The 69,353-nt window shown below is 35.8% G+C and overlaps 4 protein-coding genes and 1 pseudogene across 4 annotated transcripts; 1 reads left to right on the top strand and 4 right to left on the bottom strand.

Moving 5' to 3' along the window:
- Positions 1-5,570: 5,570 nt before the first annotated feature.
- On the bottom strand, positions 5,571-6,500 carry LOC118521621 (olfactory receptor 5K1-like). Its single transcript, XM_036070307.2, has one exon. It carries the CDS (start codon positions 6,498-6,500, stop codon positions 5,571-5,573), a length of 930 nt encoding a protein of 309 aa, XP_035926200.2.
- A 14,211-nt stretch (positions 6,501-20,711) lies between these two features.
- Positions 20,712-21,650, bottom strand: LOC118521627 (olfactory receptor 5H2-like). Its single transcript, XM_036070317.2, has one exon. It carries the CDS (start codon positions 21,639-21,641, stop codon positions 20,712-20,714), a length of 930 nt encoding a protein of 309 aa, XP_035926210.2. The 5' UTR covers positions 21,642-21,650.
- A 15,821-nt stretch (positions 21,651-37,471) lies between these two features.
- Positions 37,472-44,869, bottom strand: LOC118521620 (olfactory receptor 5H2-like). The gene is made up of 2 exons (XM_036070306.2): positions 44,852-44,869; positions 37,472-38,431 (listed from the first exon to the last, which is right to left on the bottom strand). The coding sequence occupies exon 2, from the start codon at positions 38,399-38,401 to the stop codon at positions 37,472-37,474; it is 930 nt and encodes a 309-aa protein (XP_035926199.2). The 5' UTR covers positions 38,402-38,431; positions 44,852-44,869.
- Positions 44,870-45,912: 1,043 nt separating this feature from the next.
- On the top strand, positions 45,913-46,430 carry LOC118521633 (large ribosomal subunit protein uL23 pseudogene; annotated as a pseudogene).
- A 9,802-nt stretch (positions 46,431-56,232) lies between these two features.
- LOC118521626 (olfactory receptor 5AC1-like) lies at positions 56,233-62,791 on the bottom strand. The gene is made up of 3 exons (XM_078058859.1): positions 62,716-62,791; positions 61,931-61,987; positions 56,233-57,170 (listed from the first exon to the last, which is right to left on the bottom strand). The coding sequence occupies exons 1-3, from the start codon at positions 62,789-62,791 to the stop codon at positions 56,233-56,235; spliced, it is 1,071 nt and encodes a 356-aa protein (XP_077914985.1).
- Positions 62,792-69,353: the final 6,562 nt, after the last annotated feature.

The raw sequence follows: 69,353 nt of genomic DNA, 5'->3' as shown, positions 1-69,353 counted from the left end.
TCAGATAAAAGACTTGTATAAAAAGATCCAAGTTGTTTGTTGATAAAAAATGAACAAAAAGCACACAAACAATCCAATAAAAATTGGGTAAAAGGTCTGAACAAGCATTTTACCAAAGAAGAAATACAGATGGTAAATAAGCATATGAAAAGCTGTTCCACATTCTTTGCCATAGGGAAGTGCAAATGAAAACAATAATGGCATACATAAAATAATGGCTAAAATTAAAAAAAAATAAATATCAGTTTCTGGCAAGAATATGGAATGACAGGAACACACACACATACTCTCACTCTGCCAGCTGTCAGGGCCCAGAAGCAGGGACATTGCAGAAACAATAGCATACCTATGCCCAGATCTTGGTTCTTAATACCATTTTCCAGTCAAAGGAATTAGATCTACTTGGAGAAATAGCTGATTCAGTGACAAGGGTAGGAAATAAATATGCAAGATGAGCCTGGAGCATCTTGTAATGCCAGAAAGTAAAAAAAAAGAAAAAAGAAAGTAAAGCTAAACAACAAGCAAAACAAACCCACCCTGCATACACAATGATGGGTGTATGTCAAAGGGACACAGGAGGCAATGGAAATAGCTCCCAGTGGACATAGCTAGAATGATTTGAGCAGCAAAATTAAAAAAGTATTATTTAATTATATCAAAGTATAAAATAAATATCCTGATTCTATACTGATGTAAACAGAGCGTTGAATATATAAAAGAATGAGGTGAACAGAAAAATCTTCCATGCAGAAGAATTCAAATTTATATAGATACTTTGCCCCAGGAAGGTGGTCCATTTCTTTCCTCTCTGTCAGTGTGGCTGTGGATAGTGACTTCCTTACAAAGAACACAGTAAGAGAAGGTGGAGAAAGAGCAGCTTCACCATGGAGAAACCTGGCAAACACTACCTCAGCCAGGTGGTCAAGGTCAACATCAAGAGTTACAAGTTATGAGGATAGTATTTGCCACTGATAGCATGTAATGAAAATGGTGATTTACCTTGGTGATCTTTCTCCTGAAAAGCTCTCCCCCCCAGTCTAATCATGAGAAAAACATCAGAAGAATCCCAATTGAGGGACAATCTACAAAATGCCTGATTAGTAGTCCTCAAAATTTACCAAGGACATCAAAAACAAAGAATGTCTGAAAACCTATCAGACACCTGATGACTAAAGGGAGGTGATGACTAAATATAAAGTGATATGCTGAATGGGATTCTGGATGGAAGGACACTGGATTAAACTATGGAAATCTGAATCAAGTATGAATTTCACTTCATCAGAATGTATCAATATTGGCTCATTAATTATAACAAGGTACCATACTAATGTAGGATATTAATGACATGGAAAAATGGGTGTGTCATATATGGGAATTCTCTATACTATTTTTATTATTTTCTATAAATCCAAAAGTGTTTGAAAAAATTTTAAAAATTAGTAAGTCTTTGAGGTAAAGTTCTTGTTTCTAGAATGAAGCCAGAGAACACTTGGGGAAAAACAATCACCAGTTTTCTACTTCCAATGATAATAATTGATTCAAATAATTATTGTCATTGGATACTAAGACTGTTGATGAAAAATTATTAGGGAACAAGAAATTCACATGGTGTCTATGTACCACCCTACAGATTAGATTTTAATAGCAAGGAAATAAGTTATCTGTATCATAGGAAGAGCTGATGGTACCACCTTAATGAAGTAATCAGTGAATGACATCAGTCAACAAGACAAGCTAATGTGATCAGCCTCATGATGGAAGAAGAAAAACAGCACACCCATGATTGCTGAATTATTTAATTTAATGTAATCATGAAGAAACATCACAAAAATAGAGATGGTGGGATATTTTACATGATGTCAGACAGAAATATTTAAAAATTTAAATGTCATTAAAGGAAAAAAAAGTTTGCTCTAGATTACAGAAGATTAAAGAATGATAATAAAGCAAATAGTGGCCTTTAATTGAATTCTTGATGAAAAAATAAATTGCTATCAAAGACAATTTGGGGAGAACTGGGAAATATTTTAATACGAACATCATATTAGGTGATGTTAAATTTCTTGGGGGTCATAATGATATGACAGGGGCACCTGGGTTGCTCAGTCAGTTAAGTGTCTGCCTTCAGCTCAGGTCATGATCCTGGGGTCCTGGGATCAAGCCCCATGCACCTGGGGCTCCCTGCTCAGTGGGGAGCTCCTTATCCCTCTCCTTCTGCCCTCTCCCAACCCCCTCCAGCTCATGCTCTCTCTCTCTTGCTCTCTTTGTCTCTCAAATATATAAATAAATCTTTAAAAAAAATGATATGACAATGTAGACAATATCTTTGTTCTTTTGAAATATATGCTGAAGAATTTGTCATAATCTTATATATATGTGTAGGCACATATACATACATGTATTAAATATGTATATATACACATTTGCAGATGGATTATTGGGCAAATGTAGTGAAATATTGACAATAATCTTGATTTAAAAACAATTCATGGGCATTCTCTCAACTTTTCTGTAGGTTTGAAATTTTTCAAAATAAATCTGGAGGAAAATGTCATTGATTCACATTTTATTTGACTCTGCCCACTACAGTTTAGTTTCTTGAAAGTTTTCCTCTGTTGCTACTTTCACTTCTCTATGTTGTGTATAAAATGACTTAGTGGTTAAGAACATGGATTTTGGATTTGATCCCTAGATTTGATCCCTGAGCTCCACCTTAATATTTCTGTGGACAAATTATGAAACCTCTTTGTCCCCCATTTTTTCAGTGGGGTTATAGGAAATTAAAATATAGAAATAAAAGTAAAAAATGTAATAGATGTGCTGAGTAGGTAAATGGATACTGATGAAAAGTTATTTGTAAGCTACAAGGGTGTCTGAAAATTAAAATAAAGCAGAAAATGAGAGATGAGGCAAGAGACATGAATGTATCAGTTAATATTTATTCAGTTGCAATAAAAGCATTTTTTATTTTAACAAGGTTAACAGTAAGCAGATCTATTGGCTTTTAAAATGAGAAAGGATGGTTAATTCCAGGGACACTGGGTCAGCTACGCCCTCCTCTATGTGTTGACATCATCGCTAAGCTGGTGTCTCTTTTGATGGCAAAATGGTTGTAGACTGTGCCAGATTTCATTATCCACATAGCGTGACGTTCAGAGGAAGAAAGACTACCTTTTTTTGTGGATCTTTTCTAAAATAAAGGGAACATATATCCCAGAAACTTCCACAAAATTACCTCTTTTGTCTCATGGGCCCCAAATAAGTCACAGACTCTTCCCTTAGCAGACCTCTAGCCTTCAGTGTTGCAAAGGGTTGGAATGGGTGGTACAGAAATACATAAACCGAATTTGTCGTACCCCTGGAAAAGGGAAAGGGATCAATGCATGTGAATCTGACAACTAAAAATATACTCTAAAATAGAGAATGGATACAGAGGAACAGCATTCATCTAACTCAGGTATCTAGATTCCTTTAGACTCTTAAAAAAAGTGTTTAGGACCCTGTAGAGCTTTGTGTATGTGGGTTATAGCTAACAGTATTTACAAAATCAGAAATGAAAACCAAGAAATTAAAAATATATATTGACTTGTTTAAAAATAACAAACCTATTATATATTAACTTAGATGATTATAATAAAATATATTAAAGGAAATAGTGAATGGTCAACTGTGTCAGGTACCTTTTTAAGTATTAGTGATAGGAAATCAGTTACAACAAGGTAGTTACTCGCAGGAAGAAGATAGGCCTTCATTCTAATACCCAGTAGTTACAATTTATTATTTTTTCTTTAAAATATTGCTTATATCTGTGCACTCCTCTCCTTTTATCCTCCATTTTCAGCTCTCATCATCTAATATATAAATTCTTGAAGTTAGCCTCATTGCTTCTAGCTTCATTCCAATCAATTGCCAGATAGTTTTCTGAAAAATACAATCATATTACCTGGTTTTAGGAAAAATTTGGTGTCTGATGCCTCTGATATAAATTCAGATTCCTTAGGGTGACATTTAAGATTCTCAGTAACCTGATCCCCTTCCACCCTTATTTCCCATATTCCGCAACAGTTTTAACAACAGTTCTGTCAGCTTTCTGACTCTGTCCATGCTTCACCTCCTTCCCCCCCCATTCCCAGTGTTACACTTATTTCCATACACATTGACTGGTCATACTCATTCCTTTTTTCCTCCAAACATCATTTTTAAAAATCATTTTTAAGGCACATCTTATTTCTGCTGCTGCATAAGGACTAAATACCTCAGGCTACAAGGATCTCCATTTCCTGAACTCCCAAGCAGCACTGATATAAATTCTAGCTCAATTTGAATCACCTGGATGAACTTGAGCAAGCTACGCAATGTTTCAAAATATGAGGTTTTTACTGAGAAAATGCATGAAAAATCCTGTCTCTCTGGTTGGTAGGTAACATGTATGAAAGGTCTATCTTTGTGCCTGGTAGATAACATATTCTCAGTAAACTATTTTTTTTCTTTCATATTTGCATATGTAATGATCAATAAGTATTTTTGTTCAGGTATTTAGAATTTTCACTATTTTGTGCCTCATTTATGCTTTACAGCATCTCCAACTTTTTGTTATTGATGTGAATGTATCAGTAATTTACATTGGAATCAGTACAGGTTGGTGGAATTCCTAGTAACAAACAAGGTAAGTAATATCAGAGAAAAACCCCTTCATTTAGTTTAATGTACTCAGGATAACACTACATTTTTGATGGACACCTAATCAAATTATATGAAAATATCCAAATCCATATGGGTTTCAGTATAAATACCATCTATTACAACTACAGATTAATAAATCTCCAGTATACAGTTACTATATTTCACAGACCTTAAGAGTAAAATTGACTAACACTTAAGATGAACATAGTCTTTTTTTATTATACATATTTATTAGTATTCTTTTTTGTTTTTAATATTTTTTAATTGTGGTTAAAGATATATAACAAAATTTCCCCTCCTAATGATGAAAATTCTTGACTTGAGAATAGATATTCTGTGTGAATTATTATTCAAATATATTCTCTTGAATAAACTCAAAGAAAATTAAGAATCAAATATACACAGTTTACTTCTGACAGATGGTGTTGTTTAAGAAGGGATTAATTCTTGAGAACCTGGAAAGTGCCAGAGTTTGTAAGATTGTGCTTTGGAATCCCAGACATTTGTCAACAATATTAAATGGAGGTGATCTTTATATATACTGACTTCTATTCTTAGTATTTATTGTATTTGTTGAAAATTGTAACTTCTTACCCTTTGAAATAATTAGTTAATAGTTTAGCTAATTTCTTTGGACACAGTTTGTGACCTCAAGAATAATTATTTAGTTCATTCTTGCTGGGAGCTAGTGACTTAGATTTTGGAATACGTTATAGCAGAATCTCTGCTTGCTTAACTTATTTGACTCCTATACTATCATGTTTTAGTAATTGAATATTTTATGTTAAAGTGGTCATTTTCCACTTTCTCAATACTCCATGATTTTGAAAAACATTTGATCAAATTTAAGTTAATTTTCCATAGGGGATGATATTTCTTTTAAAATGTTATAAAATTTTCTTTATAATTTTTTTCATAGCATTTATTACTTGCTTATTTCTTAGACTATAAATAAAAGGGTTTAATAAAGGGATTACTAGAGTATAAAAAATAGCAACAGGTATATCTTTATCCTCTTCTTTAAATGAATGTGGTCGAATGTACATAAAGAGAAGAGAACCATAGAACATTGAGACAGAGAGAAAGTGGGATGCACAAGTGGATAAGGCTTTGCCTCTTCCCTCTTTGGATTTCATTTTGAAAATCATGAAAAGGATGCAGAGATAAGAGCTTAGGACTATGGTAATAGAGAAGACTTGAACTGAACTTGCAAAGATAAATATCATCAATTCATTGATATAAGGGTCAACACAGGAGAGTCTGTATAATGGAAGAACATCACAAAAAAAGTGGTTAATTTGATTTGACCCACAGAAAGTTAACCTAAAGAGAAACCCTATATGGATCATGGAATGCAGGTTTCCAGCTAGGTAGGCCCCTGTGTTCATCTGAAGGCAGAGTTTCTTTGACATCACGGTGTGGTACTGCAGGGGGCTGCCTATGGCCACATAGCGATCATAGGCCATTGCCGCCAGGAGAAAGCAGTCTGCAGTTTCAGCAAGGCAAAGAAAATAAAACTGTGCCATGCATTCATAAAGGGAAATCCTTCTGTTCTTAGAAAAGAAGTTCTCTAACATTTTGGGGGTTATGGCACAGGAACAACAGGAATCCATCAGAGCCAGGTTGCCCAGAAAGATGTACATTGGTGTGTGAAGACGACGCTCCATAAAAATCAATGCCACCAGGCCAAGATTCCCCACCATGGTGATCAGATAGATAGTAAGAAACACCACAAACAGAAAGCTCTTCAACTCTGGGTGATCTGTAAATCCTATGAGGATAAACTCAGTTGTCAAGGAGTAGTTATCCTCAGTCATCTCCACCTTCTCTGTTGAGATAGGAATTCTGGAGATATAAGATGCTAATTTAGAGTGTGTATAGTTGTCCTTCCAAGTTTTTCTTTTTACAACAAAGAGAGGAGCTTCTTCAAACTTCCCTTACTATCTCTGGATACAGGCACACAAGCCTCTAGGAGATACTCATTCTCCTAAAATGTCAGCTTTATAACCTCCACTCTGAAAATCAGCATTTCCATGAATATTTTTATAATTCCAAGAAGAATGCTTACAGTGGAAAAAGTTTATCTTTACGAATTCATGCATGAATAGTGCACAAATCTAGCATACCCATATTTGGTTCTTTGTTGACAAATAATTTCAGTGTCAGTTTTGTATTAAAGATCCTTAAAATAAATTTACCATCATGTTTCAAATATACACAATTTTTTAGCTGAGCAAAAAGTTTTCATATACTCTCCCAGTGCAATGAATGCTTGAAAATAGCATACAACAGAGAGGTTAAATTTATATTTTTGGAATTGTATGAAGATCACGAAGGATTAAGAATAGGACTTTCATCTTTAAAGAAAATTACTTTGGATATCCAAGGAAATAAATGTCTATGTATTTTCACCTCTCTCATTCCTTTTCCTGCTATTAGATCCATTTCATAAAAACTGATTTTGTCCATGCCTTCATTCCTGCTGATTTTTGCCCAGATTTCTAAATACTTCTTTACATAAAGCATAGTTTACATATAATACTACTTAAGAAAATTTTAACAAAATGCCCCCAGACCACACTGATTTTCACTTCCTGCATCCTCAAGCATATCCTATACACCCAACACAATCTAGAGTTGCTTGTATATAATCTACATGGCTTTTTCTCATATATGTATGCAAAGTTTCTATATTAGAATTGTAGACATTTGAGTTTAGCTATGACTTATACTTCTTATAAGAATTGTTTAATGCTATAGAGAAAAAAATGATTGATTCCAGTCCTAGCTTCAAAGACCTGAGATAGATGAACGTGTTGTCAGTATACCACCACTGAACCTTCGTGACGTCTTTGGTTTCTGCAAATTGAGACTGCTAATTTTGAAGAACAGACTATAAAGGAAATTCTTCAAAATATATCATTAAAAAAATTATGTATCATTCTCTTATCTGAATTGTCCCATCTACTATTTTCCTGTTTCCTAAGAAACATATAAGATTTTCAGAAGTATATCACAGTAATTTAAAAGCTAATAAAAATAAGCTTGCCTGTATATTTTAGTTTTATAACACTTAGAAAAAGAAAAAAATCTTAAGTCTTAGCATCATTTTTGAGATGGGGTGCCTGGGTGGCTCAGATGTTTAAGTGTCTGCCTTTGGCTCAAGTCATGATCTCCAGGTCCTGAGATTAAGCCCCATGTAGGGCTTCCAGCTCAGGCGGCAGTCTGCTTCTTCCTCTCCTTCTGACTCTCCCCCTCCTTATGCTCTGTCTGTCTCTCTCTCTCTCAAATGAATAAATAAAAAAAGTCTTAAAATAAAATAAAATAAATATGATTTTTGAGAAAGAATTTTGTTTTCCCTCAAAGGCTATCTTCTATCATTACTTAGTGATCCATTAGGGTATTTTGACCAATGTGTCTAATTACATAAATTCTATGGTCAAGATGGGTTTATTTTTCCATAATCAAAACATCAAAATAAAGGCACAGGCTGAACGTTTTTTTCTTGTTTTAAAATATTAAATATAAGTCATTTAATTATTCGGGTATGTTAGAAGTAACTTTCAATGTACTTGCCTGAATTATTTAACAGAATTAACCTGCGTTCTTACCTGTGTATTTTGAAAATTTACCTTATAATTAGAAAAGGTCAGCATGAACTGAGTTTCAATCTCATGCTATTTTGCCATAGCCTTCAGTTGTGAGAAGAGCTAGAAAGGTGAGAAGTTGAAATCTGAGAACAATGAAAAAATGCTAAATAATTCAGATAAATAAATATTTATGGATGCTAATAATAAAAGTAAAAATAAATTTGAATATTTCCTTTACCTGAATGCTCTGAGAAGAGTCTTATAACATCACTTTGTTTTTGTTGTTGTTGTTGCTGCTTTTGTTAAGTCTCATAGAATTTCAGGATATAAATTTTGGTCTCAAAACATTTGGGATTAAAAGAATGAAAATCTAGGAGACTGCTAATAGGTCAGTGTCAATAATTATGTTACTTACAATGCAAAATTAAATTTTTCCATCAAATGCTTATGGGACTTCCCTACAATGACATCAGTGTATTTCTGTGGAGAGATTCAGTTCCCAAAACATATTAACTATGTGACATAAATTAAAGATGACCTGTGAGACAATGAGGTTAAAGTAAATGACCTTCACTAAAGTCACTAAGGTCATTTGGTGACCATTTTGCTGATTCTTATGTTACTGACATCCTTTTTACAATTCTATTCATTATCCTGTGCATAAAATGTAAAATGAGCAGAAGAGAGTCTCAGGTTGGTTTGGACAGTTACTGGAGAAATTCATATGGTTTATGAAAGATGATTAGCATTTAGAGAGGAGACCAAAAGGTGTGGTAGGGTTACCTAGGCTCATCAACTCCTTCACTCTGAGTTGAATTTGTTCCCATGTATTGAAAAACGCTCATGGAAACTTTGGTGTTACCATTTAGCCCCACATATGATTTACTGAGTTTTCTCTGTTCTTTTCAGTTACCCCAATTCCTTTATCTCTCTTACCCTGTTTTCCCCCTTCACTCCACTAATCATATAAATAACTGTATATTTAATAAAATTTAATTTAATAAAAATACTATACATAGAGTATGTCTATAATCAGTCACTTGTTGCCCACTGACTGCTCCCATTAAGTATAGACAGAAGAGGGAAGGGATTTCTCTGCGATGTTCATTCCTTCATTTCTAACACCTTGAACTGTGGTACTTTGTAGTGCTTAAAAAATATTTGTTGAATGAATAAAAAAAATGATTACTGCTCAGGAATTTGCAATGATCTCTTAGTGTTCAAACCAAATCCATTTTTCTTTTTTTAAGGGTTTCTTGTTTTTGTTTTTGTTTTAGATTTTACTTATTTACTTGAGAGAGAGAGTGAGTGAGAGAGAGAGAGAAGGAGCAGAGGGAGGGGTAGAAGGAGAGGGAGAAGCAGACTCCCCACTGAGCAGAGAGCTGGACATGGGGCTCTGGGACTCAATCTCATGACCTAGCTGAAGGCAAATGCTTAACTGACTGAGCCACCCAGGCGCCCCCAAGTACATTTTTCTTATTTTGGTATTCACAGATGCTCCAGTCAGCCTGTGTCTTCTCTATCACTTTGCTTTCTTCCTCTTCCCTCAGGGCACGTGGCCATGTGCATCCCTTCCCTGCCCCTCTGTGCAGTTGCTTCAGCTAATTTGCTTGTAATGTTTCCCTCATCTAAAACTCCTTCTCTCTTTCCTTCTATCTCAATAGTACTCATCCTTGAGCTCAAATCAGATCTCCTCCAAGAGGACTTTCCTAGGTCCTTCAATGGAATTAATTTTTTCTTTTCCTGATTTACATGATACTTAACTGCTTTATAATGCATTCCCCACTGTATCAAGTGTGACTCATCTGTGTCTTGATTATAAAAGTCTTGACTAAATATTAAGTCATCAATCATGTCATGATTCTTTTTGAGATCATGACAACAAACTGAGCTAGATCCTCAATACATGCTGCATTAATTGCTAAAATTTCCATTCTGTTTAACTTTTATCAATTACTTTCAATATGCAGGGTATTGGAAAAGATAATGACGAATGTGTACACAGGATGTGAAAATGGTAAGGATAAGTTCTTAGTTTTTATATATGGCTCCTGCCAAGAAGCTCATCATCTAGTGGGGAGAAAGAAAGGCACTTACATTGCTAACTAGTGTGCAATTTAGACTGTAATTAAAAAAGTGTACACATGTTATATAAAAATATAGTGAGGGAAGTGAATGGTGACCTAGAGGAAGAAAGAAAGGTTTCCCAATGGAAATATAATTTCAGATAATGTTACAGGATAAGCAGGATAATAATTGGTGAAGAACATGAGGAAAAGCAGTAGACTGAGGGAAGCATGTAAAAAAGCCTGGACACTTAAAAGATCCAGACCTAATTTTTAAAAAAGGACAGTAAACTAGAGTGGTTGAGGCTTATTCATACATGATAAAAGGAGAACGCAACAGGTAATATAAAAGGAATGGGAAAATAGATTGGAAATTGTCCTATTTGATTCCTTCCCATTTATTTTCTCTGCTCTGCCAATTCACTAAAACCCTCTATCTCCAAGGCCACAACCAAATTTAAATGCCAACCCCAAAGGATATATAATTATTTTCCTAATCAAGTGCAGTGTTTGGTACTATGAAAGTCTTCTCTGGCTTCTTATGGTAACCCTCTCTTCTTCTGTCTTCTTGATTGCTCCATCTCAATCTTTTACGCTGGGCCATGTTTCCCTCTTTGCTCTGAATGATGCTTCTTTCTGATTGTATCCTCGACCTCTGTCTTATTTCATTCTGGAGTTTTCCCCATATTATCTCATCTACTCTTGTGTTTTCAACACTCTTTCATCTGTTGATGGCTTTGCTAGAGGAGATGTTTCAAATCATTTTGGTGTACATTCATATTAATAAGATCATTTAGTATGTTCTAAATATATATATTCTTACCTACAAATTAGGTAGATGCACCACTAGACTAAAATATTATGTATTATAAAACAAGAAAAATTCAAAAAGAATTAGACTAAAGAAATGGTATTAAAATATTTAGTTTTATGTAGTAATACTATTCAAACATTGTTTACTCCCCACTAACACTATTATTAATTAAATAATAATCCTATTCAGAAAAAATGTGATATGTGGCTTATTATTTAAATTGTAGCTTAGCACTATGATACAACAATTCTTGAATTTATTTCCAAATATCTCTTAATGTCCTACAAAGTTGAAATGATACTATACACAGATACTTCCCAGAACAAGAAAGGGCTCTTCAGCAGGTCCACACTGACTCAGCAGACTAAAAGTATTAAAAAATATCCAAGTTAGACTTTATGGAAATAAATTGGATATAGAATATCCAGTATTAGAGTTTATGGAAAACTCTAATAGGAAAATCATAACATATACTCTTCTGATTTCAGAGCAAGACTTTGTTCTCTGCAGGAGAATAAACTATTCAAAAAATAATTTCTTGCTCTGCTATAAACTCTGCTAGAGGAAAACCTCCTAACTTTGGGACAATATGTGACCAAGAGGCCAGAATTGCCTTCATGAGCTGGAATTAGTCAGACTAACGTGTTTAAGATTGAGCGGGCCCAGGAGGAATTCACTAGAAGATGGAAGCGGCACATCCAGGGATTTGGATGAGCAGAGTCTGAGAATACGGTAGGTTGCACAAGCAGGTAACCTAGACCTCTATGTCATCCTCCACCATTGCACTGACCTCTTGCCCTGATCTCACATGTCTGACCTCAAAGGCCAAGTTGGTTCTTAGATAGTCAGCTTCGTATGTTGAGGCAAGCCAAGATGTATCATTGCTAAAGTCTAGCTCCACCCAGGACCTTAAAAGGCAATAATAAGGGGAAATCCTTGGAGAAGTCTCCTGATTACCTATATCCATTGTACTGAAAGAAGTGGTCCAAGGTGAGAATATATAGATTCATAATAGAGGTGAACAGCTTGGATGTTGGTCAACAGCCTAGAGGGAGACAGATTAAAAGGTCAGTGACCAGAAAATCTGAAGAGGCATACAAATGGATCTACTGGAATGGCACTGAAGTGTGGAATTCTTCATATTACATGTAAAGGTATACCAGAGAGATCTACCATCAAAAAAATACTAAACAATCAAGTACACAGAATGACAGCCAGTTGAGGACATCCAATTTTGTTCATCTGCCACCCCAGTACTGCCATTTGGGCACATGAATGAAGGGCTATAGTGGCTGAGATGGATGTATGCATGTGCCTAATAGCATGGGCTCCAAATTTTCAAGGCTAATCCAGCTATTGTTCTTGCCAGGTTCTAACTTGCCCAAAACAGAGATCACATTGGAGCCCCCAGTAAGACAACATCCCTCAAGTCAGCCACGTGGTGACAACTTTGCTGCTCCAAACCTCTCAACCAAGTTGCTACAGAAACAAAAGAAAATCACAAGGCCAGACAACACAACTAAATCTATGTCTCAGAGATAAACCATCTATTAAAGAAATAGCATATCACTATATCAACAGGAGAGACTATTCCCAAAGTAGTAACTTCTTAAACTATAATATACCCTCACTCCGGCTAAGTAGAATCATCTGTCATTACTAATCCAGAAAAAAAGTAGGTATTTAAAAGTAGGAAGAAAAATAATAGGCTACATCCCCACAAAACAATATAAAAAGAAAACAAAATATGAATAGAAATATTTCATTTGATGAAAATCCTTCCCAGAAAAACAATCATAAAAAGAGAAAAATTCTAATACAGTTTGTCAACCTGAACTCCTTATCCTTAAACAAGCATTTAGGGATATGAAAAAGCACGTTTTATGAAAAATTGCAAAACCTAAATAGAGATGGAGAAAAAGAAATACATAAAATGAAAGATGACTAAATGTAGAAAAGATATGGAGAAAAAGACAGAATCGTTTTAGACATTAAGACTAAATTATAAGATCCTCAAGGGGTAAGAGACTGTATTATCTGTAAAAGGATATTTGAAGAATGGAAAGGAAATAGCCAAGAGAATGAAAGTGAAACAGATAAAGGGGTGAAAGATTTAGAGCAGGTATAAGAGTATGAAAAATTAGCAAAGATAATACTCAAACATAAACTTGGAGTCCCTGATGAAGAAAAGTAATAATGGAACAAAAATACTATTTAAAATGATAATCCAAGAAAAATTTGGGGAAAACCAGAAGACTATAACATACATCTTGAAACATATTTATGATAATTGTCCCAGAAAAGTAAACTCCAAGATATATCCTAGTAAAGCTTTAGACTTCAAGTTAAAGTTTTCTGTACCTCACTTCCAAAAAAGGAAATCAATTTGGTATCTCAACAGTGACACACAAAACAAGACAACTATGACTCAAGACTTTCAATAAACTCAAGGAAAAAAAGTGTGAGCCAAGGCTTTCCTATCTAGTTATAGTTTCTAATTAAAACATGTAGAAAGAGTCAGGGAAGTAGAAAAGTACACAGTAATAATTGCCACAGTCAGGGCAAAATCAAGAGTTTTCTTGCCTCTTGAGGTAGGCCTGTATTGCAATATACTTCCCTCTTAGGACTGCCTTTGCTGCATCCCAAAGGTTTTGAACTGTCCTGTTTTCTTTTTCATTTGCTTCATACATATCTTTTATTTCTTCTTTAATTTTCTGGTTAACCCATTCATTCTTTAGTAGGATGTTCTTAAACCTTCATGTATTTGTGGTCTTTCCGAATTTTTTTTCATGTGGCTGACTTCAAGTTTCATGGAATTAGAGTCTGAAAATATGCATGGTATGTTCTTGATCTTTTTGTACTTGTTGAGGGCTGATTTGTGACCTAATGTATGATCTATTCTGGAGAACGTTCCATGTGAACTAAAAAATATGTGTATTCTGCTGCTTTCTGATGTAATGTTCTGAATTTATCTGTTCAGTCTATCAGGTCCAGTGTATCATTCAAAGCCATTGTTTTCTTGTTGATTTTCTGCTTAGAAAATTCTCAAATACACAACCTAAACTTACACCTAAAGGAGCTAGAAAAGGAAAAGCAAATAAGGCCTAAAGCCATCAGAAGAGAAATTATAAAGATTAGAGCAGAAATAAATGATATAGAAACAAACAAAGGAACAAAACAGAACAGGTTAATGAATCTAAGAGCTGGTTCTTCAAAAGAAGTAATAAAGTTGATAAACCCCTAGCAAGACTTATCTAAAAGAAAAAAGAAAGGACCCAGATAGATAAATTCCCAAATGAAAGAAGAGAGATCACAACCAACACTACAGAAATACAAACAACTGTAAGAGAACACTATTTATATGTCCACAGATTAGATTACCTAGGGGGTGACTGGGTGCTTCAGTCGGTTAATCATCTGACTTTGGCTGAGGTCATGATCTCAGGGTCCTGAGATTGAGCCCCATGCTGGGCTCCTTGCTCAGCAGGTAGTCTGGTTCTCCCTCTCCCTTTGCCCCTCCCCCTGCTGGTTCTCTCTATCTCAAATAAATAAAATCTTAAAAAACAAAACAAAACTGGACAACCTGAGAGAAATGAACAAGTTCCTAGAAACCTACCAACTATCAAAACTGAAAAGGGAAGAAATAGAAAATTTGAACAGACTCATCACCAGCAAAGAAATTAAATCAGTAATCAAAAATCAAAAATCAAACAAAATAACTGGGCCAGATGATTCCCAGGCATATTGTACCAGCCACTTAAAGCAGAGTTAATACCTATACTTCTCATACTGTTCCAAAAAATAGAAATGGAAGGAAAACTTCCAAACTCATTCTATAAAGTCAGCATTACTTTGCTTCAAAAACCAAAGACCCCAATAAAAGGAGAATTACTGGCCAATATCCCTGATGAACATGGATTCAAAAATTCTCAATAAAATATTAAGATTTCAAATTCTACAGTACATTAAAGAATTATTCACTACAATCAAGCTGGATTCATTCCTGGGCTGCAGAGTGGTTCAATATTTGCAAATCAATCAACATGATGCACCACATTAATAAAAGAAAGGATAAGAACCATGTGATCCTGTCAATAGAAGCAGAATGAGCATTTGACAAAATACAGCATCCTTTCTTGAAAAAAATCCCTCAAAAAGTAGGGTTAGATGGAACATACTTCAACTTCATAAAGGTCAAATACTAAAGACACACAGCTAATATCATCCTCAGTAGGAAAAAACTGAGAACCTTTCCCTATGGTCAGAAAAAGACAAGGATGTTGACTCTCACCATTACTATTTAACATAGTACTGGAGGTCTTAGCCTCAGCAATCAGACAACAAAGAGAAATAAAAGGGATCCAAATAGACAGGGAAGTCAAACTTTCACTCTTTGCAATGAGATGATAGTCTATGTAGAAAACCTGAAAGACTCCACCAAAAAAATTGCTAGGACTTGTACATGAATTCAACAAAGTTACAGGATATAAAATCAATGTGTATAAATCTGTTGCATTTCTATACACCAATAACAAAGCAGCAGAAAAAGAAATCAAGGAATCAATCCCATTTGCAATTGCACCAAAAACAATATTATACCTAGGAATAAACCTAACTAAAGAGGTAAAATATCTGTACTCTAAAAAGTATAGATCACTTATAAAAGAAATTGAAGAGGACACAAAGAAATGGAAAAACATTCCATGCTTATGAGTTGAAAGAACATTGATAAAATGTCTATACTACCCAAAGCTATCTACACAGGTAATGTAATCCCTATCAAAATACCACAGCATTTTTCACAGAGCTAAAACAAACAACCCTAAAATCTTTATGAAACCACAAAACACTCCAAAGAGCCAAAGCAATCCTGAAAAAAGAAATAAATGTGAAGGCATCATGATTGCAGATTTCAAGCTATATTACAAAGCTGCAGTGTTCAAGACAGTATGGTACTGGCACAAAAACAGATGCACAGATCAATGGAACAGAAGAGAGAGAACCCAGAAATGGACCCACAACTATATAGTCAACTAATCTTAGACAAAGCAGGAAAGATATCCGATGGAAAAAAACAGTCTCTTCAACAAATGGTGTTGGGAAAACTGGACAACAACATGCAGAAGAATGAAATTGGACCACTTTCTTACACCATATACAAAAACATATTCAAAGTGGATGAAAGACCTAAATGTGAGATAGGAAACCATCAAATCCTAGAAAAGAAAGCAGGCAGAAACCTCTTTGACCTTGGCTGTAGCAACTTCTTATTAGACATGTCACTGGACACAAGGGAAAAAAAGCAAAAATGAACTACTAGGACTTCATCAAGAGAAAAAGCTTGTGCACAGCAAAGGAAACAATCAACAAAACTAAAAGGCAGCCTACAGAATGGGAGAAGACATTTTCAAGTGACATATCTGATAAAGGGTTAGTATCCAAAATCTATAAAGAACTTACCAAACTCAACACCCAAAAAACAAATGATTCAATTAAGAAATGGACAGAGGAATGAATAGACTCTTTTCCAAAGAAGACCTCCAGATGGCTAAGAGACACATGAAAAGATGCTCAACATCTTTGCACTCATGCTCAACATCGATGCACTCATCATCAGGGAAATACAAATCAAAACCATGATGAGATACCACCTCACACATTAGTCAGAATGGGTAAAATTAACAACACGAGAAACAACAGGTGTTGGTGAAGATGTGGAGAAAGCAGAACGCTCTTGTACTGTTGGTGGGAATGCAAACTGGTATAGCCACTCTGGAAAACAGTTTAAAGTTTCCTCAAAAAGTTAAAAATAGAACTATCCTATAATCCAACAATTCCATTACTAGGTATTTACCTAAAGGATACAAAAATACAGATTTGAAGGGGTACATGCACCCCAGTGTTTATAGCAGCATTATCAATAATAGCCAAACTATGGAGAGAGCCCATATGTCCAACAACTGATGAATGGATAAAGAAGAAGTGCTATATATATATATACATATATATATATATATACATATACATATACATATATATGTATATACAATGGAATATTACTCTGCCATCAAAAAGAATGAAATCTTGCCAATTGCAATGTTGTGGATGGAGAAAATGTGTTATGCTAAGTGAAATAAGTCACTCAGAGAAAGAAAAATGCCATATGATGCCAATCGTATGTGAAATTTAAGAAACAAAACAGATGAATATATGGGGGTGGGGGAAGGAGAGAGGGAAATAAGCCTTAAGAGACTCTTAACTATAGAGAACAAACTGAGGGTTGATGGGGGGTAGGTAGGAGGTAGGAATGGGTTAGATGGGTGATGGGTATTAAAGAAGGCACTGTGATGAGCACTGGGTGTTGTATGTAAGTGTCAAATCACTGAATTCTACTCCACAAACCAATATTGTACTGCATGTTAACTAACTAAAATTTAAATTAAAAAAAAAATTCATGAAAGAAATTAAAGACACAAAGAAATGGAAAGATGTTCCGTGCTCATGGATTGGAAGGACAAATGTTAAAATGTCTATACTACCCAAAGTAGTCTACACATTTAATGCAATCCCTATCAAAATGCCAACAGCATTATTCACAAAACTAGAACAAACAACTCTAAAATTTGTATGGAACCACAAAATACCTGGATAGACCAAGAAATCTTGAAAAAGAAAAGCAAAGCTAGAGACATCACAATTCCAGACTTCAAGTTATGTTACAAAGCTGTAGTGATCAAAACAGTATAGTATTGGCATAAAAATAGACACATAGATCAATGGAACAGAATAGAAAAATCCAGAAATAAAACTAGAATTATATGATAATTAATCTTTGACAAAAGAGGCAAGAATGTGCTTAGGAAAAAAAGTATTTTCAACAAATGGTGTTGGGAAACTGGACAGCAACATGCAAAAGAATGAAACTGGACCTTTTTCTTACACCATACACAAAAATAAATTCAAAATGGATTAAAGACCTAAATGTGAGACCTGAAACCATAAAAATCATAGAAGAGAACACAGGCAGTAATTTCTCTGACATAGGCTGTAGCAACTTTCTTCTAGATAGGTTCCCTGAGCCAAGAGAAACAAAAACAAGATTAAACTACGGAGACTATATCAAAATAAAAAGCTTCTGCACAGCAAAGAAAATAATCAACATAACTAAAAGGCAGCCTACAGAATGGGAGAAGATATTTGCAAATGACACATCAAATATAGAGTTAGTTTCCAAAATATATAAAGAACTTTTACAGCTCAACACCCAAAAAACAAATAATCCAATCAAAAAATGGGCAGAAGACATGAACAGCCATTTTCCCAAAAAGGACATACAGACAGCCAACAGACACATAAAAAGGCTCTCATCATCATTCATCAGCAAAATGCAAATCAAAACCACAATGAGATATGACTTCACACCTGTCAGAATGGCTAAAATAAAAAATAAAAAACAAAAAACAAGTGTTGGTGAATATGTGGAGAAAAAGGAACCCTCTTACACTGTTGGGGGTGGGTAGGGAATGCAAACTGGTGTAGTACTGTGGAAAAGAGTATGGAGCGTTCTCAAAAAGTTAAAAATAGAAATGCCATATGATCCAGCAAGTGCACTACTGGGTATTTACTCAAAGAAAACAAAACACTAATTCAAAGGGATACAGACACACCTATGTTCATAAGGGCATTATTTACAATAGCCAAGATATGGAAGTGGCCCAAGTGTCCATCAATCAATGAATGGATAAAGAAGTTGTGGTATATTGATATATATATAGATATACAATGGAATATTATTCAAACATCAGAAAGAATGAAATCTTGCCATTTCAAGGACATGGATGGTGCTAGAGCATATAATGATAAGTGGAATAAGTCAGAGAAAGACAAATACCATATGATTTCACTCATATGTGAAATTTAAGAAACAAACCAAATAAGCAAAGAGTGGAGGGGGAAGAGAGTGAGAGGGACAAACTAAGAAATAGACTGTTAAAAACTAGTGAGAACAAACTCATGGTTACCAGAGGGGAAGTGGTTGGGGGAGGGGAGGTAGGTAAAATAAGTGATGGGAATTAAGGAGTGTACTTAAAATGAGCACTGGGTGATTAAAATAGAAACTTTAAAAAAGTAAAAATAAATAAAATAAAAAATAAAAAAGCTTACAGGTGAAAACTCAGTATTACATATGGCCATTAGTGGCCTAAAAGAATAAATAAAATATGCAATATTTCAAATGAGTGAGCATTTTTATCTTTTTCAATGTAATCTGGACATGCATCAAGGAAGCTGGAACATTTAAGAATGACCTTGAAGAAAGGACACCATTTCAATTGTACATGAAGATAGGCACACCTGAGGAAGCATTCTATGTGGAGAAACCATATGAACAAGAACATATATCAAAAGAAGGTGTCCAGAAGGCTTTCAGTAGGTTATTTGGGGTAAAACACAGGGTCCAGTAGAAGAATTGTGAGGAAAGAGACTTCAGAGTCAAATCAAGATTTCACTGGGAAGTACCTCAAATACTACCAGGGTCACAAATGCAGGGTAATATAGATATAGATATAGATATATAGATGTAGATGTGTTTATGTAATCCATTCATATACATGGACATTAAATATATACATATTCATATATAGAGTTCTAGATACGTATGCTATATATACACATAATCGGGTAAATATGACAATCCTTGTAAATCTATTCAAGAGGGATATTAGACTTCTGTTTATGAAGAAGAGTTTGACAGAAATGTTTGGGAAATAAAAGAATATCAACAGGATGTAGAAGTAACAAGAATATAACAAATGACTGATGTGAGTAGTTTTAGTGTATGACCCTTAGAGGTGTCAGCAGGGCTGTATATGGAACCAGTGGTGAGAGGAAGGACAGGGGTAGACTGAAATTGGATCACTCATTATATTTTTTTGCCTCTGTTCACTCAAACACAAACCTGACCCCACTGTGGAGTGAAATGTGATGTGAGGCTTCAAGCTACACAACTATATGTCTGTAAAAGACTCAAATTCAAATTTTTTTCAGAGGAATTACACTATTACAGTGTTTAATGCATTTATGAAGTCATGTTCAAAACATTAAAACATGTAAAATATTTTTCTTAATTATTTTAGTATAACATGAAGAAAACTTGAATAAAATTCTTTGTTTTTCAATAATATATACACATATTTAAGATGGTTATTTGGGGGCGCCTGGGTGGCTCAGTTGGTTAAGCATCTGCCTTCAGCCCAGGTCATGATCCTGGAGTCCCGGATCGAGTCCCGCATCAGGCTCCCTGCTCAGCAGGGAGTCTGCCTCTCCCTCTGACCCTCCCCCCATCATGTACTCTCTCTCTTTCTCTCATTCTCTCTCTCAAATAAATAAGTAAATAAAATCTTTTTAAAAAATGGTTATTTGTAGTCCCACCTTAAGTCATTTGAACGCTAGGGCAATTATAACTGCCAAAACCTTTGAACACTAATCAACACATAGCAACATCTAATTTGCACAATTTCATGATATTCTAATGGAAGAAGAACAGATGTTCTATGAATACTAAGGATTTCTCTTTAACATTTTTCCCAGTGAATCTATGACTTTCTTATTTCTCAGGCTATAGATCATTGGGTTTAACACGGGAATTATAATAGTGTAAAATAGAGAGTCCATCATATCTTGATCATCTGCCTGTGCAGATCTAGGGTGCACATACATGTAGAGAAGGGGGCCATAGTATAAGGAGACAGATAATAGATGGGCTCCACAGGTAGAGAAGGTTTTCCTTATGCCTTGTAGAGACTTCTTTTTTAAGACTGTAAAGAGAACTAATGTGTAAGAGACAAGAACAGTCAAAATGGTAAAGACTTGTATTGACCCAGAGAAAATAAATACTATCAGATAATTAATAGAAGGGTCAGTACAAGAAATCTTAAATAATGGTATAATATCACAGTAAAAGTGATGTGCTATGATGGAATTGCAGAAGGTTAATCTGAGTAAAAAAGAACTATGAATTATGGCATGAAGAAGGTCACCTAAAAATGACAAAAGTATCAGCTGGATGCATAGTGCATTGGACATAATCACTGGATAAAGTAATGGTTTGCATATGGCCACGTAGCAATCATATGCCATTGTTGCCAACAGAAAACATTCTGTGGTTACACTGATTGCAAAGGAAAAAAACTGTATCATGCATTCAGAGAGAGGGATCATCTTGCTCTTGGCAAAGAACTTGACCAGCATCTTGGGGGATACTGTGGATGATAACCAAGCATCCACAAATGCCAAATTCCCAAGGAATAAGTACATGGGGATGTGAAGCTGACAGTCATTCCATATGAGAGCAATCAGACCAAGGTTCCCCACAATAGTGAGAAGATAGTTAACCAAGAACAGCAGGAACAGGGGGATTTGCCACTGTGGTTCATATGTGAGTCCTGTGAGAATCAATTCTGTCAGCAATGTAGCATTTTCTTTTTCCATGTCCTCACTGGGTATTGCCTGAAATGAAATTAAATGAAAACAAAAAGTCATTCAATTTATAACATGAAATATAGGGAGGAGAGTTGAAATAAAATTATGCATCTCAGAAATACCCTCTCAATTTTGTGTGTTACCTCTGTAATAGATGGAATTGTTTGGGGGGCTTGGAAATAAATGCAATTATTTCAATTTTTAAAATGTTCCACAATGAACAGAATTGGGAAAATGAAAGACATTGTATGTAAGTGCTAAATTTATGGGATAGGATTGAATATGAAAGGGAAATTCTGTATCTAGGACATGGATGTAGGATGAAGGGGAAAGAAGCTTGAAGAACCTGGGCAATAAAATGAGTTGAATAGCATGTGAAGGATCTTGAACATTGTTCATCAGGGAAGAAGCATGCACTGAAAAAGAGTGGTGCTGTAAGATTTTTTAAAATGAATATATAGTAGCGTAGAAAATAGGCTGCAGGGAGGTGAAGTCGGGTCATGAATACTAGACAGGAAGATGTTACTACTGTCCACTGGTTCTCAAACTTGGAATTCTCTGAGGAACTTTTGTACAAAATATAGATCGTGAGGCTTTCTTTAGAATTAGATTTAGTGGGTCAAGAATGAAATCTAATAATCTGCATTTTACACTTGCTTCCCAAGTGATTCAAATATGGGTCACATGGCTTGTCCATGGGTAAAATGACATTGGGATTGATGGGGAAGATGAAAAGAGAGATGGAAGAGTTCAGAATGTTGAGACACCACTTCTGTGACACATTGGAGGTGAAGGGGAGGTCAGTGAAGAATAGAGGAGACACTTGGTGATTGGGTAGATTTTCACTTACCCAAAGAAAATGAAAACACTAATTTGAAAGGTACATGTACCCCTACATTTACTGCATCCTATTTAGAATGACAAATATACGGAAGCAACCTAAGTGTCTATCTATAGACAAATGAATATGCAAGATGTTGTCTGTGTGTGTGTGTGTGTGTTTATATATTTTTTTATTATTTATAGCTGTTAATAAAAATAAAAGGATAAGATCATGCCATTTGACACAATAGGCTATTACAGGCTACTCCATTAAATGAAATAAATCAGAATGAGAAAGACAAATACCATATGATTTCATTCATATGTGGAGTCTAAAAAAATGAATAGCAAGCAAAGAGCAGAATCAGACCTATAAATACAGAAAACAACTTGTTTGCCAGAGAGGTAAAAGGTGGAGGGATTTGCAAAATGGGTGAAGGAGAGTGGGAGATATAGGCTTCCAGTTAAGGAATGAATAAGTCACAGGAATAAAAGTCACAGCCTAAGGAATATAGTCAACAATATTGTAATAGCAATGTATGGTGACAGATGGTAGCTACACTTGTGGTGAGCAGAGCATAAGGTATAAACTTGTCAAATCACTAAGTTGTACACCTGAAACTAATGTAACATTGTGTGTCAACTATACTCAAATTTTTAAAAAATCATTGAAATTAGGATGCAGTGCCAGTTTGTAGAGAGAGTGTCCTCTGAACATCCATGTGGTATATACTTTGTAGTATAAGTCTACTACATACAATGACTTGGAATTCAGCGGGGTAGCTCAAGGCATACTTATGTATGACCTATCTATTGGAGAATACACAAAGTGAAGAGAAGGGTGAGGAACTAAACTGACAAAGTATATTAACATGGTTATGGAGGATATATGTCATTTTTAGATAGCCAATCCTCTTTCTACCACATAATCATGGAGCCAGGCAGTCTACCACCCACTCTAGGAGCCAAAAGAGCTACAATTGACCTTCCTATTGCTCTAACAACTACAGTGAGGGGAATTGCAATGTAAGTTTGGCAACTGAAACCCATCTACACTGGATTTGGAATTTGGAGTGAGGGAGAAAAAGGGAGAAGGGAAAGAGAATTTGAGTTGCCAAGGCAGCCAAGGCACGATATGAAGGTTCCAGCAAATGCATCCTGCACCCACACCAATGACTCTGTCAGTGTGAACAGTGGCATTCCCACACAGCAACGCTAACAGCAGCCCTCATGGAGCCAATGTTGGGACATGATTTTTGCTGTTGACAGACTGCCTTGCTTCCTTCTGTTGCTGCCCATTTTTTCTCCAGCTGATTCCTTTAATCTCCCAGCATGTCTATATTAGATTCCATTCCAAAAAATATTTTCTTGTTGAAACTAATAGTTCTGACTGCAAGCAATAAAAGACAGGGAGAGACCAGGATAGGATACAGAGCAGAATGATCAAGAAAAGAAAGGAAACAGAACAGATGAGTGTCACAAACATAAAGAGAGGAAGATATTCAAGAAAAACAAAGAAAGTTATGGTGCCAATCACTTTAAAATAAATGCTCTAGTAGGACAAAGAGTGAACAGGTGTGATTGAGCATGGAAACTAAGAGATTTTTAGTGGCTTTAGTGTGAGCAGTTTCCATCATATGATACAGTTGAGGCCAGAGAATAATGAGCAGTGAATGGGAAACAAGTTGCACAACAGTGAGCAGGGAAACGATATCGAATACTCCAAGAATGTGGAGGATAGTTGTTAGATGTCTGCTGTGGGTGGACAAATAGAACATTTTCCCCTAATATTGTTTTAATAAAGTTTTCAAAAGAGAGAAATGGAAAGGAAGACATCAAGAAGAGAAAGGAGACAAGAAGAAGGAGAAATGTTGGTGGTGAAAAGATTAGGAGAGGGCGCCTGAGTGACAGTCAGTTAAGCGTGGATGGAACTGGAGGGGATTATGCTAAGTCAAGTAAGTCAAGCAGAGAAAGACAATTATCATATGGTTTCACTCATATGTGGAACAGAAGGAATAGCACGGAGGACCACAGGGGAAGGGAGAAACTGAAAGGGAAGAAATTAGAGAGAGAGAGACAAACTATGAGAAACTCTGAACTCCAGGAACCAAACTGAGGGTTATAGAAGGGAGGGGGTTGGGGGATGGGGAACCAGGTGATGGGTATTAAGGAGGGCATGTGTTGTGATGAGCACTGGGTGTTATACGCAGCTAATGAATCGTTGAACACTACATCAAAAACTAATGAGGTACAATATGCTGGCTAATTGAACATAATAATAAAAAAATTTTAAAAAAAGATCAGGAGATGAAGGAAGAGAAATAGGCAGAGAATAACAGACACATGGATGGGTAAGTGTGAGAAAGACTACAGAGAAAAAAGAGGACGGACATCAGGGAAAGGCTATGAACAACAAAATAGGAAAGGCCCAGAGAGTTTTGGGGGTAAATGTTTATCTTAACTTTGGTTTTCATTTAAAGTTGTCAACATTGGAATCTTTTCTTTTTCTCTTTTTCAAATTTCCAAATGTATTTTCCTATAGAATATGTGTATGCAAGAGTTTTTCAGTTTAACTTTATAAACTTTGTGCTGTTCATATATATATATATATACATACTAGCACTGCCTGAAAGTTCCATTCATATTTAAAAATTGCTTTATATTTTTTATTATAGTGACTAGAACTGATTTTTGTAGAAATCCTGCTGGTTTTACTTGAGAGCACTTTTTCTCCATCAGTTTTCTTAGCAGAATAAAATTGAGCCAAAAACCAGAGTGAAGTATAAGGGACATAGATAATCAAAGCCAGTAATTGCAGTCATTAAAGGCATATTTATTTGGAAAGGACTTCTTCCCATGCAATCCCAAATCACTAAACAATTGAAAATTCTCAAGTTCAATTTGTGTGTGGTACTTACCAAGGCATAAATGCTGGAGCTACAAGGGGACACTTATTGCCTATTTCTTGTTATATATATATATATATATATTGCAAAATATATATATATATATATATATATATCAAAAAAATTATTATCAGAAGTGGGATAAAGGATAGAGTTAATATACAAGTGGCTTACCTTAAAAATTTTAATCAGAAAATGTGATCAGTTAAACAAAATGGACCTTTTAATCAGAATGACCAGGAAGATTTCTTATGTAGGAATCATTAAGCCCTGATGCTTAAATGCAGTTTAAATTTTAAATGTTTTACATTTTAGTTCACTACACTTATAAAGTCATTATAGTGATGTTAAGGGATGATAAAACATTGTTAAAGAGATTAATTCAGTCTCAGAGCTATTTTGCTTATCTAGATTATGGCTATAAACATAAAATATATAACTTATTCACTATCTGCTTTACATTATTCACCTGGTTTTTTTTTGGTATGTGTAATTCCAATATGAAATTATTATAAACTTAACAGTATTTCAACTTTATATATAAAGAATAATGAATATTTTAAAAATAATTTCTGTATTACCCATATCTTATAAGAAATCTGAGGAAATCGCTTCAAAGTGTTAGGCTTTCTTTTTTTTTTTTTTTTTTTTAAAGATTTTATTTATTTATTTGACAGAGAGAGACATAGCGAGAGCAGGAACACAAGCAGGGGGAGTGGGAGAGGGAGAAGCAGGCTCTCCGCAGAGCAGGGAGCCCGATGTGGGACTCGATCCCAGGACCCTGGGATCATGACCTGAGCCGAAGGCAGACGCTTAACGACTGAGCCACCCAGGCGCCCGTTAGGCTTTCAAAAGTAGAAAAAAATAGAGTGGCACTGGAATGACCATAACATAGGCAGTGACTCTTTGGACACTGATTCATTCTGGAGGCTTCATTTACCAAACTCAGCAAAATGCTGTTTATATAAATTTGCCTTGAATACAAGAGTCAACCAATTGAACAACTGTTTGCTTTTGCCAGAAGAGGAAGGCATGAAGAGCTAAAATTCCCCTAATAGCACCCGAGGGTTCCCTTTAGGACAAAACTAAGCTGTTCTTCTGGGCATTGCAGATTTGAATCTGTACAAGAAGTCCAGGAGTCCCATCGGGCATTACAGCCTGTGAGATCATAAACATCGTGTCACGTATACAGTTCTAGTTGCAACAGTAGAAATTGCACTTTATGCCATTGCTTTCCACCAGAAATGACACTTCTGAGATGTTACCAGTTTATCTATAAAATAGGTGTTGCTCTGAGTGCTTTGATTAATATGTTCTTATCTGAGCTAATCATACATGATTTTATTGAGGCCAGAGTTTAGATTCCCTACAGGAACCAACCCCAAGGAAAGTTGTCCTTCTCACAGAAATTGCAGCTCACATTCCAGACTGCAGCTCACAGTCCAGACCTGAACTCCACAGTTGAAGCTGAAATCTGATGAAAAATCTTAGTAGGCAAAGGTCAGGGGAAGTGAAAAGGGAAACAAAGATAAAGAACCACAGTGAGAGGTGCCATAGCTCAGTGCTTCTCAAAATTTAACGTCTGTGAATCTCCTAGAGAGAGATCTTGTTAAAATGCAGATTTTGTGTGAGAAGGTCTGGGTAGGGCTTGAGGGTCTTCATTTCTAACATGGTGATTGCTGTCTCTGGGCTTTTGTCATCCACAAGGCCTTTGTCGTTGGAGGGTCTGGATTTTCAGAGAGTGCAGATCATGGGAGAAGCACAGTGTGATAGAGTAAAAAGGGAGAAGCTGGGAGTAACCAGATGGGGCTGGGGAGGCCAGCATGAGTGCGATCACTCATGCCTTTGGAGACTAGTTCAGAGATTTTGTTTTTTACCCCAACTTAAAGGAAACAAGGGGTTTTGAACATGGTGGTAACATGTTCAGGCTTGCCTTTTGTGTATTAGCAAAGTAAGTTGTCAATGAACTTTCCTTCAGAAAAATAAAAATATACTTATTTGTGACATTGTGATTTGATATTTGAAGAGTAGAAAAATGTTCAACCTTCACATGGGACCTGATTGGCAGCTAGGGGAGAGCAAACAACATCTGTTTTGGCAGACTGATTAATCAATTTTTTTGCTTCCTTATCATTTTGCTTGTGAAAGCCAAAATAGAGGAGGGAAAACAGCATTGATAAAATTAATGTCATTCTGAAAACTTAGAGGAAGGGTGGAGTAAGCAGGCTGACGTGCAGAGGTGGCTTCAACATAAGCACAAAAGGTCTGTGATGCTGCTTCTAGTACGAGTAGTCTTCTCTTGGTCATTTATACAAGTGTGTTGTGGTATTTCATTGTGGTTTTCACATGTATTTCCCTGATGACACATTGTATAAAGCATCTTCTTATGTCCTGTTTTGATATCTTTATATCTTGTTTGGTGAGCTATGTGTTCAAATCCTGGCCAATTCTTTAATTGAGTTAATTTTTTGAGTTAATTATTTTCTAATTAGTGTGTTTTGTGAATTCTTCATATATACAAGTACAAGTCATTATCAGATGTATGATGTGCAAATATTTCTCAGGAATCTTGATTGCCTTTCTTTCTCACAAAGATATCAAACTGGCCCATTACACACATGGCATTATGATGTTTGATACCAGTGAGCAAGAAGTAGCAACTGTTCTATGCTTCTTGGTAAGAAATGTGCATGACAGATGGTGAGAAATAAATCCAACAATATTCGAAGCACCTGGCTGGCTCATTCCATACACGATGCAACTCTTGATCTCAGGGTTGTGAGTTCAAACCCCACATTGAGCATGGCGCCTACTTAAAGAAAAATTAAGAGACCTTGTACTTGAGTGAAATTCCTAGGGGGCCAGTGATATAGGGCATGTGGACATTTCCTCTCCGAGGTGAAGGATAAGTTGTTGCATCTGGCCTCTCCTGCAACCAAAAAAGAGTCACAACACCTAGTGGGTTCCTGTGGATTCTGGACACAGTATCACTCTCATTTGGGTGTATTACACAGGCCCATTTACCAAGTGACCAGATAAACTGCTAGTTTTGAGTGGGCTCAGAACAAGAGAAGGCTTTGTAACAAGTATAAGTTGCTGTTCATTGTGCTCCGCCAACTGGGCCATGTGATTCAGCAGAGCCAATGGTGCTTGAAGTGGCAGATGCAGTAGGGAGGTTTTGGAGCCTTTGATAGGCCTCTATAGGTGAGCCACAGTGCAGGCCATTAGAATTTTGGAGCAAGCCCTGCTATCCTCAGTGGATAACTACTCTAGTTTTAAGAAACAGCCATTGGCCTCCTACAGGCTCTTAGTTTAGACTGACGGCTTAACCATGGGCCACTAATTGAACATGCAACCAAATCTGCCCTTACAAGCTGGGTGTTATTTTATCTACCAAGACATTAAGTTGGGCATTCACAGGAGCACTCCACTGTGCAATGAAATGAAACTGCTGTATGCATGTAGGAGCCAGAGCAGACCCTGAAGGCACAAGCAGTTGCATGAAGAAGTGGCCTAAATGCTCAGGGCCCCTATTCCTGCTATACTGGCCTCTCTCTCCTAGCCTGCACCAATGGTCTCGGGGGGAATTCTTTATGATCAGTTGACAGAGGGGGGAAAAGATGGGGTCCTGGTGTAGAGATGGTTCTGCACAAAATGCAGACACGCTCATCCAAAAGTGGACAGCTGCAGCATTACAACCCCTCTCTGTGAAATTCCTGAAAGAGAGAGGTGAATGGAAATCTTCCACGTGACACAACTTGGAGCAGTGCACCTGGTTGTTCACTTTGGAAGGAGAAATGGCCAGGTGTACCAACCCATGAGTTATGACTAATGCTTTGGATGATCAGAGACTTTGAAGGAATATTACTAGGAAATTGAAGACAAGGAAATTTGTATGTAAGCATATCTCTCTGAATGGGCAAAAATCATGAAGATATTTGTGTCTCATAAGAACTATCATCATACCCTCCCCAGTGTCTCCTGAGATTAAGAATTCTTCATATCAGGGCGCCTGGGTGGCTCAGTCGTTAAGAGTCTGCCTTCGGCTCAGGTCATGATCCCAGGGTCCTGGGATCGAGCCCCGCATCGGGCTCCCTGCTCAGTGGGAAGCCTGCTTCTCCCTCTCCCACTCCCCCTGCTTGTGTTCCTGCTCTCGCTGTCTCTCTCTCTGTCAAATAAATAAAATCTTTAAAAAAAAAAAAAAGAATTCTTCATATCAGTGAGGTCATATGATACATGTCTTTCTCTGATTGACTTATTTCGCTTAGCATAATACCCTCCAGTTCCATCCACATCATAGCAAATGGCAAGATTTCATTCCTTTTGATGGCTGATAATATTCCATTGTATATATATACCACATCTTCTTTATTCATTCATCTGTCGATGGACATCTTGGCTCTTTCCACAGTTTAGATATTGTGGACATTGCTGCTATAAACATCAGGGTGCACATACCCCTTCAGATCCCTACATTTGTATCTTTGGGGTAAATAGCCAGGAGTGCAAATGCTGGATAGTATGGTAGCTCTATTTTCAACTTTTTGAGGAACCTCCATACTGTTTTCCAGAGTGGCTGCACCAATTTGCATTCCCACCAACAGTGTAAGAGAGTTCCCCTTTCTCCTCATCCCCACCAACATCTGTCATTTCCTGACTTGTTAATTTTAGCCATTCTGACTGGTGTGAGGTGATATCTCATTGAGGTTTTGATTTGGATTTCCCTGATGCCAAGCGATGCTGAGCACTTTTTCATGTGTCTGTTGGCCATTTGGATATCTTCTTTGGAAAAATGTCTGTTCATGTCTTCTGCCCATTTCTTGATTGGATCATTTGTTCTTTGGGTGTTGAGTTTAAGAAGTTCTTTATAGATTTTGGATACTAGCCCTTTATCTGATATGTCATTTGCAAATATCTTCTCCCATTCTGTCGGTTGTCTTTTGGTTTTGTTGACTGTTTCTTTCGCTGTGCAAAAGCTTTTTATCTTGATGAAGTCCCAATAGTTCATTTCTGCCCTTGCTTCCCTTGCCCTTGGTGATGTTTCTAGGAAGAAGTTGCTGCTGCTGAGGTCGAAGAGGTTGCTGCCTGTGTTCTCCTCAAGGATTTTGATGGACTCCTGTCTCACGTTTAGGTCTTTCATCCATTTTGAGTCTATTTTTGTGTGTGGTGTAAGGAAATGGTCCAGTTTCATTCTTCTGCATGTGGCTGTCCAATTTTCCCAACACCATTTGTTGAAGAGACTGTCTTTTTTCCATTGGACATTCTTCCTGCTTTGTCAAAGATTAGTTGACCATAGAGTTGAGGGTCCATTTCTGGGCTCTCTATTCTGTTCCATTGATCTATGTGTCTGTTTTTGTGCCAGTACCATACTGTCTTGATGATGACAGCTTTGTAATAGAGCTTGAAGTCCAGACATTGGGGAGGGTATGTGCTATGGTGAGCGCTGTGAATTGTATAAGACTGTTGAATCACAGACCTGTACCTCTGAAACAAATAATACATTATATGTTAAAAAAAAAAAAAAAAAAAGGAAGAAGATATCAGGAAGGGAAAAATGAAGGGGGGGAAATCGGAGGGGGAGACGAACCATGAGAGATGATGGACTCTGAAAAACAAACTGAGGGTTCTAGAGGGGAGGGGGGTGGGAGGATGGGTTAGCTTGGTGATGGGTATTAAGGAGGGCGCGTACTGCATGGAGCACTGGGTGTTATACACAAACAATAAATCATGGAACACTACATCAAAAACTAATGATGTAATGTATGGTGATTAACATAACATAATAAAAAAATGATAAAAAAAAAAAGAACTATCATCAAAGGGTGACCTCAGCAGAGAACTACTTAAAAAATCAAGTAGATGGAATGACCTATTTTTGGACAATAGTCAGCTTCTTTCTTCAGTCATTTCTGTCATCATCCAGTGGGTTCATGAACAAAAGGATCCAGTGGCAGGGAAGGAATTCATGCATGTGTTCACATCATGGACTTTATTTACTAAGGCCATCTTGGCTACAGCCTTTGCTGAGTGTTCAGTCTGCCAGGAGGTGAGATAACATTGAGTCGCTTATATTTATCACCATTTATTAGAATGATCAGCTAGCTACCTGGTGGCAGGTTGATTACATTGGAAAGTTTCCATCATAAAAGGGAAGTGGCTTTTTTTTCTCCTACTGGAATAGCCACCTATTCTAAATAAAGATTTATCCTACCTTCATTCATTGATTCTACCAAAACCAACATCTTGGGCTTAACAGAACTCCTTATCCACTATCTAGTATCGTAGGATTACATACAACATTGCTTCTGACCAAGGAATTTACTTCACAGCCAAAGAAGTGTAGCAAAGGGCCCATTTTCATAAAATTCACTGACCTTACCCTATTCCCCACCATTCTGAAGCAACTTGTTTGATAGAACGGTGGAATAGCCTTTTTGGAGACTCATTTATTGCATCACTAGATGGTGATACCTTATAGCGTTAGAGTATCTCCAGAAGGCTATATATTTTCTGAGTTTGCATTCAATGTATGGTATTGGCACCACTCACTGTTACCCCTGGGAACCCACCAGCATATTTTTGAAGGGCCCACTAGCATAATTTTTGCTTCATGTTCCCTTGATCTTATGCTCTGGTGGCCTAGAGATCTTCGAGCCAGAGGGAGGAATGCTGTCATCAGGACACACAACAGTGATCCATTTAGATGGAGGTAGAAGCTGACTCCCCACTGAGCAGGAAGTCTGATACAGGGCTGGATCCCAGGACCCTGAGATCATGACCTGAGCCAAAGACAGATGCTTAACAGACTGAGCCACTCAGGCGTCCCTGAAACATCTGGTATATGAAATGTCATTGAGAATGATGATCCCAAAAGTTAATTCTACTTAAAATTTCACTTTTTTATATGAACTGAGGTCCCATCCATTAACATTATTTAAATGAGGCAATGGAGTTTTGATTGGCTATCAGCACTTTCAATCATGGTTTCCAAGAAAAGTTATTTAAAGGTCCACAATTCTTCATCCTTTGAAACAAATGCCCCATGGAAATTTGGACCCACCCTCCCAAAGCAGGGAGGAAAGTACAAAGCAGAGGGTAGAAACCTTTAGGATATTTGCAGATTGTGGTTAAGTAGGAGATAGAGAATGTGTAGAAACTCCATTTTGACTGGTCTCTAAATATTTTATTATTATAAAAATGTTGCTTCACTGCTTATTTTAAAACAGTGTTTCCTAAGTATGGTTTTAAACCAACAGCATTAACATTGCTAAATCAGAAACACTACTGATGGAGCCTATCAATAGGTTTTCACAAATTCTCCACATGATCTTGATGCCCACTATAGTTTAAGAACCACCCTTGTAAAAGAACAACATGAATGTCTATACCAGAGATATTTTGACATATACTGAATACACATACTCGATAAGATTTTGCTATAGCTTGTCTCCAACGCAGACATTGAGAAATACTGTTCTAGTATTGACTGGCGTTTGTCTTAACCTAATTTTGTTGTTTCTTTGAATACAATCTAAGATAATTTTCTTAGCAATCTTCTGAACAGTAAAAAGTATTGTAAACTGATGAGAAAAGTGTATATATACTATATTATTTATATTTAAAGAGATGGAAGTATGACTTATTTTATTTTAAACGTTTTATTCAAGATAATTAATGTATAGTATTATATTAGTTTCAGGTGCACAGTATAGTGATTCTACAATGCTATACATTTCTCAGTGCTCATCAAGATAAGTATATTCTTAATCTACTTTATGTATTTCACCCATCTCCCCACATACCTCTCATCTGCCAATTTGTTCTCTATATTTAAGTCTGCTTTTTATGTTTTTTTGTCTCCTTTTTTTTGTTTTATTCATTTGTATTATTTCTTAAATTCCACATGTGAGTGAAATCATATGGCATTTGTTTTTCTCTGACTGACTTATTTCACTTAGCATTGTACTCTGTAGGTCCTTCCATGTTGTTGCAAATGGCAAGATGTCATTCTTTCTAATGGCTGAATAATATTCCATTATATATGTGTGTGCGTGCGCACGCACACACACACACACACCACTTCTTTATCTATTCATCAACCAGTGGACATTTGGGATGCTCCCATATCTTGGCTATTGTAAATAATGTTGCAATAAAATCAGGTTGTGTATATTTTTTTGAATCAGGGTTTTTATTTTCTTTGGGTAAATAGTAGGGAGATTACTGTATCATATAGTAATTCTATTTTTAATTTTTTAAGGAACCTCCAAACTGTTTTTTACAGTGGCTACACCAATTTGTATTCTCACCAAGTGCATGAAGGTCCCTTTCTCTACACATGTTCACCAACATTTTTCATTTCCTGTGGTTTTGATTTTAAGTATTGTGACAGACGTAAGGTGATATCATGTTGTTTTGATTTGCATTTCCCTGATGACTAGTGATGTTGAGCATCCATCCATTCATGTGTCAGTTGGTCTTCTATATCTTTTTTGGAGAAAAATCTATTTAGGTCCTCTGCCCATTTTTATTATATTATTTGGGTTTTCTTGATGTTCAGTTGTATAAATTCTCTATATATTTTGACTATTAACTGCTTGTCAGATATATCATTTGGGAATGTCTTCTCCCTTTCAGTAGGGTGCCTTTTTGTTTTGTTGATAGTTTCCTTTGCTGTGCAGAAGATTTTTATAGGAACTATGAGTTCTTTTAAACCTCCAGGTTAAGAAAATGAACACACCTTCATAACAAAAAGTATTCAAAGTAGGTTATTTGTCTTTCCAAGGGACGGCTTAATCCACATCAGTAGCAGTTGTTCCAGACAAATACACAGACTTAGCATTCTGATACCATCCTTCACATCTAAGTATCTATCAAATAACACATATGTAATTTCATAGTGTTTTTTTAAAGGAAGCAGTAGAATATCTTGTCTGAAATAGCAGATACATATTTTACCTCTTTCCCAACATGCTACTTATATGACAAAAATAATGTACAAAACGAATAGAGTTGTAACAATAGTGAGAATGGGATTACATCAGTGGACAAGGGATTTTGGTGAATTTCTGGAAGGAAAAGTAGTTAGGGGGTGCCTGGGTGGCTCAGTCATTACGTGTCTGCCTTTGGCTCAGGTCATGATCCCAGGGTCCTGGGATGGAGCCCTGCATCGGGCTCCCTGCTCAGCAGGAAGCCTTCTTCTCCCTGTCCCACTCCCCCTGCTTGTGTTCCCCTCTCTCACTGTCTCTCTCTCTGTCAAATAAATAAATAAAATCTTAAAAAAAAAAAGTTGTTTGTATTTTACTTAAGTTCAAACCAGAGCAAAGGAATCTATACACCTGAAATATACAAGAGGAGGCTACAGAGGAAATCTGAGCTTCTGAGACCCCCAGCTGACTGTTCCATACTCACCCAGTCTAAAGTAAGACTTGACAGGTAACACACCATGCTCAGACTCACAGGTGGATGTCAAACTTCTCATTCAAAGAAAAAGCCAATTAGGAAAATAGACCTTTCTGAGAACGAAGAAATACACGGTAGTAATTTATATTACTATTTTTGTTTTGGGGTCATAACAATGAATGAACAAAAAACCAAATACCTAACAGGAAAAATCAGAAAGATGGGACTATTACACAGCAAAGAATCAATAAACTACACACATATGCAATAACATGAATTATCTGGGTTTAAAGAGTAAAAGCCTTTGATCCATTCAGTTCCTTTGCTGGGACTTGGAGTTATCTCTAGGAAAACAAAAATAGAACAGATGACCTGGTCTAATCTTGTGATCTGCACTGCCAGACATACACAATAATGAAATTTCTTTTTTTAATAATGATATTTGTCTTAAATACTTATATGTCTTATATCTTTAAAAAGCATCTAATTAAAGGGCTTCTCCTTAATTATTTTCTCATACTCCATTCCTGGAACTAATTCTACGGATAAGAAGAAGAATTCATTTTAGGTTTATAATGCTCAAGCATGTCATGAAAAAACAGAAAGGGAAGCTAGCTTGCAGGAGCTATCCTGAACCTAGCAATTTCCCTGGACTCATTACCATTTGAAAAAGAGTGACACAGTCTACTGCGTTTTATGTATTCATGCTGTCACATTTTTTAAATTTCACAAGTAGTTCACAAATACTTACTTAGGATTTCATGTGTAAGCCACTGTCCTATGCACTGCACAAGTACAAGAATACTAGGACTTTTAAGTTATAACCCAAAAATAAGCACTATACAAGGTCAAATGTGATCTAAGAAGAATAAATAAACTAACATGCTTCAAGTGAGTATGCATTCCTATCCTCTTTATGGTAATCTGGAAATGCATCAAGGTAGTAGTTAACATTTAAACTGATAGACCTTGAAGAAAAGACATCATTTCAATTACAAAATAAGATGGACAGTTGTGGGGTGGGATGGAGGATTTTATTCTCTTTGGAGAGACCCATAGAGGCAAAAGGTTGAACTGAGAGAGTGAGATGTGTCTAGAAGGCTTTCAGTAACTGTGTGTATGGGTGTGTATGGGTTTAACACAAGGTCCATTAGAAGAATTAGGGGGAAAGGACTTTAACATTAAACCAAGGTTTATTTTAAAAAAATTCAATTAACTCCAGGGTGAACAAATGCAGGGTGAAGAAGATACTTATTGATATATGGATATAGATATAAGTGTAGATCTAAGTAGATCTATATCACATAATCTGGACTTACACACAAGCAAAAAATTTATGCATATGTATATAGAGAGAGATCTACATAAATATACCATATATAATACTACCTGACCTAGTAGCAAAGACAATCTATTAAATGTTATTGAAAAGAGTTATCATTTAATCTGAGCTAAATTTACAAAGTCCAGGAAGTAAGAGAGATTCAGCAAGAAGGTAAGGATAAGTAATTAGAGTTTGCAAATCCCGGAAGTGGGTAGTTATGGGGATAACAGCCTCAGTGGTATCAGTAGGATTGTGTATGGAATCAGTGGTAGAGAGAAAGGGTAGGTGTGGATTGAAGTTGGATCACTCATTACACTTTGCAAATGGAGTGTGAGGAAAACTAACATTTATGGACTTTGAGGCACAAAACATTCTAACTCTTGTTGATTTTCATGTCTCTGTAGGCATTCACTGTGACATTATATCATCTTAACATTATTTGGACTTTGGTAACATGCATTTAAAGCCCCTCATTGTCACCAGCACATTCCAATAAACTACATATTATTGATTTCTTAATCTTTCTAGCTTAATTTTTTTTTCTTTTTACTTCTAGGAAATTTGAAACCATTCTTTCCTATTCAGTCACTTTTGTCTATGTCCACCCCAACTTAAATCCTCAGTTGAATCTGTTAGCTTTCTTTATTAGTGAAGTTGTCTAGATTGCCCAACAACAGACAAACACAGCTAGAAAGGGCCTATAGAAGGCATCCTAGACAGGGAGGCAACTTGCCTCTAACTTCCTTTAAGAAGCACACTAACTTAAGAGCATCTCTTTGCTTGACGCTTTCTTCATTGTCTTAAAACCCTTGTCGTTTTCTTCCCTCATTGCTCCCATTTCTTTTTATTTCTCTGTGATATCAGAGTTGAATCCACAAAAGAGGTAAAATTCTCCATGCCCCAAATAAAGTAGAAAGAGAAACCTTTTGATGGCTGGCAGAATTCCTGGGATTTGCCTCTGTTCACTCAAACACAAATCTGCCTCCACTATCCAGTTAAATGTAACATGGATTTTGGCTATACAGCTGTTTATGCATTAAAGACATCACAATCAAGTTCTGTTCAGAGGCACTATGCTACTTTAGTACTTAATGCATTTATAAAGTCACACCAAAGAACAGACAATCCTGTGAAATATTTTCATTTTTGTTTTCTGCTTTAATTATTTAAGTATGATACGAATACTTGCTTAAAATTCCTTGTGTGATTTGAATAATATGCACAAATATTTTAAGAAGATATTAGGTTCTCCCACCTTAAGTCATTAAAAGACTAGGACAATTATAATTGTAAAAAAAAAAATTAAATACTACTCAACTCATAGTAACATTAGTTGGCACAATTTTGTCATTTTAATGGAAGGAGAATAGACACTAGTATGAAATCTAAGCATTTCTCTTTAACATTTTTCTCAGTGAATCTATAACTTTCTTATTTCTCAGGCTGTAGATCATTGGATTTAAGAAAGGAATTATTATGGTGTAAAATAGAGAGTCCATCATATCTTGATCATCTGCCTGTGCAGATCCAGGGCACACATACACGAAGAGAAGGGGGCCATAGTACAGAGAGACAGATAAGAGATGGGCTCCACAGGTGGAGAAGGCTTTCCTTATGCCTTGCAGAGACTTCTTTTTTAAGATTATAAAAAGAATTAATGTGTAAGAGATAAGAACAATCAGAATGGTGAGCATCTGAATTGACCCAGAAAAAATAAATACTATGAGAATATTAATAGAAGGATCAGTACAAGAAATTTTAAATAATGGCATGATGTCACAGTAAAAGTGATGTATTATGTTACTATTACAGAAGGTTAATCTGAATAAAAAGCCTATATGAATTATGGCATGAAAAAGGCCACCTACAAATGATGAAATCAACAGCTGCATGGAGAGTCTGTAAGTCATAATTATTGGATAAAGTAAAGGCTTGCATACAGCCACATACCGATCATATGCCATTGTTGCCAGGAGAAAACATTCTGTGGTGGCACTGACTGTAAAGGAAAAAAATTGTATCATGCATTCAGAGAGAGAGATCATCTTATTCTTGGCAAAGAAGTTGACCAACATCTTGGGGGATACTGTAGATGATATCCAAGCATCCACAAATGCCAGACTCCCAAGAAATAAATACATGGGAATGTGAAGGTGAGGGTCATTGCAGATGAGAACAATCAGACTGAGGTTTCCCACAATGGTGATGAGATATATAACCAAGAACACCAGGAACAAGGGAATTTGCCACTCTCGTTGATATGTGAGTCCCGTGAGAACAAACTCTTCCAGCTCTGTTGTATTTTTAGTTTCCATATTCTTAATAGATGGCTTCTGAAATTAAATGTGGTAAATTTAAAAAGAACATTCATTAAAGATTTATAAAAGACAATTCAGTGAGGGTAACTGAAATAAAATCATACAGTAGGCTGTAATTTTATTTATTCTAACAAGGCAACTGTTTGTGGGAATTGTTATACTGGAAAAATACAACTATTTAAGTTCATACTATGTGCAGAATAAGCAGATTTGGAAGACAAGAAAAACATTCTGAACATGAGCAAATTTATGGGGTAACCATTGAATGAGGTAGGCAAATTCTGTGTGTAAGACACTGATGCGGCAACAAAAGTAAAGATGTTAGAAGGGCCTGGATTGTACAGTGAGTCAATGCCCTGTGAAACATCTTCAAATTTATCCTTCAAACAATAAGTTGGGACTGAAAATTTTAAGAAAGGAAGTGGCATCCTAAGATATTTATTAAATTAAATGTTTGGTTGTAGAAAATAGGCTGAAGGGAGAGGAAACTAGAGTAAAGGACACCAATCAGGAAGTTGTTATTATTGTCCAGTGATTCCCAAGCCAAAATATGCATCAAAATTATCTAGGAGAGTTCTTGTACAAAATATAGATTCTGAGATATTACAATAGAAATTGATTTGGTAGGTCATGAATTGGTTGTAATAATATGCATTTTATAAATGTTGCCAGTTGATTAAACAGCATATGAAGTTCTTAGACTATGTGTGATATGATATTGGGAGTAATGAGGAGGACAAAGAGGTAGCTCAAAGTCAACCAGAATGTACAGTCACTAGGACTCAGTGACATATTAGATGTGAAGGGAGGTGGTCAGTGAAGGAAAAAGAAGACACTTTGTGCCTGGGTAGATGGTCATCAAAAATTGAGATTGAGGACTCAGGTGTGGTAGCCAGTTTTTGCAAGGAACATTCTGGGAACATCTGGGTGAAATATATTCAGCAGTATGGTTTTATAAGAGCTTAATAGAAATGATGACTGGGAGCCATTAAGGTGAATAAAAACATAGTTATATATGATTCATCATTGAAGAGTGTGCATAAGGTAAAAAGAAGGAGGACATAGAAAGGAACTCAAAGAAGTTTTATTAAAGAGATTACAAAATGGATATACATGATGTATTTGTTGGATAACATCTGATCCTATGTTCTACTGCATGAGTCCTGGTGGCAGAAAAAGCTGTCATCTGGTCTAGAGGCCAAAAGTTATAGATGTTGACATTCCCATCCCCTAGCACCTAGAATGAGGGGACTTGATGTAGGTTTGCCAGTCAAACTCACCTACACTGGATTTGGAATATGGAGAGAAGGAGACAAAGGGTCAGGGGAAAAAAAAGAGAGTTTTGATTACAAAATCAACCAAGGGAAAAGTAGAAAATGTATCCTACACCCACAACAATGGCATTATCAGTTGAGCTGTTGCATTCTGCATCCAGGAGCAAGGACAGAAGCTCTTATCAAGCTATATATACTAGGGACATGATTTTGGCTGTTTGACAGGCTGTCTTTCTGGCATTGTGTTCCTGCCCATTTTTCCAGTGGATTTCTCCAATCCCCTAGCATTTCTATATTAAAGCCAATTCCCACTCACTTAACCCATCTCCTCTTGCAACCAAGAGCTCTGGATTAGACAAAACAAGAAAAGGAAAGACCAGTAAGGACACTGAGCAGAGTGATCAAAGAAACATGAAGGAATAGGAAAGGTGAGTGTTCCAGAATTAAAGAGAGAAAAACACTCAAGAAGGACAAGGTGAAGTACAGTGCCAAAAGTGAAAAGTGCTCTGGTGGAATAAGGAATGATCAGCGATCATTAAGTGTGGAATTAAAAGATTCATAGTTGTGGGAAACAGAACGCCACAACGACCACTGGTGCATGTTCATTCAGTCTCCGAGATCTCTGAGAAAACTCGAGATTGCAGGGTTAAAAATAACCCGAAAGGATCAGAGTGAAATGCCCTTGGGATGTGTGTGGTCTGTTCTAAAGTACACAGCAGAAGATGTTTTGTAGATAGGAAGCCAGCTGTAAACAGCACACGGTGCATTCCCTTCTTTGTTCTCTTATCCTGTGTTAAGGTCCGAGTACAATGGTGTTTACAATTAATTGATCACAGCCAGTTACAGATTTCTTTATTCCTTCTCCACTCCCACTGCTTCACTTAACTAACCCTGTGTACATGGAAGAATGTGCCTTATACTAAGTCCCTGCTGTAAATCATTATAGACCTATATCATCGTAGAAGGTATATTAGATTATGGAAAATAAACCTTGGCACCTCGGGCTGTTTGCTCGGGGTCCCCTGTGCCTTGCTATACTGTCATCTCTTTTTCTCAGTTCCTTCGCCACCCCAGGTCCAGGACTCTCAGAGGTCGACACATAGTGGCTTTCATGAGAGCAGTTTCCATTTTCTGATAGAGTTGAGGTCAGAGAGTAATAAGAAGTGAATGGGAAACAAGGGGCACTGCAGTGAGGAGAATGAAATAGGGTGCTCCAAGGAATGTGGGGAGCAGTGGGGATCATCTGCTGCCCACTGAGTATCCATAGTGTATTCATAGATGGATAGGGATAGGAAAGGCCAGGCCCTGAAGAGAGATAGAGGAAGTATCAGAGAAAGGCTGAAGATGAAATAAAGGGAAAAGCTCAGAGATTGGGGGTAAATGTTTGTCTTAATTCTGGTTTTCATTAAAAGTTGTCAATACTGGGTATCATTTCTATTTCTTTCATTCCAAATTCCAACTTTATTTTTCTATGGAAAATGCGTATGAAATAGAAACTGTCATTTTAATTTTAGGCCAGAAATTTTGTATTGTTCACAAATATACTAGCACTGCTGAAAGTTCTTTCCATATTTAAAAGTTACTTTATGTTTGTTTTTACAGTAATTAGAACTGACTTTCTCTAGCTATTCCCGTTTTACTTGAGAGCCCTTTCCTCTCCACCAGGTTTTTAGCAGAATAAAATCGAACAAAAGACTGGAACCTAATCCAGGCAATCTAAATAGCCAATGCCAATGATTGCAATTGGTGAATGTATATTTATTTGGAATGGGTTTCCCTCCATACAATCCCAAACTACTAAATAATTGAAAATTCAAGTTCAATCATTGAGCCCTTATTAAGTCAGAAAGTAGAAAGAACCCTGGAGGGATATTTTCTGCATTTTTCCTCCTATGTATATATATAAATTACTCAATGAAATTATTGTCAGAAGTGGGTGAAAGGATACACAGGTGAACAGTTTAGTGATTTAACGTAAAAGCTTAATCAGAGAATGTGGTTAATTAAATGGAATAAACATTTTGAACAGAATCATCAGAAAGACTTCTTACATGGGAAACATTATGACCTAAATCCTTAAGCCCATTTTTAAATTGTCTAACGTTCTAGTTCACCAAGCTTATCCTATGGAGTCATTATAATTTTCTTATGATTGATGATTAAAGAGTGCAATTTAGTCTTCGAGCCATTTTGCTTACCCAGATTTTACTCACAATAGTAAAACATTATTAGATTATTCACTATTTGTTTTCTTTTCTAGTTTGTTTCAAATTTTTATTTAAATTCTAGTTAGGTAATATATAGTATCATACGAGTTGTTCCCCATTTTCAACCTGCTATTTGGTCATGTTATAAACCAAATCAAAATTATTTATAAACGTAACAGTATTTTTAACTTTCTATAAAAAACAATGAGTATTACATAAATCAATCTCTTACCAATATCTCTTAAGACATTATGGAGATCCTATCAAGGCTGGGCTTTCTCAAGTGCAAAAAAATTTTGTTGCACCAGAATGACCGTAGCACAGGCAGCAACTCTTTGCAAACTGATTCATTTTGGAGGCTTCATTCACCAAACTCAGCAAAATGCTGTTTATATAAATTTGCCTTGAATACAAGAGTCAACCAATTGAACAACTGTTTGCTTTTGCCAGAAAAGGAAGGCATGAAGAGCTAAAATTCCCCTAATAGCACCCGAGGGTTCCCTTTAGGACAAAACTAAGCTGTTCTTCTGGGCATTGCAGATTTGAATCTGTATGAGAAGTCCAGGAGTCCCATCGGGCATTACAGCCTGCGAGATCATAAACATCGTGTCACGTATACAGTTCTAGTTGCAACAGTAGAAATTGCACTTTATGCTCCTGCTTTCCACCCCAAATGACAATTCTGACATGTTTATGCAAATCAGTATCTATAAAATAGGTGTTGTTCTGAGTGCTTTGATCAATATGTTCTTGTCTGAGCTAATCATACATGATTTATTTTAATCATACATGATTTTACTGAGGCCAGAATTTAGATTCCCTTCAGGAGCCAACCCCAAGGAAAGTGGTCCTCCTCACGCAAACTGCAGCTCACATTCCAGACTTTGACCTGACTCCACACTTTAAGCTGAAATCTGATGAAAAATCATAGTAGGCAAAGGTCAGGGGAAGTGCAAAGGGAAACAAAGATAAAGCACCCACAGTGAGAGGTACCATAGCTCAGTGCTTCTCAAACTTTAATGCCTGTGAATCTCCTAGAGAGAAATCTTGTTAAAATGCAGATTCTGTGTCTGTAGATCTAGGAGGGGCCTGAGGGTCTTCATTTCTAACACGGTGATTGCTGCCTCTGGTCTTGTGTCATCCACAAGACCTTTATTGTTGGAGGGCCTAGATTATCAGAGAGCCCAGATCATAGGAGAAGCACTGCATTGTAAATGTGGCTGGCATGTTATGAGAGAAGCAGGCAGGAACCAGTTGGGGTCAGGGAGGCCAGCATATAATCACAAGGGACCTTGGAGGATGGGTCAGGGGCTTTATTCTTTACCCTAACATAATGCAAAACTATTGAGGGATTTAAAACTTGGTTCAGATTTGTCTCAACAGAGAAAGTTGCCAATGAACATTTGTTCAGAAAAATAAAACTTAATTTACTTGTTTATGACAATTTGATTTGATATCTTAAAAAAAAATTAACCTCCAGTTGCATCATGGCCAGCAACATAGGCAAGGAAAAGAGACGTATTTTTTGATAGATTTATTAATCCATTTTCCTGGATTTCCAACATTCTTAGAATGTTGATAGTGCAAGAGAAAGTGAAAAATTAACATAGATGAAAGAAGATTCACTGTGAATATTCTGCAAAAGGGTTGAGTAAGCAGCATGATGAGCAGAGGTACTTTTTTTTTTTTTAAAGATTTTATTTATTTATTTGAGAGGGGGAAAGAATCCCAAGCCAAATCTGTGCTGAGCTGTCCAGGGCTCTGTCCCATGACCCTGAGATCCTGACACGAGTTGAAATTAAGAGTTGGAGGCTTAACTGACTGAGCCACCCAGGCACCCCCAGAGGTAGCTTTTAACATAACAAAACTTGGCTGAAATTTCCTTCCCCCTTAAATGTTATGTCCTTATCTCCTAACACATTTTGTTGTTTCACTATGAGTACAAAAGGTCTGTATTGTTGATTATGGTATGGATTGTCTTTTCGATTTCAGTTATTTTAATAGGTAGGTTGTAGTGTTTCATTGTAGTTTTAATTTGCATTTCCCTGATGATTAAGGATGGTTAGCATCATTTGGTGCCCTTATTTGACTTCTGTATGCCATATTCAGTGAAAAGTCTATTCAAATCTTTTGCCAGTTTTTAATTGGATTATTTGTTTTCTATTTTTTTAGTTTTGATAGCACCCCTTATATCTGCATATGAGTCCATTATCAGCTAAATGATTTATACATATTTTCTGAAATTCTCTGGTTTGTCATTTTATTTTAGAAATATTTCTTGAACAGCAAGTCTTTTAATGAAGTTAATTATAAATTTTTTTTCTTTTATGGATGGTGCTTTTGGTGTTGTATTTCTTTGTACATTTATGTCTATTATCCTTTTTTGTGTATTATCTGGATCAGAGTTCCTTTTTTGCATATAGATATCCAATTGTTTCTGCTTAATTTGTTGAAAAAACTATCTTTTCTCTGCTGAATTATTTTTTACCTTTGTAAAATCAGCTGTCCATGTATTTATGGGTTTATTTCTGGACCTTATTCTGTTTCACTGATTTATTTGTCTATGTTTACAACAATACGGCACTGTCTTGATACTGAAGTTCTATATGAAGTCTTAGAATCAGATATTGTTAGACATCTAACTTTGTTCATTTTCAAAGTGGTCTTGACTATTATTGTGCATTCTTTGCATTTCCATGTGAATAATAGAATCAGCTTCATCAGTTTCTATAAGAAATCCTACTGTGATTTTTATTGGGCTTTTATTAAATCTGTAGGTGCATTTAGGGAGAATTGACATTTTTTTCAATACTGAATCTTCCAACCCATCTTTCCATTTATTTAGGTATTCTTCAATTTCATTCAGAAAAGCTTTTTTTTTCTTTTTCTGAGTAGAGATTTTGCACATTATTTGTCAGATTTACCACTGCTTTCATATGCTTTTAACTATTGTGCACAGTGTCCATGCATACATACATCCACATGTTTGCAGATAGGGAAATTATGCAGTATACATACTTTTGTAAACTGCTATTCATGCTTGGGGCGCCTGGGTGGCTCAGATGGTTAAGCGTCTGCCTTCGGCTCAGGTCATGATCTCAGGGTCCTGGGATCGAGTCCCGCATCGGGTTCCCTGCTCAGTGCAGAGCCTGCTTCTCCCTCTCCCTCTGCCACTCCCTCTGCTTGTGCTCTTCTGTCTATCTCTCTGTCAAATAAATAAATAAAATCTTTAAAAAAAAAAAAAAACTGCTATTCATGCTTAATACAGAGAGAGTGAAAGCTCTAGAGAAAGGAGTTTAAGTCCATACTCTGATACCTTCTGTATTTCCTTTTTTCCTTCTCTTAGGAAATTCGTTCATTAAAATAAAAGGACAAAGACCCCACCAAAAAGGAGAATTACAGACCAATATCCCTGATGAACATGGATGCAAAAATTATCACCAAAATACTAACCAATAGGATCCAACAGTACATTAAAAGGATTATTCACCATGACCAAGTGGAATTTATTCTTGGGCTGCAAGGTTGTTTCAATATCCGCAAATCAATCAATGTGATGCACTACATAAATAAAAGAAAGAACAAGAACAATATGATCTTCTCAATAGATGCAGAAAAAGCATTTGACAAAGTACAGCATCCTTTCTTGATTAAGACTCTTCACAATGTAGGGTTAGAGGGTACATACCTCAATAACATAAAAACCATCTATGAAAAACCCACAGTGAATATCATTCTCAATAGGAAAAGCCTGAGAGCTTTTCCCCTAAGGTCATGAACATGGCAGGGATGTCCATTCTCACCACTGTTGTTCAGCATAGTACTAGAAGTCCTAGCCTCAGCAATCAGACAACAAAAAGAAATAAAAGGCATCCAAATTGGCAAAGAAGAAATCAAACTCTCACTCTTTGCAGATGACATGATACTTTACATGGAAAACCCAAAAGACTCCACCCCAAAATTGCTAAAACTCAGACAGGAATTCAGTAAAGTTGCAGGATATAAAATCAATACCCAGCTTGGAAATCCCTTTTACGAAGATGGCGCCAAAAGCTAAGAAGGAAGCCCCTGCCCCTCCCAAAGCCAAAGCCAAAGCAAAGGCTTTGAAGGCCAAGAAAGCAGTGCTGAAAGGTGTCCACAGTCACAAAAAAGAAGAAGAAGAAGAAGAAGAAGAAGAAGATCCGCACCTCACCAACATTCCGACGACCCAAGACACTGCGTCTGCGGAGGCAGCCCAAATATCCTTGAAAGAGCGCCCCCAGGAGAAACAAGCTTGATCACTATGCCATCATCAAGTTCCCCCTGACTACTGAGTCAGCCATGAAGAAAATAGAAGACAACACACTTGTGTTCATTGTGAATGTCAACGCCAATAAGCACCAGATCAAACAGGCTGTGATGAAGCTCTACGACATTGACATGGCCAAGGTCAACACCTTGATCAGGCCTGATGGAGAGAAGAAGGCATATGTTTGACTGGCTCCTGACTACGATGCTTTGGATATTGCCAACAAAACTGGAATCATCTAAACTGAGTCCAGCTGGCTAAATCTAAATTTTTTCACCATTAAAAAAAAATAAAATAAAATAAAATCAACACCCAGAAATCAGTGGCATTTCTCTACACAAACAATGAGACAGAAGAAAGAGAAATTAAGGAGTCGATCCCATTTACAATTGCACCCAAAACCATAAGATACATAGGAATAAACCTAACCAAAGAGACAAAGGATCTGTACTCAGAAAACTATAGAATACTCATGAAAGAAATTGAGGAAGACACAAAGAAATAGAAAAATGTTCCATGCTCATGAATTGGAAGAAGAAATATTGTTAAAATGTTGATGCTACCTAGAGCAATCTACACATTCAATGCAATTCCTATCAAAATACTATCAACTTTTTTTACAGAACTGAAACAAATAATCCTAAAACTTGTATGGAAACAGAAAAGACCCTGAATAGCCAAAAGAATGTTGAAAAAAGAAAACCAAAACTGGTGGCATCACAATTCTGGACTTCAAGCTCTATTACTAAGCTGTAATCATCAAGACAGTATGGTACTGGCACAAAAACAGACACATAGATCAATAAAACAGCATAGAGAACCCAGAAATGAGCCCTCAACTCTATGGTCAACTAATCTTCAACCAAGCAGGAAAAAATATCCAATGGAAAAAAGACGGTCTCTTCAACAAATGGTGTTGGAAAAATTGGACAGCCACATGCAGAAGAATGAAACTGGACCATTTCCTTACACCACACACAAAAATAGACTCAAAATGGATGAAAGACCTCAATGTGAGACAGGAATCCATCAAAATCCTTGAGGAGAACACAGGCAGCAACCTCTTCAACCTCAGCTGCAACAACTTCTTCCTAGAAACATCACCAAGGGCAAGGGAAGCAAGGGCAAAAATTAACTATTAGGACTTCATCAAGATAAAAAGCTTTTGCACAGCAAAGGAAACAGTCAACAAACCCAAAGACAACCAACAGAACCAGAGAAGATATTTGCAAATGTCTTATAGGATAAAGGGCTAGTATCCAAAATCTATAAAGAACTTATCAAACTCAACAGCCAAAGAGCAAATAATCCAATCAAGAAATGGGCAGAAGACATGAACAGACATTTCTCCAAAGAAGACATCCAAATGGCCAACAGACACATGAAAAAGTGCTCAACATCACTCAGCATCAGGCAAATCCAAATCAAAACCACAATGAGATACCACCTCTCACCAGTCAGAATGGCTATAATTAGGAAGTCAGGAAACGACATTTGTTGGCGAGGATGCAGAGAAAGGGGAACCTCCTACATGTTGGAGGGAATGCAAGCTGGTGCAGCCACTCTGGAAAACAGTATGGAGGTTCCTCAAAAAGTTGAAAATAGAGCTACTCTATGACCCAGCAATTTGCACTACTGGATATTTACCCCAAAGATATAAATGTAGTGGTCCGAAGGGGCATGTGCACCCCAATGTTTATAGCAACAATGTCTACAATAGCCACACTATGGAAAGAGCCTTGATGTCCATCAACAAATTAATGGATAAAGAAGATGTGGTGTATATATACAATGGAATATTACACAGCCATCAAAAATGAAATCTTGACATTTACAAAGATGTGAATGGAACTAGAAGGTGTTATGCTAAGCAAAATAAGTCAATCAGAGAAAGACAATTATCATATGATCTCACTGATATGTGGAATTTAAGAGACAAGGCAGAGGATCATAAGGGAAGAGAAGAAAAAATGAAACAAGGTAAAACCAGAGAGGGAGACAAACCATTTCTTTTTCTTTTTTTTTTTTTAAGATTTTATTTATTTATTTGACAGAGAGAGAGGGAACACAGCAAGGGGAGTGGGAGAGGGAGAAGCATGCTTCCCGCCTAGCAGGGAGCCCGATGCAGGGCTTGATCCTAGGACCCTGGGATCATGACCTGAGCCAAAGGTAGACGCTTAGCAACTGAGCCACCCAGGCGCCCCCAGAGGGAGACAAACCATAAGAGACTCTTAATCATAGGAAACAAACTAGAGTTCCTGGAGGTGAGGCGGGTGGAGGGATGGGATAACTGGGTGATGCACATTGGGAAGGGTATGTGTTGTAAAGAGCACTGGGTATTATATAAGACTGTTGAATCACAGACCTATACCCCTGAAACAAATAATACATTATATGTCAATCAATTGAATTTAAATAAGAAAAAAATTTAAAAAAATAAAAATAATAAAATAAAAGGAGATACTAATATGATATATGAAATAACTAGATTCTGGTGTGACCACATGGGTGTGTTTAGGGAGCATCCATAGGTCAGTCTGTGCCTTTGACTTACCATTGCTTTTCTCCCCTTTTAGCAGAAATGCCAAGTAGTTCCCCCAGGCATGCTCTCCTAAAACAGGCCCACTCATCTCTCTCTCCATCCTGACCAGAAAAGTAAACTTATTCATGAACTTTTCCTGCCAAACGTGGCCAGCTTCATTTTACTTCTTCTTCAAACTGGCCACCCGGCTTTGGTCTAGCCAACCCCATGCTAGCCTTGTGCACCAGGAGTAACATGTTCTCCTCTGGCTCCATTTCTTTAACACTAGAAATCAAGATTCAAAGTGGACTTACAGGGTAAAGCCCCTTGAACCTCTAGTCTAGGCCATAATTTCCTGTGTTTTTTGGTTTTGGTTTTTGGTTTTAGTTTTTTTAAGTACAAAAAGGTGCTTTTATTATAGCACAGGGACAGGACCTATGGGCAGAAAGAGCTGCATTGTGATTGTGAGGAGGGATTGATTATATACTTTTAAGTTGGGGGAGGTAGAGAAAAAGGAAGTAAGGAAGTCTCTAAAGGGATTTTCATAAGTTAAAGATTTGTGTGTTATTTTGACCAAAGCTCAGATAACAATATATTTTTACTTACTATTCTCTGCACTTATATCTTTTTTCTAGAACATCTAAAAGATTTATGTACTACTCCCCAAAACTCCTGGAAGATGATTTAGCTACTTCTGCTCATCTGTTTTATATAAAATATATGGACTTGGGCTTTCCTTTGAAGACTTTTAACCAAAAATTCAAATTAAAAAAAAAAAACACACAAGTATTCAGGCTACTGTTTCTTCTTTAAAAAAAAAAAAAGATTTTATTTATTTATTTGACACAGAGAGAGAGAACACAAGCTGGGGGAGCGGCAGGCAGAGGGAGAGGGAGAGGGAGAAGCAGGCTCCCGGAGGAGCAGGGAGCCCGATGCGGGACTCAATCCCAGGACCCTGAGATCATGACCTGAGCCAAAGGCAGTCGCCCAACCAACGGAGCCACCCAGGCGCCCCAGGTTACTGTTTCTTATTAAATAAGCTTTGGTAGTTTGTATATTTTCAGGGAATTTGTTCATTTCATCTAGTGGACATAATTTTTGTACATAAAGCTATTCAAGATATGTATTTAATGTCCTTTAAACATTATAGCATCTGTAACAATGTATCTTCTTTCTCCAGATATTTGCATTTTAGGTCATTTAGTAACTTAAGTCTCTTCTTTTCTTGGCCAGTTTGGCTAAAAGCTTATCAATTTTATTGATCTTTTCAAAGAACAAGGCTTTTCATTTCTTTGATTTTTCTTTATTATTTTTCTTTCAATTTAATTGATTTCTGCTCTTAATTTATAAATTTATTTTTACTTGCTTTGGATTCAATTTGTTCTTTTTATAGTATCTTAATGAAGAAGCTTTGAACATTAATTCAATCCTTTTTTTAATTTAAATTGAATTAACCAACACGTAGTACATCATTAGTTTCAGATGTAGAGTTAAGTTATTCATCAGTTGCATATAACACCCAGTGCTCGTCACATCACTCTTTTTTCTTTTTTAATATAAACATTTAATGATATAAATTTCTCTTTAAGCACCATTTTAGCTATATCCCACACATTTAAATATTTGTATTTTCATTTTCATTGTATTTAAGATATATTCTTCTTTCCCTTGTTACTATTGCTTTGATCCATGGGTATTTAGGAGGCTCTTTAAAAAAAAAAAAAAAGATTTTATTTTTAAGTAATCTCTATACCCAACATGGGGCTTGAACTTAACAACCCAGAGATTAAGACCTGCGCACCACTGACCGAACCAGCCAGGCACCCCTAGAAGGATGGTTTTTAATTGCCAAATATATAGAGATTCATGGATATCTTTGTCTTATTGATTTCAAGTTTAATTCTGTTATGCTTTATATTTTGCATTAATTCCATTATTTTAAATATTACCCAGAATCGGGTTTATTTTAGTGAACATTCAATGTGCACATAAAAATACTATATGGCTGCTGTTTGATGGAATATTCTATAAATATCATGTTAGTTGATAGTATTTTTCAGGTCTTCTTTACTCTTACTGATGTTCTCTCAACGTTTTTTATCAATTATTGAAAAGTACTCCTTGAAAAAGGAGTACTACAGTCTTACTCTAGAATTGTGAATTTATATATTTCTTCTTTCCATTCTATCAGTTTTTACTTTAAATATTTTGAAGCTCCATTGTTCAGTGCTTACATATTTAGTATTATTTTGTCTTCGTGATAAACTGAACCCTGTATAATTTTGCAATGTCCCTCTTTATCTCTGGTAATATTTCTTGATCTAAGGTCTATTTTGTTTGATAGTCACTCCAGCTTTCTTTTGATGAGTGTTTGCATAGTGGATCTGTTTTCCATCCTTTTACTTCTAATTTAATTAAGTCTTTATATTTGATGTGTGTTTCTTCTGAATTGTATTTAGTTAGATCGTGCTTTTGAATCCAATCAGATAATCTGTCTTATACTTGGTATATAATGCCATTTATATTTAATGAAATTATTGATGTGGTTGGATTAAAAACTATCATTTTAGCTAACATGGTAGATGTTTTTCTGTCCATTATAACTGTTCTTCATTCTCCTTTTTTTCTTTTCATGCCTGCTTTTGGACTAATAGAGACTTTTTTTAAAAGATTTATTTATTTATTTTAGGGAGAGAACAAGCAGAGGGGAGGGGCAGAGGGAGAGAGAGAATCTTAAGCAGACTCTGCGCTAAGCACAGAGCCCAACTTGGGGCTTGATCTCACAACCCTGAGATCACGACCTGAGCCAAAACCAAGAGTCAGACAACTAAATAACTGTGCCACACAGGCACTCTGGATTAATAGAGACTTTTTTGTGATTTCATTTTATATCCACATTTGGCTTATTATTTACACATTGTCTACTTTTTGGTGGTTCCCTTAGGATATACAGTATATCACTTTAGTTAATCACAGTCTATCTTCAAATAATATTATGCCAAGTAATAATTATGTCATATTGAAATAAGATAGTACAGGTATGCCTGATTCCTGTATAAAATTTACAGTACTACCTTAAGGGAGCAGGGGCATCTTAGTTCGTGTTTTGCCAGACTCTGAAACATGATTTGAGTGCAAATAATTTATTTGTGAATAGTTGATGAGTGAGAAAGTGAGGAAGTGAGAGAGGAAAGGAAATGTACCCAATAAAGTGTAATTTATAAACCAATTACAACAGTGGGCAGCCAAGTTTAATCATTTTTTGGAAACACCAGAGGCCACGAATTTCAAAAAGTTTATATCAACCAAAGGGCAAATGATTAGGGATATTTATTCACCAACCACCATCAGTCATTGGTTAATAGATGGTCTGGAGGAGATTCTAGAACATTCATTTCCCAGTTCTTCTAGTCTGCCTTAAGTAAGGGTAGAATAGTTCTGGCCATCAGAGAGAGCCCTCAGATGCAGAAGTACAGCTAGAGAAGATATGGGCAGCTATCAACAGTACCTGTGATAGGAATCAATGAGCAGTGTGATCTGTGACTTACAGTGTATGAGCCATTCAATGCTAGCTATTATAGCAGGTCTGAATATCTCTCAAGCTGCCCATTCTCAAAAACCTAAAGTCGTGGTTATTCCAAAAAATAACCAAAGAAATGATTAAACTTGCTTTTATAGGCTTAGAAAAGCAGAAAACACTGTCTCATAGTGAGTCATAGGACACAGTTTATACTACATAACACTTAGCATAGGGCCTCTTAATTAAAAGGGAGTATCCTCTGATATTTGCCAAAATTCCACTAAAAGAGTGATGGGATATTATTTAATTTATTTTATTGTCTTTGAACTCTAACTGAATGCTTATAATACAGTTACCAGTCACACTATCATCATCTACTGGTCCATTGCGTACAGGTCTCATACAGGCAGCCAGCCACACAGTACCGTGTCATGAGTACTGCCTCTGAGTTAAGCAGTGCACTCAGACTGCAGGGCCATGCGCAGTTGCTCTGCATGCAGTTTGTCCCAATACTCTTCATGGAACCCAGTATTTTTTTCTCAATAGTTTATAAATGTTGTCCCATTGTTTTTGTATTCTCAGTGCAGCAGACAAAACATTACTGTATTTATCTTTCCTTTATCAGTAACCCAGTCTCTCTGTCTAGAAGGTTGTAGATATGCTCTTTACCCCTGGAGTCTGGGACTGTTTGCCAGGAACATATGCTTATGGTTGGGATGCTATAAGTGCTGTCCACTGATGATTATTAAGCTTAGGAATCCAAGATTTCATTTGTTGCTAGGAAATGGCTTGATGATCTGTATTTCAGACTGATTCTGACTTGCCGATTCCAGAATGAACAGCTTTTAAGCTGATGTAAACATACCATAGATCCCTTCAGTAGGAGGTTCTCTCCTAAAATACTTTGAAAGATAAATACTCCAATATATGAAATTTTCTGATGAGTTTGAATATTACTATGGTTTCACAGCACCTGTATTTTGAAGTAACAGTGTCCTTATTCACAAATCTAAATCTTTCCCCTTGCCTAGTTGAAGAGAGGACAGAGGACCTTGCAGAAACATGGATAGAATAGGCATTCAAATCTCCATCATCACCAAAGATGCCTCTATTATGTCCTTCCATTTCTATGACAAGGACCATTTTCTCCCAACTGTATTTGATTTGTAGAAATTTTGAATTCAATTGGCTTCAATGTGTACACTCTTCTTTTTTTTTTTTTTTTTTTTTTTTAATGTGTACACTCTTCTTGTCACTCCCTGTTTAGATCGCCCATCACATTGACGTAAACATTTTAAGTTCATGTTCTCTTTGTGCCCTGTAAAAAGCTCTTTCAAAAGACTGAAACAGGCAGAGCTGACTTCAGTCTTGGCCTTGCATCTTCCTGCCTTGCATTCCTATTATGTCTATTCATCAGATTTTCTGTATACATGATTCTTCCTCTTAATTCTTCCCTATGGCTCAGCAATATCAGGCCATCACCTAGAGATTTTGCAACAGTAATAGGTAGCCAAAGATAGTACAGATTCAAACGAATTATACATTTGCCACTTCAGAGTTCCTTTAAATTTAGATGTCCAACAGAGAAAGTCACTATACATTTCCATGGAGTAGCCAATGAAAGAAAAATAAATATTACACTGTAAGTTTTCATAATCATTTCAGAAATAAGAACCCTTCCATATTGGCACCTACCCAAATTAAGATATATTGCATTGTCTAACCAAAGAACTAAATTATTTTTACTTGAGTAATAGTAAATGTGTAAGAGATTATAAGAGTAGTAACTATGTAAATTTATGTTTCTGCTTTATTAAACATGAAAAGATACAGTATACTCCTAATATCTGAGGAGATATGTCCTGAAATCTTCCAATACCCGCAAATTCTGAAATACCAATATTGCCAATAATTTCCCTGACAAAAGGTACTATGTATTTTCATACAATTGAGCCATACTTTTATTCAATAGTTTACTTTTTATTTTATCCCAATTATGATTCTTCTCAGTAAAATCCACCAATCTCCTATATTTTCTTCACTACAAAGAAGATTTTCTTTCTTCAGGGAGTTTCCTCCAAGAAGTCACTTCACGTGAGTCTCTGAACAGTTGAAAAACAGCAAGCTTTTTTTTTCTTTCAAGTTTTTTTTTTTAATTCCAATTTGTTAATATACAATGTAATATTAGTTTCAGGTGTAGAATTGAGTGATTCATCACTTACATAACAACACCCGGTTGTTGTCATCACAAGTGCCCTCCTTACTACCCATCACCCATTTAACACATCCTCCCTACCCTCCAGCCACCTCCCCTCCAGCAAACTTCAGTTTGTTCTCTATAGGTAAGAGTCTGTTTTATGGTTTTCCTGTCTCTTCCCTACCCCATGTTCATCTGTTTTGTTTCTTAAATTCCACATTTGAGTGAAATCATATGATATTTGTCTTTCTCTGACTGACTTATTTCACTTAACATGATACTCTCTAACTCCATCCATGTTATTGCAAACAGCAAGATTTCATTCTTTTTTTGTGGCTGAGAAATATTCCATAGTATATATATATATATATATATATATATATATATATACCACTTCTTCTTTATCCATTCCTCAGTTCCTCAGTTGATGGGCTTTTTCCATAATTTGTCTATTATTGATAATGCTGTTATAAACATCAAGGTGCATGTATCCCTTTGAATCAGTATTTTTTTATCCCTTAGGTAAATATCTAGTAATGCAATTGCTGGATTATTTCTTTCACATAAACAAAAATAAATTCAAAATGGATAAAAGACCTAAATGTGAGACAGGAAGCCATCAAAATCCTAGAGGAGAACATAGGCAGCAACCTCTTTGACCTCAAGTGTAGCAACTTCTTACTAGATGTATCTCCTTAAGCAAAGGAAACAAAAGCAAAAATCAACTATTGGGACTTCATCAAGATAAAAATCTTCTGCACAGTGAAGGAAACAATCGACAAAACTAAAAGGCAACCTTTGGAATGGGAAGAGATATTTGGAAATGACATATCTTATAAAGGGTTAGTCTCCAAAATATATAAAAAACTTATACAACTCAACATGCAGAAAATAAATAAACCAGGGGCACCTGGGTGGCTCAGTTCGTTGAGCATCCAACTCTCAGCTCAGGTCTTGATCTCAGGGTTGTGAGTCCAAGCCCCAGTTAAAAAATGGGCAGAAGATATTAATAGACAATTTTCCAAAGAGATACAGATAACCAATATATATGAAAAGAGGTTTAACATCACTGATCATCAGGGTAATACAAATTAGAATGACAATAAGATATCACCTCACACCTGTCAGAATGGCTAAAATTAACAACACAGGAAACAACAGATGTTGGCGAGAATATGGAGAAAGGGGAACCCTCTTACACTGTTGGTGGGAATGCAAACTGGAAAAGCAGCAAGACTTTTGAGATGTAGACCCTAGACAATTGTCTTGGCTCAGTCACAACAGCTTCAACAAAGAAACATGCAAATGTCTGCCACAATAAAATTTTAAACTATTATATCTAATTTAGAGGAAATTTACAAAGAGTAAAAAAGCACAAATTCTAAATACTTAATTTTAAAAAGATGTTCTATTTTTCATAAAGAATTCAGTTTTCTGTGATATTAAGATCATCTTCCACTGAAACAAATATCCCCTGAAGTTGACTTTCATCACACAGCACTCAGAAACTGCCTTAGTCATTGCCTTCTACTAAAACTATAAAGCCAGGGCTAATTTGCATAACTTCAGATCCCTTGTGTTTTGCAGAGTTTGGAAAAAGCAAGTTTAAATTTTGTTTTAAGAACTATTTTTATGTATTGGGCTCCTGGGTGGCTCAGATGGTTAAGCGTCTGCCTTTGCCTCAGGTCATGATCCCAGGGTCCTGGGATCAAGTCCCACATCGGGCTCCCTGCTCCTTTGGAGCCTGCTTCTCCCTCTGCCTCTCTCTCTCTCTCTGTCTCTCATGAATAAATAAATAAAATCTTAAAAAAAAAGAACTATTTATGTATTTATTATTCTCCTCAAGGCACCTATCACCTCTTGGTTTCTCAGACTGTAAATAAAAGGATTTAGCAGGGGAATTATTATTGTATAAAATACAGAATACATTTTATCTTGATTTTCAGCTCGTCCAGACCCAGGACACACATACATGAAGAAGAGAGTGCCATAGAACAAAGAGACAGAGAGCAGGTGGGCGCTGCACGTGGAGAAGGCTTTGCTCCTGCCCTTTTCAGACTTCTTTTTCAGAATGGTGAAGAGGACATAGGAGTAAGAGATGATAATTGTCATAAAAGTGAAAGATTGTATAAAGACTGAAAATATAAAAATCAGGAGCATATTAACTCTAGGGTCAGTACAGGAAATCTTAAACAGTTGTAAAATTTCACAGTAGAAATAATGTATTACATTGGACTTGCAGAAAGTTAATCTAAATAACAAACTAACATGCAGCATAGGATGAAGAAACCCAATAATATATGAAACACTTAATAACTGAATGCAGAATGTATTGGACATCACCACTGGATAAAGCAAGGGGTTACATATGGCTACATAACGGTCATAGGCCATCACTACCAGGAGGAAACATTCTGTGTTTGCACTGGAAGCAAAAATATAAAATTGAGTGATGCATTCAACCAGGGATGTCATATGATTGTTAGACAAAAAATTCATTAGCATCCTGGGAGTCACAGAGGATGAGGAACAAGCATCTGCAAGGGCCAAACTGCCAAGGAGTAAGTACATGGGGGTGTGAAGATGGGGGTCCTTCCAGATGAGAAAAATCAGTCTGAGGTTGCCCACCATAGTGGTGAGGTAGATGACCAAGAACACCAGGAACAGGGGGACCTGCAGCCCTGGATGATCTGTAAGTCCTGTGAGAACAAACTCAGTCACCTGCGTTTTGTTTCCATCAGATTCACTGAAGCTGATCACTGAAATGAAAGAATAAGTGAAGAACACAGTCATAAAATACCATGAAAATAATCACATTTTATTTGAAAATAAATGTATCTTCTTTTTTTATATATCCCTTTAATCAGAATGTTTAATTTTACACTTGAGTATTTTTACAAACAGTATGTATTTAGGCAACTGTTCCTAAAAATTAGGGGGAATATATGTATATTCCATATATATATGGAATTCATTACTGTATAAGAGAAGTGGGCTTATTTTTTATTTGGAAAAAATTGATTGTAATTTAATAATCATCCTCTAATTTAAAATCTTTAAAAATAGAAATAGAATTTTTAAAAATATGCTAGGGGCACCTGGGTGGCTCAGTTGGTTAAGTGTCCAACTCTTGATTCCGGCTCAGGTCATGATCTCAGGGTTGGGAGATCAAGCCCCCCATGGGGCTCTGTGCTGGACATGGAGCCTGCTTAGGATTCTCTTTCTCTCTCTCTCCCTCTGCACCTCCCCCCAACTCATGTGTGTATGTGAGCTCTCTCTGTAAAAAAACAAAAAAATTTTAAAAACTAAATATGCTAAAGATTAGTTATCAAAACCAATAGCATACATTCTAAATGGTACAGCATCTCCCTCAAATTAAGAACAGATTGAAACGCTTACTCTGACCATTATTGTATGGTATTTTTTTAGAAACTGCAATACATCTGAGATATGAAAGTAATATAATAAAGATATAAGTAAATGTCATAATAATTGTAGGAAATAAATTCATATTTTTTCTAATGTTATATTGTTATAATTAAATAACATTATGACTTTAATAAGTACCAGATGAAGGCTGGATACAAAAAGAATTACTAGATTTTTATCCTTTGCAAACAAGAAAGAGAAATAAGAGGGAACTATATCAATTATAATAGCCATACACTTTAAAATACATTGAAATATTTTTAAAATATGTGAGACCTATGTGAATAAAATTGTAAAAACTTAACAAAGAATATTATACAATTTCTAAAGAAATAGACAGCCAAAATATGTTCTCAGATTAGAATACTTAGTATTGTAAATATGTCAGTAGAATTCAATTAATTTTTAGTTAGAACCCTAATTGCGTTTTAATGTGATAGCATAAGCATAAAATTCTTATAAAAGTATTTTGAAGAGACAAGGAAAATATGAACTGTATGAAAGTCAAGTATGCCGTGGTGTTAGAACATAAAGCCATTTAATAGAATGTAATGTGACATGGAAATAGGAAAATATAATAGTAAAACCAAATAAAGATTCCAAAGATTGATTCAAATATATTTATTGGAATTTAACATAGTACATGGATGATTTTTCAATTGACAATGTTGATTTAGTCAATAAATATTGTGACTATACTTGCCTATCTGGGAAAAAAAGTAAGAATGGCTTCCTTTTCTATGCTTGTATTAAAATTGCAGCTGGATCAGGGTGTCTGGGTGGCTCAGCTGGTTAAGCGTCCAACTCTTGATTTCAGTTCAGGTCATGATCTCAGGGTCCTGAGATAGAGCTCTACTTCAGGCTCCATGCTTAGCATGGAGTCAGCTTGAGATTCTCTCTCCACCTCTGCCTGTCCCCCTGCTCTCACTCTCTCTCTCTAAAAATAAATAAAATCTTTTTAAAAATAAAAATAAATAAAATCTAAAATTGCTGCTGGATCAAGGACTTAAAAGTAAAAAATAAAAAAAACAATTTAAACATTCTAAGAAAATTCATGAAATAAATATAATTTAAATATATAACAAAAATCTTTGACTAGGGGTGCCTGGGTGGCTCAGTCAGTTAAGCATCTGCCTTCCACTCAAGTCATAATCCCAGGGTATTGGGATCAAGCCCCACATGAGACTACTTCCTTGGCCAGGAGGCTGCTTCTCCCTTACCCTCTGCCTGCTGCTTCCCCGGCTCGTATTTTCCCTCTCTCTCTTTCTCTCTCTCTCTCTCTCAGTCAAATAAATAAATAAAATGAAAAAAAAACTTTGACTAATATAAGAAAGCCATAATAAAGAAAGATATAGATATATTTAATCTAATGTTTAAATTCATGAAAATAGAGTATGTATCAAATCTTTCACAAGGTAAAAGATGACTAAAACTTTGGAAGAATATGTATAATTAATATAATAGGTAAAATATTAGTATCTATCAGGTGCAAAGAAATATTACTAATTGGTAAGAAAATCAAGTAATTCAATGGAAAAATAAAAATGGAATTGAAAGAGCAAGTCACAGAAGAATATATCAACACATTCAATAAATGTGGGAAAAGATGCTCACCTTCCCCAGTACTCAAGATGTGCAAATAAAATAAGACATTATTTTTCATTCCTCAGATTAGCAAAATCTACTGGTTGTCAGAATTTGGAAATGGTCATTCTCACACTTACTGGTAAAAATGTAAATTATTAAGACTTTGAAAAACAATTTGCCAATATTTTTTAAAAATAAAAATACACATACTTTTCAACTCAGTGATCCATGCCTTCAATCCATTCTATAGCAATAGCATATCATTTCATAGGGAGAGAAGTCTACTGCAGCATTGTTCATGGTGGCAAAACACTGGAAATAATATGTAAACCAACAGGATGAAGCAATGGTTGAACAAATCCTGGTATAATCATACTAATCAATATTATGGCAGTCATTTAAAATGTTATTGCTCTACCATTTTTCTCAAAGAAATTTCCACAATTGTTAGGAATGTGAGAAAACTAAGATGCATAGAAATGTTTTTAATATTATCCCATTAAACAAACAGGCACTAAAATCTTAAAATTCTCACTCTGTATATCTATGAATACATGCACATATATACATTTGCATATAACCATATGAACATAAAGACTGTGTGAAATGATAGACCCTAGCTTGTTAATATTTATTGTCTGCTGTAGGTGATAGGAGAGTAATAAAGAGGAGGGAGAATTAAACAGTACCTCCAAAACAGTTTTTGTGATAAAGACACAATATACAATGTCATCCTATTTATACAATTATAAATATTCATATACGGTCAAAGATATATATTTAAGGATAGTCATAAGAGTTTTGATAGTGAAGAAGAGAAAAGGAAACAGGAATAATAATACTATTATTGCATTTAGTAGAATAGAATAAATCATAAGTAAATTTTATTTTACAGATTTTCTGTATTGTAAAATAGAGAAAAAATATTGGATTATGTAGCATATGCTTTTGGATATTTTTGGCCATATTTGAATTCATCCATTGAGAGTGATTTCTCTCTCTCGTTCTCTCTTACTCAAAAGGTTTTTTGTAAATGAATAGAGTTAGGTATACCAGCACGATAAGCTTTTTTAAATAGATTTTTTCATGTTCAGGTGCCTTTCTTTTTGATATGTTAGTAAATATTTTATAATTTTTACCAACATTACATATGGAATATTTGATGTGGCCTTTAAATAATTTGTTTGATTTTGTTCTATGACCTAAAAATTTTGCCTAAAAGTAAATCCAAAAGAAGAGATCCCAAGATATTTAGAAGTGAATGCACAGACTCTTAGATCACCTAGAAGAAAAAAATCTGCCTATAATTTGATGTGTAAATTCATTGTTTCTCAAAATAAAATGAATAACACAATTTTATACATATACTTCTTGCTGATTAAAACACAAAAATTTTACCTATTTACCAAAATTGTATTCTTTAACTTTAAAACAGGTCCATAGGCAATATTTTTCTTACTGGTTCAGGATTAGGGAGAATGGTGAGTTATTTTCCATATTCTTTGAGAATAGAACAAGAAAAAATTATCTTTAAAAATTTATCTTTTAAAGTATATACCCATGAGGAGCCCTGGAAACACAACACAAGCATCAAGAAGACTGAAATATTTCCTCTAAAAATTGACCTTAATGGACATTGATGGCAAGTCATTTAATTTCCAGGGTAGAGGTTTTGTCCTGAGTGAGCCTACCCTGCTTTCTTGACAACTATAAACCCATAATTGATACCTTATTTTCCTAATTAGGTCAAGGTCTATTAAGTGCTTGGATCTTTTCCATGTCTATCTATCTATCTACCTATCTCTATATCATATATATTTGTGTGTGTGTGTGTGTGTGTATGGATATATATAGCTATAGATATACACTATGTGTGTGTGTGTGTGTGTGTGTGTATTCCTATACACACACACACATATATACACATATACCTATTTGGAATTAAGAGGCTGAAGAATATTATCAGTGGGGACTTTAGTCATCTTTTCATGATTCCATGAACAAACTAAGGAAGTTTAAGCACCATAATTTAGTTTTGTCTTTAGCCTGACAAGGAAAATTTTCTATAGTATAAAATAACCTCTGAAAATTTTGAGTCACCATCATTATTTTTCCATTTGTCTCATTTTTCTATTATCTCGTTTACTATTAAAAAGGAATCTTATTATATATGTCTCTTCAACAGTCAAACATTTAGTACTTATGAAAAGCATCCAGAATTGTCTATCCTGAAGAGAAACAGAAAATCTCATAGGGTTACCAGGATTTTCATTTCTGACCCGGATATTTCATTATCAAATAAGCAAATTGAAAAACTACAAATAATGAAAATTAGATCCTAGTGCCCTCACTCAGTTTTTTTCAGTCTTTGGGAGACTGATAAATGATGGGTTTCTTGAAGGAAAGATGGTGGGTTTCCAAAGAAAAAAAAAAAGAAAAAAAATGTAAATTTCCCTCTACCATACTTTACATTGCTGGGGAGCCAATCATCTTTATGAATTACCAAACTGACGAAGCTGCTGGCTGCTTTCATGTCCATGGCTGTACTTCCTCTTGAAACCTTTAAATGAAGAAAAGTGGAAGATGCAGAATGAAGCAGTGACGTGTGCCAAGATTTCCCTTGGAAACCCCAACTGTGGGGACATGTTTATTTGTACTCTTTTTCAAATCTATTCGTGAAAAAGAAGAATAAGTCTTTGGAATTCCCTCGGTGAAAGTTACCAATGGAGTCCCTGTAGGACAGAGGTGAAGCTGTTCTACTGGGCATTGTGAGCTAATCAGGGAATAACCCAGACACACCAGGTATAACAATTAGAAGCATACTTTGTGTCAATAGAGTGCACTGCGAGGGAGACATGACACACTGCCCTTGAGCAGTTTTTAGGTCATATTAATTTCCTTTCTCTTATTGCTCTTGATGTTGCCACATTCCAAACACCTGAGATTTCCCTCAAACATCTCAAAGACTCATGAAACTCAGAATGTACAGATCCAATTCAGTCTTTTCCAACACTATCACCAAATGTGGCCCTCATCCTGTCTTCCCATTCTCAGTTAATGGAATCATCGTTACCCCATATTTAAAGAAACAAACCCAAGAGTCATCCCTTGACATTAAATTCCCCCTCAAACCCTGTCAAAACCATTATCAAACCGGTGGCTTTTATCTCCTTCATATCTGTCGAAACCATCCACTTCTCTCAAAAGTCAAGAAAACTCTATTGCACACCTAGAATACTGACATAACCCTTTAATAATCGATGTGTGTTTTCTAATATTTTCTCCTACCACTGTCTGCATTTGGGCCAATGTCACCTTTATAAAAATACCAAACCACTGAGATCAGCACCATTCTCACACCCATGGAGGCAACTCCATTTAAACCTTTAAATATAACTTATGATCACTCTTAGAAGAAAGATCAAAATCTTTAAGCCTGTGTATCCCTTCCCTCATCCTAAATCTTATCCAATCATCCTCTATACAAAAGTTTCGTCCAATGTAGTTAATAGATTCATTTAGGCGAATGAGTCTGATATTTCAGAATTGATCTAAGAGCTGAAGTTAAAAATCAAAATTACAGTAAATTAAAAAGTTAAAAATTGAGGCGCCTGGGTGGCTCAGTCGGTTAAGTGGCTGCCTTCGGCTCAGGTCATGATCCCATGGTCCTGGGATCAAGCCTCACACTGGGCTCTCTGCTCAGGGGGAGTCTGCTTCTCCTTCTCCCACTCCCCCTGCTTGTGTTCCCTCTCTCAAATAAATAAATAAAACCTTTAAAAAAAAAGTTAAAAATCACGACTTCTGTATGCAGTGTTGATGAGGAAAAAATTCAGTTTGTCAGTTTGTTTTTCTAATCTTAGTGTAAGTGTAATTTTATTTTACAGATTTTTTGCAAAATATAGAAAAATAGAGAATTATAAAATAGAGAAAAAATATTGGGGCCCCTGGGTGGCTCAGTCGGTTAAGAATCCGACTCTTGATTTTGGCTCAGGTCATAATCACAGGGCCCTGAGATGGAGCCCTACATTGAGCTGGCACCGAGCTTGCAGCCTGCTTCAGATTCCCTCTCTCATCTCCCCCTCCCTTCCCCCAGCTTTCTCTTTCTCTCTCAAAAAAAAAAAAAAAAATGTAAGGAGTTCTCCTTAAACAGTGGCTAAGATGCATGCACCTCTCCAAGCCCATTAGAACTCTACCTCTTACGCTGCCTCTGTGAAAGGAATATACACACACTTTTGTGATGAGGCTGACAGAGCTCAAGAACCCAGATAGAAGCCCCGATAGTGCCCACTGGTTGGCACTACATTTTCTGCAGTAATGTGAAGAGGTCATAAGAAAATGACAAACAATAATTATGAACTTGTCCTTTCACTGTCTTGGACATAGTAGAGCATACAACAAAAATCTGATCTAGGTATGAGATAGTAAAACCCTGAATTTCTGACAGATAATAGGATTTATGGCTCAGCTCTCTTGAGCTGCAAAGGCTTCCTCTGAGAAATACTTGTGGGATAGTAACCGTGAGATTCACTCAGGGAAAAGGGAAATTATGCTGTCTATGGGTAGCTTTGTGGACTGTAATTACCTTAAAATGCTGTAAAAACTTCTGTTTTTAAAACTCATGAACTTGATATTATTTAATCACAAATAATAGTTTGTATATAAAAGTCTTACAAAGCAAGAATAATGCAACTGGAAATGGTTTAATTTTATGGAAGGCTTTTAAAAGACTTTACATGTGCTTCAAAGAGTTTCCAAAGGGCTATCATTGGAGGTAGAGCTCTCATGCATTTACTCATTCAGTTATTATCTACTGAGATGATGATATAATAGTAAATGCAACTGAAACATTGCTCCACTCTTGATTATAATAAAATCATACATTCTGACAAACTACATAGGTATTTAAAAGACTTAATTGCTTAAAGTCATCAACCATATTTTTATAACATAGTCATGTAAAGTTTACACATTTTCCATTTTTTCAATAGAAAATGTATTGAATATTATCAATGTGCAAGATGTCGTATTAGGTGTTGTGCTTATTTAAATAAAAATTGAAAAAAATGGTAAGGATATTTTATTTGAGAAACATGTATTCCTCTATCATTTTATTAGTCCACCTTAAATTTGTTTCTTTTGCTGTATAAAAAGAGATTTAGCAGAGAATTGCAATAATGTACAGCAAAGAATACATTTTGCCCTATTCTTCATCTGGGCCAAATTCAGGACTCATGAATCTGAAAAAAGAGCGTTATAGTAGAACAAGAGAACAGTGAGCATATAAGCAGCTCTGTGGAGAAGGCATAGCTTCAGCCTTTTTCAGGATTCTTTTTCAGTATGGCAAAGAAGACATGGGTGCAAGAGACTTAATTGTTCATAGGAGTGAAGTTTGAATAAAGACAGAAAACAAAAAGAATTAGTGCATTAATAGATTCATCTTTTTGGAAATTTTATATGACAACAAGATTTCAAAATAGAAATGACGTTTTATATTGGACCCATAGACAGTTCACATAAATGGAAATTCCATACACACAATGAGAAGCAGAAAGCCAAAAAACGAAACACTCAGCAACTAAATTCAGTGTGGAAGAAAATCCATAATATAAAATATTAACGCATACAATATCAATAAATAAAGCTAAAATGAAATCAACAAATTCAACTCTAAATATAAAAGCCAGAAGAAAAACAAAATATTATAAGAAAAGAGAGCCAATGGAAAAAATTTCAGAATAGGAGAAATTAATGAATTAGATAAGAGCAAAGTTAGATGTGATTTTTAAAATCATAACCTAGTTCTTTTAAAACACCTATGAAATAGAAAAATTACTAGCTAACCTAAATTTTTCTGAGGAAAGAAAATAAAATGATAAAAGGGAACTAACCTTCCAAACCCAATAAATGTAAAAACCACTATGTGGGTCTTTTGACAAATCTAGGCAAATATATTTCAAAATCTAGATGAAGTGAATAATTTTATTAAAAAATAAAATCCAGAATTTTGTTCTTAATGGCACAGAATAGGCAGTCCACAGCTAATAACTAAAATAAACTAAAATTAAAATCTTCTGTATTTAAGCAAGCTTGTAGATCTAATTCTATCAGTTCACAAAGTTATCTTTATCACAAAGATACTATCAGCCAGATCCAAAATGTGAAAAATTCTGTAGGACAAATAAACCAGTTTCTTCAACAGACAAATGACATGAAAAATGGAGGAAGAGAAAACTGTTGTAGATTAAAAGAGATTTAAAAACCATCATCAAAATGCAGTGGGTGTACGTTGGTTAAATCCTGATTCAAACAAAGAAACAACAATTTTTGAGACACATTGGGAATACTGAACACAGATTGATATTAAATAATGTTAACCAATTAATTGTGCTATGTATGATAATTGTACTGTGGTTATGTGAAAACACAGTTTTATTTGTTAGCATTACCCATACTAAAAGGTTAACAAATTTTTAATAATTGGTTGTGGCTTCAACAATTCTGTCATGAAATATCATTGCAGAAATTAGGAACATTATGCAGTGCCATACACTCAAACTAAAAAAAAAAATGTTGAAATGTATGCATGGAAATAAATTTATTTTTGCCAAAATAATAAGAATTTAAGAGATTGTAAGAGGATATAACAATAAATTATCAGAATAGGGCCCTAACCAAAGGTAAAGAAAATGTAATAGCAAAAATCAGTCCAAAAGTATAAAATAAAAATATCCTATATCAATGTTAACCACCAAGAGAGTAAAATTAATCATAAATTTCTGCAGTCAATAGTATTTTTCAAAATAATGCATTCAGTTGTCTAACTTTTTAAAAAGCCATTGGCCAGTGAGAACCTATAGGAATAAAACTGTAGACCTATAACAATGAATTGAATATTTTCATTTATATTCATAAGTCAAATAATTGATAAATTTATGTTACATACTATGTCCTGATTTTAAGTTAGTATTATAATGTTCATTGGAATTATAGGAAAAAATCTAAATATACCTTTTAAAATACTTCAAAAAGAGGACCATTTTCACTCCTGCTTCAACAGCTAGAATTTAATTTTTATTTCCTATGAATTCTCTTTTCCTAAACACAGTGATTAAACAAACTGACTGCTCAAGGAACATAATTAAGTCTTTGCAAAAAAAAAAAAAAAAAAAAAGGAATCTTCTATTATACTTAAATAAATTAGTCTATATACTAATATAGTCCTGTCACTGAATTGGAAGTAAATTGGTAGCTGAGACCATAAGAACCTAGACTCAGCTTTAAGAGAACACTACCTCAATTTTTCACCTACATCAATATATACTTAACCAGTTTCTTAACCTTGCTCTCTGCTTTGCCTTCTACCTATTATAAAGATAGCAATGCAATCCCAATGCAAATGTTTACAAAGCTTACTATTGCAAACAAAATAATCATATAAAAAGAGTACAGGAGATCTGCAATATTTGAGAAAGCTTTATCTTGAGATATTTCCAAATCTGCAAATTCCTGAATACCATTATATTATTATGCCCTGTATGAAACTTAGTATGTGTACTTCTAGATATGGGAAGTTTTAAATTTTGATGCTGCTAGGGGTGCCTGAGTGGCTCAGTCGTTAAGCGTCTGCCTTCGGCTCAGGTCATGATCCCAGGGTCCTGGGATCAAGCCCCGCATCGGGCTCCCTGCTCAGCGGGAAGCCTGCTTCTCCCTCTCCCACTCCCCCTATTTGTGTTCCCTCTCTCACTGTCTCTCTCTCTGTCCAATAAATAAATAAAATCTTAAAAAAGAATAAATAAATAAATAAATTTTGATGCTCCATTATTTAATTCAAACCAACTTCCTTTTTTTGTTATTTTTTTTATTTTATTATGTTATGTTAATCATCATACATTACATCATTAGTTTTTGATGTAGTGTTCCATGATTCATTGTTTGTGTATAACACCCAGTGCTCCATTCAGTCTTTAATACCCATCACCAGGCTAACCGATCCCCCCTCCCCTCTAGAACCCTCAGTTTGTTTCTCAGAGTCCATAGTCTCTCATGTTTCGTCTCCCCCTCCAATTTTCCCTCCCTTCAATTTACCGTTCCTACTATCTTCTTTTTTTTTTAACATATAATGTATTATTTGTTTCAGAGGTACAGGTCTGTGATTCAACAGTCTTACACAATTCACAGTATTCAGATTTTCTATTTTTTCTGGAGTTAGTTTTGGTAGTTTGTTACTTCCTAGGAATTTATCCATTTCCTCTAAATTATCTAATTACTGGTATGGAGTTGTTCATAGTATTCTTCTATAATTCTTTTCATTTCTGTATGGTTAATAGTGGTATCCTCTTCTTGATAACTGACCTTAGTTGTTTGGTTGCTGTTGTTGTTGTTTTGTCAGAGGAAAGACTTTATTATCTTTCTATTTTTATATAAAAAATGACATTACAAAATCATTGTTATATGAGGAGAATAACTTGTTTTCCATTGCTGCTGCAACATTACCACAAACTTGGTGGCTTATACAATACAAAATTTATTATCTTAGAGTTCTGGATGTCAGAAGTCCAAAGTCAGTATCACTGGGGTAAAATCAAGGTGTTACTGCTAATGCCTTCTGGAAGCGCTAGGGGAGAATCCGTTTCCTTGTCTTTTCCAGCTTCTGGAGTCTGCCTGCATTCTTTGGCTCATGGCCCCTTCCTCCATCTTTAAAGCCAACAACATAGCCTAAGACCACTTTTCAATTTTCACATCTCTTTTGCTGACCAGATCCAGGAAGTTTCCTCTCATCTTTTTTTTTTTTTTTTTTTAATTTTTTTATTGTTATGTTAATCCCCATACATTACATCATTAGTTTTAGATATAGTGTTCCATGATTCATTACTTGTGCATAACACCCAGCGCTCCATGCAGAACGTGCCCTCCTCAATACCCATCACCAGGCTAACCCATCCTCCCAACCCCCTCCCCTCTAGAACCCTCAGTTTGTTTTTCAGAGTCCATTGTCTCTCATGGTTCTTCTCCCCCTCCGATTTCCCCCCCTTCATTCTTCCCCTCCTGCTACATTCTTCTTCTTCTTTTTTTCTTTCTTAACATATATTGCATTATTTGTTTCAGAGGTACAGATCTGAGATTCAACAGTCTTGCACAATTCACAGCGCTTACCAGAACACATACCCTCCCCAGTGTCCATCACCCAGTCACCCCATCCCTCCCACCCCACCCCCCATTCCAGCAACCCTCACTTTGTTTCCTGAGATTAAGAATTCCTCATATCAGTGAGGTCATATGATACATGTCTTTCTCTGTTTGACTTATTTCGCTCAGCATAATACCCTCCAGTTCCATCCACGTCGTTGCAAATGGCAAGATCTTATTCCTTTTGATGGCTGCATAATATTCCATTGTATATATATACCACATCTTCTTTATCCATTCATCTGTTGATGGACATCTTGGCTCTTTCCACAGTTTGGCTATTGCGGACATTGCTGCTATAAACATCGGGGTGCACGTAGCCTTTCGGGTCCCTACTTTTGTATCTTTGGGGTAAATACCCAGTAGTGCAATTGCTGGATCATATGGTAGCTCTATTTTCAACTTTTTGAGGAACCTCCATACTGTTTTCCAGAGTGGCTGCACCAGCTTGCATTCCCACCAACAGTGTAGGAGGGTTCCCCTTTCTCCACATCCCCACCAACATCTGTCATTTCCTGACTTGTTAATTTTAGCCATTCTGACTGGTGTGAAGTGGTATCTCATTGAGGTTTTGATTTGGATTTCCCTGATGCCGAGCGATATTGAACACTTTTTCATGTGTCTGTTGGCCATTTGGATGTCTTCTTTGGAAAAATGTCTGTTCATGTCTTCTGCCCATTTCTTGATTGGATTCTTTGTTCTTTTGGTGTTGAGTTTGATGAGTTCTTTATAGATTTTGG

The sequence above is a fragment of the Halichoerus grypus genome, chromosome 1 (assembly GCF_964656455.1).
Source record: "Halichoerus grypus chromosome 1, mHalGry1.hap1.1, whole genome shotgun sequence".
NCBI classification, from domain to species: domain Eukaryota; kingdom Metazoa; phylum Chordata; class Mammalia; order Carnivora; family Phocidae; genus Halichoerus; species Halichoerus grypus.
This window is presented reverse-complemented; position numbering and strand designations above follow the sequence as displayed.

Coding starts and splice junctions, on each gene's coding strand:
- LOC118521621 (XM_036070307.2), bottom strand. CDS start 6,500: ATGACTGAGGATAACTACTCCTTGACAACTGAGTTTATCCTCATAGGA.
- LOC118521627 (XM_036070317.2), bottom strand. CDS start 21,641: ATGGAAAAAGAAAATGCTACATTGCTGACAGAATTGATTCTCACAGGA.
- LOC118521620 (XM_036070306.2), bottom strand. CDS start 38,401: ATGGAAACTAAAAATACAACAGAGCTGGAAGAGTTTGTTCTCACGGGA.
- LOC118521626 (XM_078058859.1), bottom strand. CDS start 62,791: ATGGGTGTGAGAATGGTGCTGATCTCAGTGGTTTGGTATTTTTATAAA. Junction 61,988..62,715: donor TGGCCCAAATGCAGACAGTG/GTAGGAGAAAAT, acceptor CTTCATTTAAAG/GTTTCAAGAGGAAGTACAGC. Junction 57,171..61,930: donor CCAGCAGCTTCGTCAGTTTG/GTAATTCATAAA, acceptor CTTTCATTTCAG/TGATCAGCTTCAGTGAATCT.